The sequence below is a fragment of the Canis aureus genome, chromosome 37 (genome assembly GCF_053574225.1).
Source record: "Canis aureus isolate CA01 chromosome 37, VMU_Caureus_v.1.0, whole genome shotgun sequence".
Lineage (NCBI taxonomy): Eukaryota > Metazoa > Chordata > Mammalia > Carnivora > Canidae > Canis > Canis aureus.
In genome coordinates, this window is record NC_135647.1 from 12,730,377 (window position 1) to 12,802,465 (window position 72,089).

At 42.5% G+C, this 72,089-nt stretch overlaps 1 long non-coding RNA gene across 1 annotated transcript; it reads right to left on the bottom strand.

Moving 5' to 3' along the window:
* Positions 1 to 8,723: 8,723 nt before the first annotated feature.
* LOC144306745 (uncharacterized) lies at positions 8,724 to 20,128 on the bottom strand. The gene is made up of 3 exons (XR_013373826.1): positions 19,868 to 20,128; positions 10,387 to 10,551; positions 8,724 to 9,324 (listed from the first exon to the last, which is right to left on the bottom strand). It is a non-coding gene; the product is annotated as an uncharacterized LOC144306745 (long non-coding RNA).
* Between the last annotated feature and the right edge of the window lie 51,961 nt (positions 20,129 to 72,089).

The window sequence follows — 72,089 nt, forward strand, 5'->3', positions numbered from 1 at the left end:
TTTAAAATGTCTCAGTTTCCATGTCTAATGCAGCACATGTCAGTGGGTATAACCTACATAAATAAAAGCTCTTTAGAATCCTCAATAAAAAAAAAAAAAAAAAAGAATCCTCAATAATTTTAGGAGTGAAAAGAGGTCTGGGACTAAAAATTATGAGAACTAGTCTTCTATAAGAAAGGATTCTTATCCTGTAGGGTCAAAACACTCCACTCCTCACAAATGACAATAGACTAAGGTGTGTGTGTGTGTGTGTGTGTGTGTGTGTGTGTGTGTAATGGAGGTGAGTGACAACATAAGATCTTGCATTACAAACATTTTAAGGGAAGGGGATATAAAGACTATTGTAAAGAAACTATTTTAAGAGAGGGCAAACTGCAGCCTGTTGCAGAGGGACGATTTCTGGTTACTTGTGAAAATGTAGAAAATGGTAAAACCAATGCTTGAGACAGAAACAAAGAGAAAATACAAACATTGATTCAGAAATAAAAGATATGACGAAAAATATGGATCCTCTTCCTCTTCACCATATGTTGTGGCAGGCAGCCTGTAAGATGTCCAACCAATCCCCATTGATCTCTGCTTCCTGACATTCACATCATGCCTAACCTCCTCCTCTTGAGTGTGGGCTAAACCCAGCAACCTGCTTCTCAACTAGCAGAATACAGCAGACGGGATGGGGTGTCACTACTGAGACTGGATTACAGAAAGGCTGTGACATCTATTTTGCTCCCTCTCTCTTTGTCCCTTGTCAGTTCTGAGGAAATCTAGCTGCCATGTTGTGAGTTGCCCTGTAAAAGACTCAGGTGGCAAGAAACTGGTAGGTCCTCAGGCAATAACCCATGGGAAACTGAATCCTGCCAACTACCTTGTGAGGAAGGTTGGAAATTATTTCCCTTCACTGGGGTCTTTAAGTGTGACAAACATCCTTGAACAACAATTGATTATTGCACTTCAAAAGGTAGAAGCACCCACCTAATCTGTGTCTGGATTTCTGATCCACAGAAACTGTTAAATACTTTTTATTGTTTATAGTTGTTAATTGATGGGGTAATTTGTTACACAGCAATTGATAACTAATATGTGTATATATGTAAATTCATGTAAAAGCTTCATACAATTTCAAGACACCTTGAGAATTTTTTGAAGCCCATTAATGGATAGTCTATGAACCTTGTTAATAACCCCTGGTCTAGGAAAGCATTAACAGAAAAGGCAGCAAAGGAAGAAAGAAAACAAGACCTGCCGAGTAAGTAGTAGAAGGGAAAATCTAGGCAGTATAATTAAAGACAGTTGTATCAGGGAAGCAAAACAAGAACCTAGTGCCTTAATGAGAAGAAAGTTTCACTAGAACTTTCTAGAGGGACAGATCCCTGAGGATAGCAACTAAAATGGTAAGGCAAGCTCTTTTTATCATGAAATAAAATTGGCTGGATCTGTACCCAAGAGAAGAAAAGACCAATGTTCTGTATTTAGGTGTGTGGGAAGAAAGTTTTCAACCCAGCCTTGTGGGTAGGAGAAATGTTGAGTAATAAATTAAGGAGTCTAAAAGTGGAATCTGTGGAATAAAAAATGTGCATGTCACAGAAAAGACTCTAAGTTACAAGAAGTCTTATAATGGACCACAGAAGTTGAAAGTACAGAGGTTGAACTGGCCTCAGGTATGACAAGATGGAAGGATTTAGCTGAGGTCTTCAGGTCCCTACTTATCTTTTTGGTTGACCTTCAAATAGCCAGCGATTGGGTGTGTGTGTGGGGCGGGGGGCAAGTCTGCAGGGAGAGCTCCAGGCCTTATAAAGTCTCAGAGAGTGACACTCAAAGAAAAAGACTGTCTTATCACAGTGTCCACATATAAAATCGAGGGGAGGTGAGACAGTCCTACTTGGGCCGCCATTATCTCTCGTTACCCCACAACTATATGAACTAGCACAAAGGATAATTACCTAAAGGAAAAGGAGGTGCTTGTGTCTGAGAAGGAGAAACAAAGCAGACCAGATAATATGACATATGCCTACCGCAGTCAGTGACAATAATCAGAGGCTGGAGGGCTGCTTAGTATTTAAAGTTATGCCAATGCTATAAACTTGAGACTTGAGACTTAAGATGGATGTGTAGTGTTTGTGTCTCAACAGTCCTTCAATTACAGGAGATTTGGACTGAGTGTTTGAATTGACTTAAGATGATGGAGTCTAATGAATAGCTCTGGCTGGGGAAGTACTGGAGAAAGGGTTTGGGGATGAAACCATGAAATCAGAGGCTTGGATTTTTAAGGAAAAATTCGGCTCTTTCTCCTTCTTGTGCGTCAGCATCTGTTGTTTTTCTTCTAGAACACAAAGTGGCTCGCAGAGCACATATCCATTTGAATAAAGACTGAACAACCACTGTAGCAAAGGCTTAGTGCCAGATGCTCTATGATGTGACTCAGTTGAATTTCTACCACTCTCTGGAGTTCCTGGGAGAGCCCTGGGCTCATGTAGGGACTCCCAATATTTTTGGAACTGGGAATTTGATTCCAAATGGCAGAAATTTCATCCCTAAGCACACAGAAAGAGATGGTGCCGATTATTCAGTCTAGCTATTCTTAGGTTGTAAATAAAGATTTGTGATTTACTAAATTGAGAATCATTGTGGAAAAACCCGGCCATTCAGCTGAGACCAACAGTAACATAGAACTTGGCAGGAGAGATCTCTTTGGTGGGCCATCTTTCTCCCCAATTTGCCTGCAAAAAAAGTGCCACAGTGGAATTTGGTTGGACATGGGAAGTGCTAAAAAATATGTGAAATAATTGACATATGCCAAGGTAACACATTTCTAACTTCTGCAAAGTTTTTCAACTTTATGTTGGTCACCATGATGTCCTATGGACAAGAGAAATACTAGCAGTTGACTTTAAAACTACATAGTACTAAATTTGTTTACTTTAAGAAAAGGAAATATGATTTCTAATAGAAAGGCATGCCCTTAGTTGCATTCTTTGACCTTGTTCAAAGGTCAGCCCCTGCTGACAGTGTCTGATGGTTCACTGCTCGCCTTGCTTTTATAGGCACGCTGCCTTTTCCTCAAAGGCCAAGGCGCACTGTAAAGATACACCACTTTATCTCTCTTCTCAATTCTTGAATTAAGTGGAAGCTCGTGGTGTATCCCTGATTGAAACTCAAGATGCTTCCCACCTGATATATTTATCTTGAGAATTGCATCAGGTATTAACTATGTCCCTCTTTTAAACTTGGCCCTTTCTCTAATAACTACACATTTTACTCACATACTTTTGTGTTTTCTCCAACAGTCTATCCAGAACTAAAATAAATAATCTGAATACTCATCATATTTGCGTTCCATGCCTTGCCCCACAATTTCCATGCACACATATCCCCAAAATCACAAGAGGAAGAGGTCAGAGAAATGAAAGAGAAGATTTTTTCCCCCATAACCACACTTTTCAATGCCTGAAATTACAGGAGGGATTTGCTTTGGCTCTTCTGGAATATTTCTTCTGATTTCTGGAAATTACTACCTTAGAGATTCTGTGCAATATTGACTTTTGGGAAAGAGGGAAAAGAAACATTCACATGTCCCCTAAATGTCCTTTTGGTGGCTTTTCTGGTAGTTCATTTTGGCTCAATAATGATTTATTGAGCCAAATCTATGCACCACAGTGCCAGGCACCAAAGACACAGATGCAATTCTTGGTTTCCAAAACATTATGGTCTATAGAACCAGAATTAAGGGAAGAGGCCCAGGGAAGTAGTGCTTGGTGACATCTAACTCCAGGGATGCCTTGTGGCAAGCACTCACATGTATTCATGTTCACCTTCAAAGCCCTGTTGTGACCTTGGGCATAACTGCCCTCATCCTAGAGGTTCAGAGATATTCAACACATGTCCCAGCCACACCAGTGGTATGTTGTGAATTAGGATTCAAGCAAGATTTGATTCCGTACTGATTTTTATTATTTGGTACCACTTCCTTCTCCAGGGTTGTTCAGTTTGCCTGCAACTAGGTCCTAGGGACTCCACTTCTCCCTCCCTGCTGAAATCAAAAGCTGAGAATGTTAAGACTGGTCAGAAAAACGTGCTTTTCATGACCCCAAAAACTGATCAGTTCTTGTAGGTTGCGAATTTCAAATCTCATGTGAGCCTTTTGGGATCTGGGTTCATTCACATCTGACCTCCTGTTTCTGAAGAAAAAAATTATGATAGTATGCACACATACTCTGGCTCTCTAGCAAAGTATCGTTTTAAAAAAGATTATGAAGACATTGAAGGTGCTTGTGGGGCAATAAGCAGCTTTTTGCAAGGTAAATTCAGAAGCATTAAGGAACCAGGAATTAAGAACGTAGGTGCTAAAAATATTTGCAATATATCCCACAAATCTTAAATCACTTCTAGATTCACCCTGTTTTATCAGCAGAATCTTTATTCAAGCCTGGTTCACCCTATAGGTTTTGCTAAATTAGAGGGCTCAGTCGTATGTCTTAGAATTAGCATTATAGAAACTGTCCCCAATTTGAGGTGGGGACAAGCTGATCGAGTACAGTTTTTGAAGAGTTCATATAAGGCACTGTATGGTTTGAATATGGATTAATGAGCGATTTGTGTTAGTAAACACAAACATAACATTCATTATTTAAACACACAGGAATAATTGTATGAATACAAGTATGTGGCATGATGGGCAATTGAGCTATTTCATGAATAATATATTAGTTAGTGAGCATTTCTTTTTATTTATTGTCTAGACTGAGGAGTGTTGGTCTGACTCCCCGGGTCCAGCCTGCAGCTGGCACATGTCCACTGCTGCCACAGTGGCCGTGAGAAGTGTGTCTAGGTTGCAAGATGGAAGCTCGTGTTTGTTTAAGAAGGAGCCTGATGACATCACGTTGGCCTCATCCTTCAGAAGGCTCAGGAGCCCGTGAAAGAGCACAGCCTTCCTGCTCCATCAATGTGGGCCTAACACAAAGATTTCTGTCTTTGGGTCTGATTTCAAGGTGAACCAGGATGGAGAATTCAAGGGGAGACAATAGATTTTTTTTTTTTTTTTTTTTGCTACCCACATTGGTTGGTTAGCCCCATACATGGTATTTGATTAATGTCTGGAAGCTCTAATTAGCAATGGCTAATCAGGTCCACATGCACCAGGGTATTGATTCCTGCCTCCAGAAAACTAATCTAATTGTGCTCCTTATCATTAGCAAATGGTTGGTGTATTAAAACGATGACCCATCTGTATATTGGAAATGCTACTCCATTATGACAGCTTCAGAATGGAAGCAAGTCTAGACACGGTCCAACAGTGGCGTTAGGAAAAATATCTCTGATCCTCAAAGGAGAAGAGTCACAAATATTCAAGATTAAGTTTTCCTTTTAACTTTTCCAGCAGAGGAAACCTGGCATGAGAATCAAATGTGTCCTTTGGACCACAGAGGGGAGGAAGAAAAACAGCCTTGGCTGGCGTCTCTTGGCCTCTGAAACAGTTCTCACGGGCTCTGTGTGTGCCTTCCTGCTACCCTTAAAATGCTGGCATTTGTTCTGCGGTAATTAAAGCACCTTCACTACTCCCCTCGGTGGCATCCTGTCAGGGACTGTAATAAAAAAACGGACCCCTAAAGAGTTAATAATACTAGTAATATTGGCATGTCACTAGAAAATGTATACAAAGAAAACCTGATGCAACTTATGTTTTTTTCCCCCTTCGGTTAAAAATTGCAAATTCATGTGATCAGTGGCACTTTTAAATCAAGAGCACCATCTAGTAAAGATGGCCTTCTTTGTCTCTCTACACAGCACTAGTCTTTTTTTTTTTTTTTTTTAATATTGAAATCTAAAATGTGATCATTTGGAAATTTTCTCTAGAAAAGCCCATAGGTGCCATCATTCCAGCCACAGTGGAATAATCCTGATAGCCATGTCTGTTTAGTGCCCCCCTGGAGCAAGTATTACCCGCTGCTGCCTTTGTGCTATCGCTCTTATTAGCTATTCCTGAGAGAGCACTTATCACACTGTATTGCCATTATTTGTTTATCTGTCTGTCTCTCCAACGAGGCTGGAAAGTCCTACAGGGCAGCGGCTCTATCAGATTCATTGGTGCAAAAACTGAATGTCTTAGGTGCTTGTCACATAGTGGTGAAGTCACTTTTCTATTAATATTGTAGATTACAGTGTGGCAGGAGCCACAACCTCCCTTCTGATGTTCCCTAGCCTCTCTGGTACCCTTGAAGTTTCTCACGGTGTCCCACATCCAAGGTGCCCAGTTGAGATGAGTCTATGATGTGGCCTCTGTCTCCCCTTCATGAGGGTCTGCACTGGGATCCCACTGTTGTCAGGCCCAGGACCACCCATTCCCCTTGGGACAGTGATGTTACTGTTAGTCTAGCATGTAGAGTATGGTGGTGAGGTTTTCCTTCCCCTAAATAGAGGTCATTATGGCCTAAGTAAGGGAGAGAGTGACATAAAGTCGAAATCAATTTGGAGAGTCGGGTGGCTTATAGACACAATAAGGAGTTTGACTTTGATTCCAAATGTAGCAGGAGGTAGCTCAAAGAGGGTCATGGCTGTTGAAAAACTAGCAGATTGGTTAAGCAGAGACACCAGTAGGAGGCTATTGGAATGGTCTTGTGTGATGGCAGTGGACATGGATATGGGAAAGAGTTGGTGTGCATGGGACACGAATGAAAGCAACTTTCTGATCAGTTATGAGTAAGGAAGAAAGGGAAGAATTCAATGCCACTCCCAGTTTTCATTGAGCAAACGAGTGGGCATTGTTTCATTAGAAAGGGAATATTTGTGGAAGAAAGGTTGGAGGCCCAAATCAAGGGACTTTTTTTAAAGTTCCAATGGAGATGCCTATTGGGTAGCCAAGTGGCCAGGCTAAGAAAGCAGTTAGATATGCAAATTTCAAGTTAAAGGAAAAGATAAGGGCTAGAGATATAAATTTAAGAGTCATCAAAATAGAGATGGTAGTTAAAGCCTCAGTACTGGATGAAGTTGTAGAGGGTCAGAGTGTAGCTATAAGAAGGGAAAGAGATCTGCAACCAGGTCCTGAGGTCATTGAACTTGGGTCGCAGAAGAGGGCCAAAAATGATGTTTGAACAAGAGCATCCAGTGATGTAGGGGGAGAACCGAAAAAGTGTGCAATTTTAGAACCAAAGGAGGAGAAAATGTCAAGATAGAGGAAGTAGTCAGGTGGAATGTGGGACACTTGCACAAGAAGACAGAGAAATAGTTATTGTTCTCCTCTTTATCCAGGCCTGGGGCTACTTCCCAGGCTCTCATTTTGTGTTCTAAGGCAGTGGGAATAGCCCCAACAGGGCTAGCCCAATGGAACACTGTATTCTAACACTGATGAATTTCCCAAGGTGTGTGTGTGTGTGTGTGTGTGTGTTTTCCTGGTTTGAAATAACACAATGTGTAGGAGGACACTCACATCCTAGTACAGCCTGAACTGCAAAGAGCTTTTTTCATTTGGGCACCTTCTTTTATCCCAACGTGAGGATCATGCCTGACTGTCCTCCTCTCCTCAAGAGAAACAAAGGTTTCCTGGCACAGGGTACAGCAGGTCCATGTAGAGAAAAGGCATATTCCTGCCACTCAGTCTCTTAAAAAATAAAAAGAATGACAACAAAAGACACCAATCAACAAAAGCTTTGGCTCTACCATAGAGAAAAATTTACAATTAGACAAGGCTTTTGTTCTCATTCTACAACATGGTATTACTGTCATTTCCCAGCTTTAGCTCTGAGTAACAGGTGGGTGTTTGCTTTGCATTTGGGTAATTAAAGGTCAACCCAGGTGGTTTATGCCAAACACGGGAAAAATCAGACCAAAGGTGACTGGATTTAGGTCTTCTGCAGAGTTTCAAAATGACAGATTCTGCAGCTTCCAGCTAAGTTATTTCTTCAAGGCCTAAGATAGTACCTGGTCTATTTTGTGATCAGCTACTATTTGTTGCATGAGTGAATGAACAAGAAGGCCAAATGACAAAGTGGAAAAAACACTTGATTTAAGTAGAAGATCCGGAATCTCGGGAAGATCATTTATACTCTCTGCACCTGAACATTCTTAAATATGTCATCTTATAACCCAGGAGTTTTATTTTTTATTTTATTTTTTTAAGATTTCATTTATTTATTCATGATAGTCACACAGAGAGAGACAGAGAGGCAGAGACATAGGCAGAGGGAGAAGCAGGCTCCATGCAGGGAGCCCGACGTGGAATTCGATCCTGGGTCTCCAGGATCGCGCCCTGGGCCAAAGGCAGGCGCCAAACCGCTGCGCCACCCAGGGATCCCAACCCAGGAGTTTTAAAGTGATGTGTTGAAGAAGGAGTTCAACCGGCAAAAACAATGAAAACAAATTCTATGAATTTCTCACATACCTCAACTGAAGTTAAAGGAGATGCAAATACATTCTCCATAAAATCATTAAAATCTCTTTTCCTTTTGGAAGGAAAAACAAAATAAGATTAAATCAGAGAGGGCGATAAACCACAAGAAACTCTTAACTCTAGGAAACGAACTGGGGGTTACTGGAAGGGAGGAGAGAGGGGGGACAGGGTAACTGGGTGATGGACATTAAGGAGGCACATGCTGTAAAGAGCACTGGGTGTTATATGCAACTGATGAATCACTAAATTCTACTCTTGAAAATAATAATATGCTAAATTTTAATTAAATTGATTTAAATTAAAAACAAAATCTCTCTTCCCTCCCACCCCACAGTTGCCCCAATGTCGCTCTGTCCTCAACATCCTGACTCCCGAGGACTTGTCTTACACTCTCTTAATTGTTGCTGGTGAAACTTTCATTCATCCCAGCTTGTCTATCCTCAGCACTTCTGTTTGTGCCTCCTTTCAGAAAGGATTCTACATCTTTAGGAGGGGGAAACAAGGGAGAAACTGAGCTCACACATAGAGGGTTTTCTTTGGAGGTCTGGAGAGGAGGTAAGTCATAGACGATTTTCACATGAGTAGGTTTTGCCCCATCACATATGCAAAATGAGAAAAATAGTTCCTGCTCCTCAGGATTGTTGGCATGATTAAATGCGATACGACTAAGTAATCCTAAACTCCTCACAGATATATGGTGACACTGTTCTGTGTGCTGTGTAAACATTTAGTGCTTTAAGTGCAATTTTGATCTCATCCTCACAAAAAGTTAATTTTATCTTCATAATAAGCCTGTATCTGCTTTCCTTCTTAAAAAACAAGTTACAGGGACACTAGGGTGGCTCAGTTGGTTAAGCATCTGACTCTTGATCTCCACTCAGGTCTTGATCTCAGGGTTGTGAATTCAAGCTCTGTCTTGGGCTCCAAGCTGGGAGTGGAGCCTACTAAAAAAAAAAAAAAGAAAGAAAGAAAGAAAGAAAGTAAATTGACAGCCTTATAAAAAGAAGCCAACACAAAACATGTCTAGAAGTAGCTTCAGATGCATTGGTAAGGTTTCATTGTCAGTCCTGTACATAGCACAGTTTAGAGTAGTGAATATCTATACTTTTACCACTCATTTAAAATAATTTTAACTTCCATGTAAATTTGTGGAGTATACCTAGCACCTTCTATGAGCTCTTAATTTAAAGGGGCCAGATTTGAGAATTGTGTCTTAATTATACTAATGATACAAATACTTTATCTCAATGAAAAAAACCTGGAAATGCTATTCTTTCAATTCAAAAAGTGAGATTTGTGAGTTTTCTGTTTTCCATTTTTGTTTTTTTGAGATCTGATCTCATGAATATTGGTGATTCTTAGAACAGACAAAATAGAAAATCTAGTCAATTCTGTTGGTTCCCTATTGTTGTGCAACAAATTACTCTAAAACCTACTGGGTTAAAACAATGGACATTTATTAACTCACAGTCCTTGTGGGTCAGAAATATGGGGTTGGCTGAGCTGAGTGGTTCTGGCTTGGAGTCTCTGATGAGATTGTAGTCCTGCAGTCTACTGAAGTGTCTACATGTGAAGGCTTAACTGGGGATGGAGGGTCTGTTTCCAAGATGGCATCCTCACGTACTATTAAGAGGAAGCCTGAGGTTCCCACCATGTGAACTTTTCCATAAGACTGCCTGAGTGTCCTCCTGACATGACGGCTGGCTTCTCCCAGAAAGAATTATTTAAGAGAGAGTAAGGAAGAAGCCACAGTGCCATTTATGTCTTAATTTTGGAGGTCATACAATGTCACTGTGTCCACATTCTATTTGTTAGAAGTAAGTCACTAATTACAGCTTACACTTAAGGGAAATAAAATTAGAATCTACTTTTCAAAGGAAGGAGTATCAAAGAATTTTGTGGACATATTGTAAAACCAATACAAGTTCTTTGGCATAAATTGCATTTTAAAATTGCTTATATTCCAAATAAAATATGAGTTTTTCACAAGAGGGAAAAATACTTACATTATTAGATTCTCAGGATGTAGTATATAAATTTCCTTATTGGTTATGGAGAAATTGAGTTCAGAGGCATAAGTAGCTTCTTCCAGGCATAGAAAAATTCAGCATCCAAATCTGGACTTGGATCCGATTTTCTGATGTACAGTTCCATGTGTGGTCACATTGCATCTAAATAATGATAGCAAAAACAGGGCTCTTTTGCTATTCTGAATTTTACTTTTCCATCTTTTGGCTACTTACATGATCTCACACAGCTGGATTTAAATTGGAAACGTTTCATGAAAAATTCGGATGTTTCCAAATATAGGAAAAATAAAAGAGCTATCCAAACCCTTCAGTACATGAGTAGTTCTGCATGCTGAATGACTATCCTGGTCAAGACTTCATTCTCCTCCCCAGTGTATATTATTCTATATGGAAGGTTTCCAATGTAATCAAAAGTTAAATTGGAAATTTGGACCAAGGCAACAAGATATCACAGATATCAGATAGCAAAGTGAGATGTGAGACAGGGCCGCGATCCAAGTGTTGAGAGAAAGTATCTACAGAATTATTGCACAAGTTCTGTGCACTTCATCTTGGGTCCTTCACCCAGGCTGTGGCTAAGTCAAAGGGGATCTTATAAGAAGGATTTTAAAGTAAGGCAACCAATGCTCCCAAAGCAAGGAAGAACTTCAGTGAGACCACTCAAGGTTGATAAGTGTCATCTTCAGGTAGAAGGCACAAGGAACTGGTCCCTGGCCCAGGACTGTAAGATACTACCTATGAGAACCACAAAAGCTATGGAGATTCCTGAAGTTTCATCCAGGAACAGTGAAACCATTATCCCACAGCACAGATTTGAAGGGGTAGTGGAAAACAAAAAGAAACTTTTATGATGAACTACCCTTCATGCATGCTCTAATATAAAGCTTCACTGAAATTTATCACAGGCATTTCCTGCCTTTTAAATAATGCAAGGTGAGTTAAGAAAGGGTTAAGTTAGTTTCAATGTTATCATTAATTAATGCAATAATTGAATTAATTATCAATGCAATCATGTAAGAAACTTGGACTTGTATATTACAGTGTTTTCAAAAAACCCAAAATATATCAATATATCAATTTTCCAAGGTTTGTGGAAATGTGTGGGCATCTTTACCTCAAGTTCATGATTTTTATAAAGTTGCTTCTAATTTTCCTGTCCCTCCTTTCGCTGCTCTACTGTCAATAGTCACTGCTGCTCACTGTTTTCTGTATGCTTCTGTATTTTATCCTCTCTCTTCTTTAATTGATGGTTGGTGGGAGACACACTTGTTGGGATTGTGAATTAAAGGAGATTAAATAGGACTATGATGTTTCTTGTTTTTTTTCCCCTTTGGTTGCTCACCAAAGTTCTCCAGGGAAAGTTGTTGGAGAACTGATTTAGGACAGAGGAGTTCTGATTAATCTTGTGTGTTAGGTAAGCAGCAGAGGTATGTACACATGAGATAGTCACTGAGTGTTTGTTCAGTAAATTTGTTTATATATATATATATACTTAAAGGTTTTTTTTTATTTATTCATGAGAGACACAAAGAGAAAGAGAGGCAGAGACATAGGCAGAGGGATAAGCAGGCTCCATGCAAGAAGCCCAATGTAGGACTCGATCCCAGGACTCCGGGATCACGCCCTGAGTCAAAGGCAGATGCTCAACCACTGAGCCACCCAGGCGTCCCTGTTTATATTTTTCATGACACTTTACATGCAGATTTTTCATTCATAAGTTGATTCACAGGTGTATGTTGAATGCCCACTATGTGCCAGGTGCTGAGCTTAGATCAGTTAATGCTGGCACGGATTGAATCAACTGCTCCTATTCAAGTTCCTGCGCTTGATCCTAAATGCTGTGCTCTGTAACTTAGACCAAGAAATGAATTTTCCATGCCTTTTGAGATGGCAAATCTTGTATGCCACTTAAACAGATGAAGAAGCAATGGATTTAGCACCAGATGAGGAATGAATTCTAATATCACAAATGGCAGAAAATTTGCTGTGTGGCTGGTTGGTAATAAAACTAAACACTTCACTTTGATACGATGTTTTAGTTTTCCTGATTGCTTCAGTAACTACCTTCATGTTGTACTTTCACAGTGACCTTCAGAGAGGTAAGACAACCTCTCCCAACTCTGTTACAGGTGAGGTTAAGGGTTCTTAAAGCCTAAAGGTAGTGACCAAATCAATGCGAGAGCCCATCTTTATTCTATGAAATTCAGTCTTTTTCTCTTTTAAATCAGACATCACCTCTTTGTGCTTTCATTTCCGCTTACGTGTAGTATTAGATTGATTCTGATGCAATGTGGATTAAGTATTTGGAGATGTGACTGGACATTCGGATAGCCAAATAGTTTCCCCAGAGCCTGAATATACCGTTAGTGTCTCTGTTTTGGAGTGTGTATATACTTGACCTTCTGTTCTGCTTAGTAAGAGTTGAGACACCAGAAATGGAACTGAGATGTAAGAATGGCTTTCATGCATCAAGTCCTTGGCATAGGTCCCTGGCAGCAAACCTCTGCCCTTCATATGCTAGGAAGCTAAAGTAAAAGCCTGCTACCAAGCCAGATGCTTTGAGAGGAATTGTTCATCCCCACCACTGGCTCCTAGACTGGATTGAAGCTTGTGAAGGCCTAAGGTGTCCTAACTCCCAGAGACTTCAGATGCCCCAGTGGCTGTGACAGGGTGAGGCCACAAGGGAAAAGAACATTTTGCCAAATAAACTGTGGTCCATCCAGACAATGGAACATTATTCAGCACTAAAAAGAAATGGGCTCTCAAGCCATGAAAAGACATGGAGGAAACTTAAATTGCATATTACCAAGTGCAAGAAGCCAGTCTGAAAAGGCCACATACTGTACAATTCCAAGTCTATGACATTATGAGAAAAGTAACATATAAAGTAAAAACATCAGTGGTTGCCAGGGGGTTGGGGAGGAAGGGATGAATAGGTGGGGCACAGAGGATGCTTAGGGCAGTGACTATACTCTGTATGATACTATAATGGTGGGTAGGTATCATTACATTTTGTCTAAACCACTAAGAGTGAACTGTAATGTAAGTGATAGATATCTGGACTATGGCCATGATGACATGCCAGTGTAGGTTCATCAGTGGTAATAAATCCACCATTCTGGGGAGTGGGGGGAGTTTGGTAACTGGGGAGGCTGTGCATGTGTAGGGGCAAAGGGTAGATGGGAAACATCCATACCTCCTTCTCAATTTTTCTGTAAACCTAAAATTGCTCTAAAAATAGAAAGTCTTCAAAAAAGAAAGAGGGAGAATTTGCCTGCCCTAATGACAGCCCTACTTTTACAAGCTGGGATCCTACCTAGAGAGCTGTTGGGCTCCCTTTTGTGGTCAGCACAGGGAAATGAGTGATAAGCAAGCCATGGAGGCTGTAACACATTTGGGGTTTGCAGCCAACTCCAGCATTTCCCTCATTGCCCGTATTGTGTTGGGACAATGGTCTGATCAAATGTTTCCTAATTTCATTGTGGACTTCCTGTCTAATGAGTCCCTTTCTCCCCTGCTCTAAATAAAGAAGATGCTAAAAACGTGACACACACTACAGATGGGTCACCCACATCTGGGCTTTTCATTTTAGAAGACAGTGTGGGGGTGGGGAGGACAGTTAAGCAAGATGTGTCTGGTTTTCTTATCAGAGGGGTGAGTGGGGGGAGGGGGTAAAGAGATGAGGGAGTGAAACAGAATCATCCACCATTGTTATGAGTGACAGACGTAACCATTGGGACTAATTATAATAATGATCCTAGTCCATAACTGACACAGAGCTTGAGTACACCTCTCTATGCCAAGTTCTCAAATTTGGGCACCTGGATTGCACCTATGAAATTGGCATTGACCAAAGAAACCATGTGCAGATGGATATTTGCATGTGAAAACTGGGTAATTGTGTGTGTGAGAGCAGGAGCTTCTGTGCACAATTATCAGCTTCTCCTCAAGATGTTGGGAGCAGTTTCTGGTCCTTTGGAAAACTGGCCTGCAATTTGCTGTTGCAGATTTGAGTTCTGTGTATGTAGGAGACGTGTGTCCAGGTTTCAGAGAAGGAGCCCATATGAGTTGTTCTATGTGTGTTGGCGGTCACTGATGAGCCTGGCACTGTAACAGAGTGATTAAGGGCTCAGGCTGTGCCATCAACCGGACCTGGATTCTGGCTCCACTATAGCATTCACCAGGGCAAGGTGGTGGGAGAGAGGAATTTCTCTGAGGAGCTGCAAATAACTGGATGTGCTTGGGCACTCGGGATGCATGGTATTGTTGGAGAACCAGGTGGGTCTCTAGGGAAACTGAGACTTGGAGGAGTAAAGCTAGACCCATGACAGAGCAGGATTCGAAGCTCTAAGGGCCCTTTGCAGTCTTAGAGCCTATTGTGAAGACATGTGGCACCACGTGTTTGGTGGCCAGCGCTGGTGGAACTTCATGATGTATTTTCTGTGGCAGCTCCGGGGTTTCTCCTGAAAGCCTATTTCAGTCTCTCCTCCTTCTGCAGCAGCCTCTGGGAAATCAATCCGCTTTCCTTCCCTTCAGAAGCTGCCACCGTCCTTCAGAGTTTGTCCCCTTAATACTCTCTGAAGACAAACACCAAAGACCTTTCTGTATTAAGGCTTTTAGTGCGGATCACAAAGGGAAAACAGAACAGGAGAAAAATAGCAAAGATGAAGAAGCCATAAATGGCTCTGCATTGCAAAGTCCTTATTGTCTAGATCCCTTGTATACAGTTTGCAGGGATCCTGAAAGGGGGAGCCTCAAAGGTATTTTGTCCTCAGAAGCTGGAGCTCACTGAATCTTCCCACGTCTTCCGATTCTTCCTTAGCCATGTGATAAGGATCATTTCTTTCATGTGATGCATCATCAGCCTAAGCGTGTGGTCTGTGCTTGGTTACTGGTAGATGTTCAATTTTTCTTAAGTCCTTTAGAGCGAGTTGTGATGACTGATTTAATTGACTGTTGCCTCTCTGGGTCTCTTCTTGCATTCACGTAGTGCCCCATGGGCAGGAACCACCAAGCTCTGTCCCTGCGCTTGTTGATGGGTTATTGCCCAGAGCCTGGCTCTTTGTCTACACTAGCGATAAAGAAATATTTTATAGCTTGAGTTGGGGCTTTACTATTGAAAGACACTTAATTCTCCAGTGATAAATTTACACTTTTATCCTTATTATGAACCCAGGACCTTTAGGGAGAATTTTTTTATTTTTATTTTTTTATTTTTACTTTTGTATTTTTGTGTTTAAAAACCACCTAGTGGATCCTTGCAAATACAGGAAGAGGGGAGTGGGTTGAGTCAGCCTCACAGGGGCAAGTAACTGCTTGGAAGTGGCTTACTATGCTGTCTTGAGTAATGAAATTAAGGAATTCTTGGATTCTGTGGAGACCTGCATATGGGTGTGGCAGTACGGGAAGAAGGCATCCAAATGTTCTTATCATATTTATATAGTTCGATGCACTTTGATGATTTAGTGACAGAAAAGCACAAAGATAGCTGGAAAGAGGCAAAAAAGAAGAAAGTAAGGCCAGAGGATCAGGAGAAGGGGCAGCCAGATCTGAGAGGCAAGGTTAGGGACTAAGCATCATATACGGGTTGGGAAAGATAGGATTTAAATGAGGCAAGAGAGAGGGAAAAATGATTCAAGTATGATCAGAGTCTGAAAACATGTCAAGTGAAAGCCAAGAGCTTTGTGAGGCTAACAAGGAATATCAACCCTAAGATTTGCTCTCCCTTCAATATGGGTGGCCTTTTCCTGTTCTCCTGTCTGCACTTCCTTGGGCAGTTGTAAATGATGAGGCCACCCGACTGAAACCATAAGTCTCCAAAGCCTCAGTAGTGTTATACTCTTTTTCCAGCTAAGGAATCCCTTCATGATATGGGGCGGAGGGTTGTAGGAGCTGCTGCCAGCCGACCAACATGAGCTTCTCATGGGAGAAGCTGCTCTGAAAAGACACACGATTTAGAGCAGATTATGATAATAATCATCATCATTTTGGCAATCGTGGAGGATTACACATGTAAGACACTAAAAATCTTATGGCGCTGGTGATTCATTTAATGGGAATTTGGCATTGATTCAGAAGACAATGCTTCTAGACATTTAGCAGTCAATCCCAACAATGCAATTTCAACAATTTAAAATACATGCCCACTTAAAAAAATACATGCCCACTATAAAATGACATGTCAAGACTATAGTAAATGGAACAATAAAAATTATCAGAATCATGATGATGTTGATGATTTTCATTTGAATGTGAATTTCTGAGAGTAATGTGTTCAGCACAGGGACTTTAGCCAGGGAAGTGCATTTACACCATCTATTGTACAGCTGGTAATGCAGTGATGCAGAAGTACAAGAGCCACTTTGTAGGCTTGTCATTAGTCATGTTAGATGTCCAATAAGTGTATGGGAAGCCATTAAGTATTTCTCCAGTGTCCTTCTCCTTAAATAGCCCATAGTTGAGGTTGTTCAATTCTGCCTCATTGGGATTAACATCTTCTCCAGGGTCCCAGAGGGATTTTGATCCTTAGTCTAACATCTCCTGGTCCTCTTCATGACCAGTGTCCTTCATGTCGACCTGGAGGCCTTATTACCTTCTTTTTCTTAATTTTCATTTTAAAGATTTGTTTATTTCTTGGAGAGAGAGAGAGAGAGAGAGAGAATATGAGTGCATGAGCGAGGAGAGGGCAGGGGAGAGGAGGAAGCAGACTCTTTACTGAGCACAGAACATGATGGAGGGCTCAATGTGGGGCTTGATCTCACGACCCTGAGTTTATGACCTGAACAGAGTTTATGCTCACCCAGGTGTCTCTGGAGGCCTCTTCTCTTATTTCAAGCTCCATATTATTCTCCATGTTGCTATGGGTCTCTTGGGTCTCATTACTTGATTTGGATGTGTTATCCAGCTATGACTGGCTGTCGTACTCCCTGAGTATTTCCACCTCAGATCTCTGGATCTTCATCTCGAATATTCTCTCTTGCTACTCTTCTTGCTGAGTCAGAGAGCTAGGAGCTTACTCTTGTAAGCTCCTCTCAACAAGATGGTCTCTCATTGGATCTAATGGGGAGGTCTATGGAAGTTGCTTTTTAAAAACAATCTATTTTATAAAACACTGGTATGTATATAGTTTAAAATTTAAATATGACTCTTACCCCTGTAGATAAGACTCAACCACTGCCCAGTCTCAATTCTTGATACCCCAAGGCAAACACTTTCCACTTTTTCAGATGTTTCTTCTCTAGTTCAAGTAATATGTTTATGTCTCTGTTTCATTATTTTCAATTTTCTATACTCTATGGACTCTCTTCTATGAAAACTAATTATTTAGCTTCTTACCTTCCACTCACTACACACACACACACACTCTCTCTCTGTCTCTCTCTCTCTCTCTCTCTCTCCCTCTTCTCATCCTCTTAATTATGTACCTGGTATCTATTATTGCATAACAAATTACTGTAGAAGTTAGTGCCACAATGTAATAAATATTCATTATCTTACAGTTTTTGTGAGTCAGGCATTTGGGGGTTCTGGAGCTGAACGATCTGATTTCAAGGTCGTTCACATGGATGGCCAGTTGGTGTTGGTTGTTGGCCAGAGGCCTCGGTTCTTCTCTGTTGGGGCCTTTCTACAGGTTGCGTAGGTGTCTTCATGACACAACTGGGGGTGTTTGTTGCCTAGCTCATTCCTCATGGAGCTGTGAGTGGGTGATGGCCCCAGCTTCAGTGAGATGGCTATCTTCTAGCGCTGCAGCTCTACCTCTAGGTTCAGGAACCACACCCTCCCTATATGCCTTTTGCACTTAGCAATGTAAAGGCTCCCTGTTCCTGCCAATGTCAGGGTACCTCATCCTTTCTGGTTGCATTCTCTTCACCCTGGCCATACTTTTATAAATACTTAAAACTCTCCTTAATTTCAGCGAGCCCTGTTTCCTGCCCATGCTGACTAATGGCAGAAGTAACTTTTTGATGCACCATGTGGTTGAAAATGTCTCTATTCTACCCTGATCCTTGGGTATAGGATTTTAGGTGGAAAATCATTTTTCCTTAGTACTTTCAGAGATGTTCTGCCTTTTAGCTTTCAGGATCTCTGTTGATGACACCAGCGTGATCCTGATACCCGATCCTTTGTATGTGACTTGTGTTTGCTCTCAGGAATACTTGGAAGTCTCCTCTTTATCTCCGTTCAAAAATTTCATGATGAGGTGCCTGGATATATGTTTTATTTCATTCACAGTGCTCTACACTCAGCGGCTCTTTTCAATCTGGAAAGTTCAGGGAAATCTCATTTTATGACTTTGATAACTTTATCCCTCCTCCTTTATTCAAGTCTCTTTCTCTCTCTCTCTCTTTTTTGGAACTCCTTTGAGTTGAAAGATGAATCTCATGGACAAATATAATATCTTAGGTTTTCCCTTCTGTTTTCAACTTTTTTTTTTGGTGGGGGGTACTTTCCAAGCGACTTTACCACCTAATCCATTTAGGTTTTTGTCTATTATATTTTTATACTTTCCTATCTTTCTTTCATGATGCAACATACTTATTATGCATGAAATCTCCTTTTATCTCTCACAATTGAAACTTTCCTCAGATACATGGTCATGCAGAGTTGCCATCTTATGTTTAAGAGTGGGATGCTACATTTCTGATAGAAGCTCTGTGTGCATGAGTAGAGCTTGTTAGCTGTTGGGTTTCACTCTGGGTGATCAATGAATGTCAGCCTCTGTAGGTTTTTCTCTCAATCTGCTTTGTTTTCTCAAAAGACAGGCTGTCGGGTATTGTTCCATAGAACCTTGTGTGGTGATGAAAACATTCAGTATCAGTGCTGTCCAATATGGTAGCTACCTATCAGATATGGTTATTTGATACTAGCAATGTGGCTGGTACAATTGAAAAAGTTATTATTTTTTAAGGACTTCTTTGTTTTCAAGAGAGATAAAGAGTGCAAGTAGGGGAAGGGGCAGAGGGAGAGGGAGAGAGAATCTCAAGAAGACTCCATGCTGAGTGTGGAGCCTGATGTGGATTTGATGTCACAATCCTGAGATTACCACTTGAGCCAAAACCAAGAGTCGGATGTTCAACTGACTGAGCCATCCAGGCACCTGAAAAAGCTGATTTTTAACTTTATTTAATTTTACTTAATTTAAACTCATTCACTTATGACTAGTTGCCACCATATTGGACAGCTCAACTCTGCTCTGCTACATTGACTGTCAACCCTCTACCAGCTAAAGTGGAGAAAAAGTTGGGGATCCCATTGTTCAGGGTGCAGACTTCACCTAAATTTTTCTCTTTGCACTAAGGCTCTCACTCTGCACTCAGCTGTTTGGAATCCAAAGTCTATCGTGTTGAACCTCTCTAAAGGTCAGGTCTTCAGAGGCAATGGGGGCGGTAGGGGAGGGGGTCAATCATCTGACTGCATGAAGTAGAAGACAGACTTTGGAGATCCAGATGCTACTTACAGGTCTTCCAACTAGTCCGCCTGTTTTCCTTGCCTTCTGGGGGTCCTGTAACTTGAATAGCTCAGCTGGGTTTCCAGGGTTCCTTAGGGAAAACAGCTAGTGTCTGTGGCTCTCTCTGCTGCAGGTCTGTTTCAGCTCTCTGGTCTGCTAAGTCAGCTGTAGTTCACCTTCCAGGTCTTGGTTTTTGCTGTCATCTCCTCTCCAGGTGTCCTTGGCCATGTGGATTTGAGCCACTTCTTTTTTCTCGCTTGTATTTTACTGAGGTTTCTGTAGAAAGAGAAGAATGGGTGTGTCAGCGCCTCCGTACCGGCAGCTGATTACTTGGTTTCCACACTTACTTGGTCTAGCTCTTTTGCCAAAGGCATGGGATTGTTTATTTTCCCTACAGATGTTTTTGTGATGTCTAAAATGGAAGCTATTGTACTAGTTGCCATTACATTATTTATTTTAGCAAGTAGAGGGATATCTTGCTGAAAGAGGTGGCCAGAATTTGTTGTTCTATTTTTATGGCACTCTCCTCAGACTTTGTCTAGTGGTACTAGTGGGATAGTCTCCGGCATTTAACAGGAACATCTTAGTCTCTCTTGCCTGCTCACATAAGTGAGACCAGGGTTGTAAAAATACCCTTCCTGGCTGCAGAAAACTGAATTGCTTCCAGAATTATTCTCTCAATTTTTTTTCTTAGAATCCCTAAGGGTATTCACAAATGTGTCCAGATATCAGCTCTGGTCATTTATGAATCCATTGTTGGCCAAACCAGGACCACACAATAGCCCCAAGCTGGAAATTTCCACTAGACTGTCACTCCTCACTTAGAAACTTTCTCCCACTGCTGGTGCAGCTGGAGGTAGCATTGTTGGTGAAAATAGGCTCTGCCTCTCTGAAAGGCAGAGGAACAGGGGAAGCTCCTCTAGTCCCAGTGTCAGTCACCTTGGAAGGTGAGAGACAAGGTCCAATGCTGGAGTAGTTGGGGCCAGATGTTCTCAGACCTTTCTGTGTTGTAACCTACCTCTTATTTTGATGTGGTTGAGCACTGACTTCTAGCTCAAGCCGTAATAGACCTGCAGGGACTCCCATCATGCAGTGACCCCCAGCAACAATCAGTAGATAGATCTCTGATAATCCATCTAGAAGTCTCTCTACAGTGAGAGAGGGAATATTCCCTCTGCCAGCTATACTTTATATCAGTGGGAGTTTCATGGTAAAACTGCCCGGACCCAAGGTAGTCTGGCTTTATCAGCTCACACTTCTGCCTCCACCCCAGCATCCACCCTATTCTCTGACACTCTGACTCTCTATTGCGAGTTTCCTCTCAGGGACCCACTGCTCTCTCTTTCTACCCAGCCACCATCTGGGACTACTACTGTTCATTACACATACGTCTATATTCCAGAAACCCCAGGGATCGTATAATTCAATTCATTTTTTTCTTCCGTGAATCTCCTTAGTAGTTTCTGTGTGGATGTCTAAGTGTGAATAGATACAGGGGAGAATAGGTGAATAAATACAGTGCTCCCCCACTCACTCTGTCCTAACTCTACTAGCTGCCCATGTCTGTCCCATGGGCAAGTCCAATGGAATGAGTAATGGATAATTTATTCTAAAGTTGTAATCTCCAAAATGAGGTTCACAAGATGATATGGGAGTAAAAAAAGAATTTCTATTTGATTTTAGTCTATTGTATTGAGGTGTAATTGACATATAACATTATATTAGTTTCTGATGTACAACATAACGGTTTGATATTAGTATATAATGTAAATTGACCACTACAATAAGTCTAGTTAACATCCGGCACCATATATAGTTACATACATAGTTTTTTTTTTCTTATGATGAGAGCTTTTAAGATTTATTCTCTTAGCAACTTTCAAATATGCAATACAGTGTTACAATTAACTGTAGTCACTTTTGCTGTACATTTCTATTTTTTAATCTCATACTTTAAAATTTTTTTGCATGCGTGTTTTTTATATATATAAATATTATTACAGTCCATAGTCAAACATTTTTTCCCAGCGCAGTGCAGTTTTATTAAACGAAGCAAACTAGTCGTGTCCACGATAGGGACCCGTGGGAGCCAGATATCCTCTGTGGATATTATGCCTATTTATACCTTTTAATTTATCAATAGGGTGGCCAAACTCTTTCAACTTTCAGAAAATCCACACAATATTGGCCTATCAAGACTTTTAACTCCATGCAACAACATTGAGTTTTAATCACATTTGAACTCATGTTATTGGTATTGCTATTACCTAACCTTGTTGCCCACATCCAGATCAATTTTTGGTATTTTTCTTCAACTTATGAAACAACTGTCTCCTTTCCATTTCTTTACAATTGCTGTGTGGTTAATTGCTTTCAGCTGCAAAAAGCCTAGACGTTTATAGGTTCCTCTTTGAAGTAGAGCTTGAAAAATTTGAGAAAGCCTGACAAACGAATCCATTCATCACAGTAAACTGAACTGTATTTATCCATATCAGGGCCCATTTATGCTGGTGGAGGTTGCCGACTTACCAGACTTGGGGCCTGGCTTACCAAGATGGACTCACGTGGGGGCCTACTGATGTGCACAAGAAATAATTCAAGAGCACAAACACTGAGCTTCAGTATCGGCAGCAGGAAAATGTGTGTGCAGAGAAAGGGAAGGACCTGACTTTGCTAGCTGCACAGTATCTTCAGGTCAATGACTTATATGCCATCGCAGACTAGGTTCACAGTTTCCGAGGTCTAGAAGTGGGTGTCTCATTTCTTGACAGCCTCCATGATGACCCAAGGATTCCCACCTTCCAGTACTTAAACCCAGTTAGTCTCCTCCCATACTGGACAGGGGTGATCTGTGTAACCAGAAGAACATAGCAAAAGTGATGACGTGTTACTTCCAAGATCAAGTTCTAAAAGACACAGTGGCTTTTGTCTTGTTCACTTTCCTCATTCTTTCTTAGACCATCCGCTTTAAGCAAGTCAGGCTGCCATGTCATAGTAGCCTTATACCAGGCCCTGTGCTTGCTAAGTATGGGATATACAGATGTAAAACATATTTCCTCTTTTTAAAGTAAGTTAGTCTTGTAAAGGAGGTGAGATGATCTTAAGCAAGTTCAGGGCACTGTACTAGGTTCAATTGCAGTAGAATGGACAAACCTTCCATAGAGTTTCAAAGAGGCCATTTTTATTTCAGTTTGGTTAACTAAAGAATTGCCTTTGGAACTGGAGAAGAACAACTAGAAAAAAATAGGTTACCTTGAGGCAAACAGGGAATGAAAGGAGAGAGGTCCTTTCAGACAGACAACTGGGTATATAAAGGCAGGGAATTGGGTTCAATTAGCATTTATTGGAACAAAAGAATTTATTGGAAACTTCTCTCATAGTTTCCACAGAAAAGATAAAAGATGAGCAAGAGAAAACGTCTGTCTTCTAAAATCGTACACTTTCCCAAGACTGGAAGCCATGACATCACTGGAAGCTCTTAGACTGATGTTATTCAATATGGCAGCCATTCTTAGAAAGCAGCTAGTCCAAATAAAAAGGGTTGTAAGTGTAAAGTACACACCCAAATGTGAAGACCCAAGTCCATTAATAACTTTGTACCTTGATTACCTATTGAAATGATATTTTTGATATATTGGGTTAAATGAGACACATTATTAAAATTGATTTCATGTGTTTCTTTTCATTTTCTTAAAAGCAGTTGCTAAGTTTAAAATTTTATCTTTGTGGCTTGCATTGTCTCTCTCTCAGATGGGGCTGGATTGGAGGCTGCTTCTGCCATAGCCCAAGAGAGCCTCTGCCACCAGCACTGTGGGTAATGAGAAAGGGATGGGGTCAAGAGATGGTGAGGTAACCATAGACATGTGCTTTGTGCTACACTCTCTGTTGAGAATGTCTAGTCTGAGACTCGGGGAAGTTTAGCTGGAAAAAGAGGTGGTGTCTGGGTTTGGAACCAAGGGTTATGTGTGTGCTGAGCAGCTTGTGGTGCTGACAAGCATTCTTGGGGAATAGTGTGCAACAATGCTTTAATTACACTCCCCTCCCATCTGAACCCCTTTAGTTCAGAATTCTCTGGATGATCTGCTTCACTTTTGCTTCTAATATTATAGCATGAATGGAGTGGGCGGGACTGTACTAAGAGAAAGATGAGAGGTATACATACCCAACAATAGAGAAAAGTTTTACCTTACTTCTTTGGAGGAGTTAAGTCTGGTTCTGGATGTATTCCATTTGCTCTGCTGGAAGGTCTGAGATTCTAGTGAGTTTCTATCACTTTGCATGATTTTGGGTCTTTGGTAGGTAATTTTGGGGTAACCCACAAGGATATGCATACCTTTTTGAGTTGTGAGAGACTGGAACTTAGCTTTATTGGGCTAAGAAAGATAGTAGCAATCTCCTAGGCATAGAGATTCTACTCATTGGCCCATAGCCTCAAGGAACTGACTAGGTCAACTGTTAGAGGTCATTTGGATCTTTGACCATGCATTGCAGTGGGGCATTGATTCTATTCCAATCTCGGGCAGATTGCTGTATGATCTTGCCAAAACATCTCTCTGCATCTTTATATCCTTATTGGTTTATCCATTTCCGTATCTGAATAGCCAGAATGATCTATAGATTTACTTCAGAACATTCTTTAAACTGCAGTGTCAATAAAAATATTGTGCTTTTTCAGGTAGAGAGCACTCTGAAAGAGAATAATTGATTATATTCCAGGACCTCTCTGTGAAACTGAAATATTAATAGAAAACGATGCTGCCCAATGATTAGAATGTTGCAGAGGGTGACAATGTACCCCAGATAACAGGGTATCTCCTGCCCCTCCAGATTACTCTAGGCAGTTGAAGAATATGCAGGTCTGAATCAGCTCCACACTGCAGACCCAGGTGGGCCATCTCTCCTAATGTGAAGACATTATGCCAAGTTTTAGGGAATAGGTGTTATAGTCTATTAGGGCTGCCCTAACAAAAGTACCACAAATTGGGTGGCCTAAAGAACAGAGATTTGTGGTCTTACAGTTCAGGAGAGGGGCTGACTCCTTCTGAGGGCTGTAGGGGGGCTGTTCCATGCCTTTCCCCAGCTTCTGGTCTGGTGGTGTTTCTTGTCTTGTAGATGCACCACCCTAATCTCTGTCTTCATCTTCATATGATGTTCTCCCTGTGTGTATGTGTCCATGTCCAAATTTGCCTTCAGTTATTTTTATGTACGTGTAGCAGGTTTGATTAACTTACCTCCGCAGAGGGATACATGTGAACTCATCTTCCTTTTCTATAAGGAACATTTGTGTTCTTTCAAATGTCCCTTCTACTCTGGGGCCTGATTTCTTAAGCACATTCTGCTCTGATTCCATCACATTTCATGCATCATAATGACCACATTAGATTATTGAGATTCTGATCTATTCTTCCCTGGATAAGGGGATTTGCTTTCGGAGTATGGTGGATACTCTACAGGATCCTCCCAAATGTACAACTAGAATAGTGATTACAGAAGGAAACATCTTTTCAAATACATCACCCAGCTGGAATAAAAATAAGAAATGATTAATGTCTTCTTTTTATTTATTTTTATTTATTTTTTAGATTTTATTTATTTATTCATGAGACACACACACACACACAGAGGCAGAGACACAGGCAGAGGGAGAAGCAGGCTCCATGCAGGGAGCCTGATGTGGGACTCAATCCCGGGTCTCCAGGTTCACGCCCCGGGCCGAAGGCGGTGCTAAACTGCTGAGCCACCCAGGCTGCCCCTGTCTTCTTTTTAAATAAACTTTCTATCTTGGGATAATTTTAGATTTACAGAAAAGTTACAAAGATAGTACAGAGATCCATTCTCAGTTTCTCCTAAGGTTATCATCTTACATCATGGTAGTATGTTTGCCAAAACTAAGATAATAATGCTGAACTCCAGATTTCATACAGAGTTCACAAGTTTCTCTGAATCCAGGCCAGGGAACCACAGTGCATTTATTTAGCTGTCATGTCACTGAGTGTTCTTCTATATGTCATGACCTTGACAGTTTTGAAAAGTACAGGTCAGGTATCTTGTAGAATGTCCTTCAATTTGGGTTTGTCTGATGGTGTTCCTAAGATTACAGAGTTTAATTTTTATTTCATTTTCCTTTTTTTTTTAAAATTTATTTGTTCATGAGAGACACAGAGAGGCAGAGACACAGAAGGAGGGAGAAGCAGGCTTCCTGTGGGGAGCCTGATGTGGGACTCGATCCCAGGACTCCGGGATCATGACCTGAGCCAAAAATAGATGCTCAACCGCTGAGCCACACAGGTACCCAGGTTACAAAGTTTTAAACAAAGAGAAGTGATGCCATAAAATAAGTGAGTACCAAGTATCTCCAAGACTTACTGTCAAACCTTGATAACTTGAGATCCTAAGCATGCATTTTGCTGGCCTCATAGGGTGTGTATGACAAGATATAAAATCTAGGGCTTTCTCAAGGTAAGGAATAGAATAGAAAAACACTGTCTACCCCTCAATCCTCCCATCCCCAAATGAAATTGGGAGCCCAAGGAACTATAATCTCTGCTATAGTAAAGACAGTAAAGAGAAATAAGCTCCACCACACAGAAAGGGACCTTGAGAAAACTTGTTCATCATAACCCTAGGTGCTGGGTGGAGGAAAGTGCTCCCCATGAGAACCTATAACCCTAACCCCACTCTCATATGTGCTTTCAGTCTGAATTCACCCTGCATTGGTGGGCTGAAAGAGTGTTGCACATGTTAAAATGTAGTATAAAAAGATCTTGGGCTAGAATCACCACTGGGTATATTTAGCATTATTTTAATATATTTTAATATATTAGTATGTAGATAGATAATTTAGAAACAAAACATATATAATAGTGGTGATCTTAAAATCAATGATAAGGCAGGCTAAAGAAATCGAAAAATTACGAGCCAGAAGATTGATCTAAGAAAATCTTCATGAAATGAAGATTTAAAAAATGTTCAAGAAAGATTAAGAGAAAATATGAATGGAATGAAAAATTTTGTCAGTGCTATCCACAGAATCTTCTCCAGTGATGAAAATGTCCTAACTAATCACATGTGGCCAGTGGCTATTACCTACTATGTTGAACATTACAGGGTTAACCTCTGTCGAATCAATGTTCTAGAAGGAGATGGTTAGGATGGGAAAAAACAATATCCAGAGAAATCATGGCTGAGAACTTTCCAGAACTGTTGAAAGACACTGATATTTATTCTAGGAAACCCCCAAATCTAAGCGAGATAAAACAAAATACACGCCATCAACCACTACAGGCAAAGTGTGGAATACCAAAGAGAAAAAATGAGATTTATCCAAAGTAGCCAGTGAGAAAAGCCAGATCATTTACAAGGGGTTGGCCATGAGACCCATGATGGCTTTTGATCAGCACTGGTGGAAACTGCCAGACAAAGGAACAATATTTTCAGTGTTCTCAGAGAAAACTTGTCAGTTCACAATACTTCATCCTGCAAAACTAGCTTTTATGAATGAGGATCCAACAAAGACGTTTACAGATAAACCACAGCTAACAGAGTTTACCATAGAGACTGCCACTGAAGCAAATTCTGGAAAATTATTTTGGACAGGAGGAAAATGGTTCCAGGTGAGAGGGCTGAGATAGAAGCAGGAATGACAAGCAAAGATGCAAATAAACCTAAATAAAAGACTTTTATTAATAATAATATTAATAATAATATTAATAATAATTAATAATAATAATAAACAAATAATATAATGCCTACTTTGTGTGGACGGTAAAACCCAAGAAATGAAAATATTAGCCACAAATGTAAGATGTGAAAAAATGTAAGATGGGTGAATCTTGATCGCAGTTTAAGAGGTATAATGGTCTTTGTCTTATTTAAAAGGAAGAGCAAAAAAAAAAAAAAAAAAAAAAGGAAGAGCAAACACTAGGGGATATAGACCAAAATCTTTAACTTTCAATCAACCTGAGGCTAACCATGGAACAGAAAAATAAAAATAAAATAAAATATCTCATCCAGAAGGAGCGATATGGAAGGGTTGAAAAGCACAGTTAGTGACCTTGATCGAATGGACCTGGATAAAGCCCGGTGCCCTGCTTTAGGAGAAAATACCTTATTTTCAAAACACATGAAATATTCATGAAACTGGATTTCGAAAGACTGTGCTCACCCATACCGTGGTCTCCCACCACAAATAAATTAAGTTAGAAATAATATATTAATGTGTAGAGAAACCACATTCATTTGGAGATTAAACGTATATACGTGACATGCACACAGGCATCCAAATAACTTATGGTTCAAAAAATGAATCCTCCTTAGAATTTAAAAATACTTGAGACTGAATAATTAATATCTTGGAAATCAAAACTTGGGACTTTCCAGGACTTAGAAAGTTAATGCTTACATCAGAAAATCAGGACGGGTCAAAATTACTGAGAGAAACATTAAATTTGAGAAGAAAAAGAATAGCAGAGTGGACCCCCCAAAAGAGTGGAAAGGAAAGAACAGATGATTATCAGTATCACACGGTCTGGTTAGGACTCTTATTCATTCAATCATTCAGCCAACATTTATTGAGCACCTGATGTATACTAAGAAGACAGAGTTCGTAACCCTCCAGCTTCTTTTCTAATGGGGTAGCAGGGGGTGCGTAAGAAAATGAATGAATGAGTGAATGAACGATAACAATTTCAAGTAGTGAGAAACACACCTGAAGCTGAAGAACGTACAGCGGAGTACAGGAGTGGAGGCTGAGGAGAGGTGGTGTGTTGATGGTGGCTGTTTTAGGAGTCAGCATTTCTTCCAAGGACAGGAACCCACGTAGCCATTAGGAAATGGAAAAAGCCCACATCCTAAATAATAGAGTGATGATGGGCTCCCAGCCGGATGCCCTCTGCACATGGCCATGTGCGGCTGGGCCAGGGTGGTGGGTAGGGAAGCGGCCAATATGGACACCACGTGAGGCAGGTGGATAATTGCTCCCCAGGTCTCAGGCTCCAGAAATTCTTTGCTGAGCCCTTTGCCCAGTGAGTCTCCTGGCTCTTAGGCCCACATCCTCGTTACTCCTGGTGGTCCTGCCAGGTTGTAGCCCCTCCAGCGTTCTTTGGAAGCCCCCCATGCTCAGACCCTTGTGCTCATCTGCGAGATGTGAGGGTCAGTACATGCCCCCTGGGCGTCCTTTCCGGGCTCTGATCCCACGATACCAGGAAATTAATCTGTGCTAAGAAATCCCTAGGAATGCAGTGAAAAGGGGAAAATGTGTGTCCCTCCCAGTGCACACTTAGACGTTAACAATGCTTTTCTACACCTTAGCCCACCCCCCGTAGAGTTCCATCAGCTTTCCAGGCAAGGTGAGGAACGTGGACGGGGGAAAGGCGATGCTAGCATTTGAGAACCCAGTGGCCTCCCAGAGAGCAAAGAAGCCAAAGCTTCATTGGATCAAGGATCAGCCAACATTTCATAGAGAAGGCAGTATTTGAGAAGGAGTTTGAAGGACACGTAGGAGTTCGGTAGGTAGGGAAAGGCCTTCCAGAATAAGGGAGCGCTGTGAGCAATAGCAAGAGGGTAGAGAAGCGGGTGGCATATATGCCCTGTTTCGGGTCCCCCTGGGCAGGGGCAGGCAGCAGGCAGCAGGCAGGTGTCAAGAGAGTGGCTTGCAGAGGGAGTGTGGAGTAACAGCAACTGTCACTTTGATGCCAGGGGCTGTTCTGCGCCTTCCATACCTTTAACCCTTTACTCCTCAGACCACTCCTATGAGACTGGGTGCTACCGGAACCCCATTTCACAGATGCTGAAACCGAGGCCTAAGGGGGACTGCCCAGTGGTAAAGCTGGGGCTGGGAGGCGGGCCTGGCGTAGAGAAGCCCAGGGAGGTGAAACAGGAGAGGGTGCGAGCTGGGGATGCCCGAAGGTGGGAGTCAGCAGGTGCACCCCGGGTCTTGAGTCGGCCGACGGTGGTGGTTTAGTGCCTCTTCGCAGTGAAAATGCTCATAATGAAAGTTCTGCTTGACAGATGATAACGGCTCTGGAGGGAATCATGAGGGGAGATGAGTGTGTACTCGGCATCCTCCCAAATGCGGTCACTGCGGGGAGCTGGAGGGCTCGAGGCTTGTCGCCTTGTGTCTCTGGGGTGGGGTGCGGGCGTGCGAAGCCCACTGGCCGGGCAGCTGCTCTCGGACGACTTTAATTCCCAGCTTCTGCCCGCTGGGTGATGCAACCAGTCGTCCCCCCCCCGACATGGCTGATTTCGGGGTGCTGTGATGTCACCGCACATGGGGCTGGGAGGAGAGGTGTGCAGCCACACAAGAGCATCTGCACCTTGGTCTGGGATATGTCAGATGGTGGGGTTTGGGCCCAGGCCGAGATGCCACAAGGTGGGGTATCCGATGCATTGCCCTTTGCTCCTACATCTTTGTCTCTGACAGGTTTGGGCCTCTTTCCTTTCATGGGAGCATTTGCCCCGGGGGGGCTGAAGGGAGAAAAGACAGAAGGAGGTGAAGACAACCAGGCTGCAAGAAAGAGTAAAGGTGTAAGAGACCTGCCCGCACCCCCCAACCATGGTGAGCCCTCCTCCTCGGCTGCACAGCTTGCTCAAGACACGGCCCTGAAATGAAAGCCAGAATGCATGAATGAACCCGCCCCTGAGAGGCTCGACTTGCCCTTCCACGCCGGCTTGTGCCAAACCGGTGTTTCCATCCAGAGGTTATGGGTGTGCCTCCAGGAACTGGGTGGTGATCAAGAGCACGGTCCTGGATGGGGACGCCCTGGGTGTAAGCACCAGCTCTACCACTTATTAGCTGTGTGGCCTCCGACAGTGATCTGACCACTCTCTGCCTCAGTTTCCTCGTTTGTAAATGGGAGTGGAGGTCTTGCTTCTCAGGGCTGTCGCGAGGGTTCAGCTGTGCTGTGTAGAGGCCTCAGAACAACGCCAGGCACAGAGTGTTAAATGCGTGCTTGTCACTGTCATCATCATCATCTGTATTTATTACGCTCATTTGCTGCTTCTTTCTCTTCCATGTAAATGGAAGCTATAATTAGCATGCACAAGTTACAATTTATTTTCTTGTTGGTACGCCTTAAAAAAGTCTCCCAGGTTTAAAGTAACTTCTCAAGTTGAACATTCCTTTAAAAAAAAAAAGATTTATTGACTTATTTGAGACAGAGAGAAAGAGAGAGGAGCAGACTCCCCACTGAGCAGGGAGCCCGATGTGGGGCTCGATCCCAGGACCCTGAGATCATGATCTAAGCTGAAGGCAGACGCTTCACTGACCGAGCCACCGAAGTGCCCTTCATGTTGAATATTCCTTAAATATAACTTCTCCTTCCTGGGGCTCAGAGCTGACCATCATAGCCTGGATGCCCTAACCATCTGATATGAACATTTGGGTGGTGAATGAGTGATTAAAGTTTTAACACAGAACGTTAAGTTCAGCATCATTTAATAAATGTGCAGCCATGGCCATTTCTTGTGGTAGTGGGGGTCTAGAGGATAATCTGGATAGATGGAAGACACCAATAATTCCCAGGCCTCATTTGGCCAGGACTTTATTATCCTTCTCTTGTTAGGCTTTATGATTTTTTTCCTCACCTAGAACTCCAGACAGATGTTTTAATGACTGGCTTTGGACGGTCCTCCTTGTCCATCCCTGCTGTGTGTTCTGGGGCTGCCCTGAGAAGCAGCAGGCAGCCTGGAATATCTCCCCTTTGGACAAAGAGCTGGTGGGCAATTGAAGGTTAACTTACCTCTGAAGGAAACCCAGTTTCACTACCAAGATACCAGGAGAACACTCTCATTTAAATAAAACATGTAGCCGAATCCCGTTCAAATTAGCCAAGGGATTTGGTCCATGACACCAGGGCCTGGGGATATCAGAGAAAGCAAGTGTCATTTTCCTGGATTAGATGGAGCCAGCCACAGTTAATTAATTGCTTACATTTCCACAAGCTGGCTGGGATAGGATAGCATGGGGTGGAGTAGGTGGGTAGACTAACCTCCATGCCCTGCCTCCAAAGCCCTGCAATCAGGTTCAAACTTGGGCTCATCTGTTCAACAAAATAATTGAGCCATTCACAGTTTCAGGCACTGAAGATACAGCAATGAACAAAATAGATAAGATGCCCGCCCTCATAGAGGTTAATCTAGAGAGAGAGGCCACAAACAAGTGACATTTATATACATATAATATGATTTCACACGGTGGATCAATGAAGAAAAAAGAAGCAGAACAAAGGGTAGAGAAGGAAGGAAATGCATAACTACGTAGATGAGGTGGTAGTAGGGAGCTCTGAAAACTGTTGTCAGTTTAGAAGCAAGTCATGGGATGATCTGGGTAAGAGGGAATAGCAGGTGCAAAGGCCCGGAGGGGCAACAGAGCCTGGCACACTGAAGGAATGATTAGAAGGTTAACATAAGTCGTGACATTTTAGTCATAGCATGATAGTTTCTGTCCTCCCACTTCATCCAGTTTTATTTGATGCCTGATTTTCCTACACAGCATCCCTTGTAGTGAGCACCCAGCTTCTGCCCTAGAGTCAGTGACGGACTCACCTTCCTGACGAAGCTATTTTCAGACAGCTTATTGCTAATACTTGGTTCTACAAACGGAAAGTCCTTCAGCCCTCCCAAAGCTTCCAGGCACTTGTTCTTGTTTAATCACATTGAAATACACAATATAAGTCTGATTCCTTTTCCATAAGGCAGGCTTTCAATTATTTGAAGACGGGCATCTTATCCCTCCATGTCGTTTCTTAATAAGCAAGACGGTTCCTTCAACTGTTCTTTGTATAGTTTGGTTTTAAGTTCCTTTACTTTGCTGGTGGATCTCCCTGAAATATATTCCAGATTGCATGCCTCTCTCCTACAGTGTGGAACCCAGAAACAAATGCAAAGATCCGGGCATGACCTGGGCAGCAGAGTACAGGGTGACCAGGCCCTGCTTCATGATAGATTCCTGACTTTCATGGTGCTTTGTCATTTTCAGGTAGTTTTGTGGTTTGTTTGTTTTTTGCAACCACATTGCTTTTAATTGAGATTGAATTAATTGTTGACAAAAACTCTCAAAGCTCTTAAGAAACATCAGCTGCCTTTATTTTTTTTAAATTTTTTTAAAGATTCTATTTATCCACTCATGAGACACACACACACACACACACACACACACACACACGGGGCGGGTGCAGAGATACAGGCAGAGAGAGAAGCAGGCTCCACGCAGGGAGCCTGACGTGGGACTCGATCCCAGGACTCCAGGATCACGCCCTGGGCTGAAGGCAGGCGCTAAACTGCTGAACCACCCAGGGATCCCCTGCCTTTATATTGAGTTTCTCCCTCTACACATACTGTAAGAATTTAGGACTCAGTACTAGACTCTTAACATTATCAAATCCAATTATTTTCAGATTTTGCCCCTCATTCCAGCCCCTCCCAAATCTTCTTAGACTCTGATTCTGCTATAAAATAACTACATCGTCATACCAATCTATGTCTCCTGTAGAAGTGGTGAGCAGGCCCCTAGAATGTTCGTCTAGCTCACTGATAAAGATATTGAGGCATGCACAAGGCTGTGAACTATTTCTCTGGCAAATCACCAGGACGCTAGGAAGCCCTCACCGGTTTTGACATCAATCCATTAATGAGTATTCTTTAAATATGACTCCTGAACAGTTAATAACCCACTAAAATGTTCTAGCATCCAACCCTTTCTTCTCTATCTTAACCAGAAGTATATCATTAGAGACATCGCCAATTGTTTTGCTGAAGTCCAGATGCCTGAATGGAAATGTGTGTACATTGTCTTTATCTGCCAACCCCCCACTGAGGAATGGAAATGGGCCGGACTAACAGGACTTGTTCTTGTGAGCTCATGCTGGGTCCTATAATCACTTCTTTGTCATTTGGGTGCCTATTATAACATCGCTTTAGTAACACATTCTGGAATCTCGTCTGAGATCCATATCAAGCGCAATCATCCGTAGTTTACAGAATCCATTTTCTACCCGTTTTAGAAAATTGGAAGGATATTTACTCATTTCCAGCCTTCAAAGTTCTCTCAACTTCTTTCCCAAGCAGCATGCCTATCCTGTGTCTGATCTCCAACTGGTCCCAAATACAGCTGAAAGGTATTTTGCTTTTTTTTTTTTTTTTTTTGGCTTTTTCATTTGTTTGCCAGCCTTAGGTCATTTTGATAAAATTCCATCACTTTTTTACACACTCCTTTGGTTTGCGTGCTGCTCCACATCCTGTCCTTTAAAATTAGAACATCCAGAGCACTGCTTTGCAACCATAATTAAATATTGGGATCACATGGGAAGAGTAAAAAAAAAAAAAAAAAAATGACTTAATGCTGATTTTTTGCCCTGGACAAATTGAGTCAAAATTTCAGGGAGTGATGGAAGTATTTGTTTTGTTTTGAAGTCTCCGCAATGGACAGCCAAAGTTTGGAACTGTAATGCAGTGACACATTAGTTTTGTTTCTGTTTTTGTTTGCTGGGTTTTATTATTTATTTTAGATTGTCTGTCTCTTTATCATTGACATCACCTGTGTCTGCATTGTGAGACTTGAATGTTTGAGAAATTCGTGAAGCATTTTGAGTACAATGGAACTTCCTTCCTCATGCCTTGGAATTATGCTTTTCTTTACCTCTGAATTTTATCTCTGGATCATTCTATCTTTGTCTGCTGGCTCACACTGTGTGAACTCAGTGACCTTTTCCCTAAGACTCCTTTCTCATCGTCTTTGATAAACATTACTTTATCCTGGTAGGTCAGAATTCAGTCTAGGACAGTTCTCCATTTGCATGCTTGGTCTTTTTTTTTTTTTTTTTTTTTTTTTTTAATTTAGCATGTTTTACACTGTTCTGCTTTTGGCCAAATGAGGCTTCTAGTAGTTGCATATGAAGTTGAAATCCCCCATGGTTATTAAATCATGCCTATCTGGCTCCTAAAAATAATGTGTTAGGAACCTACTTCTCTTTATATTCATCTGGCCCAATGACCCAATATGTGTACTAGGGAACAAACTGAACTGATCCTCAGGACTACTTACAGTGTGGTAAGAATACAAATTTTAGGATCCTACCTCAGAATTTATGATTTATGAAGGGCTCAAGAAATTGCATTTTATTTATTTATTTATTTATTTATTTGAAGATTTTATTTATTTATTCATGAGAGACACAGAGAGAGGCAGAGGCAGAGGGAGAAGCAGGCTCCTTGAGGGAACCCCCAGATCAAGCCCTGGGCCAAAGGCAGAGGCTCAACCACTGAGCCACCTAGGACACCCAAGAAATTGCATTTTAAAGGTCCCCTAAACAATTTTGATGATTGGCGAAGCTTAAGAAACCCTGACCTGTACCATAGCAATATCCCTTCTGTTTCTGTTTCCTTATCTCTTTGCTTTTTAGTATGTATCCATCCATAGGACTATGGATTCCCACAAAGATGTCTGTCTTCCTGACAGAGCATTCTAGCCAATCTCTTCCTCCAGCAGGCCTATTTATCTTGAGTAGAGCATATGCTTCCATGAACATATTTCAATTCTGTGTCTCCTCTTTTCCAAGCTTGGTGAAACAAGGTCAGATTTATTGCCCTATCTTGTAAGAATTTCTTTCAAATTATCTCCAATTCATTTTGTTACTCACGCACTGCTGACTGGCATAAAATAAGACTTCCAAGATTATAATAATTTTTTTCTGTCTTCCCTTCTCAATTGCTTTCTGGTAAAAAAATTAATAAATAAATAACTGGACACTACTCATTCTTCTTTGCTATAGCTATGTTATATCTGCTGATTTTCACAACAGTTAGTTTAATGAATTTATCTGGGCATTTTAATTTCTCCTCATCTATCCTTAAAGTTTTAGATGTTCTTTTCTCCTATTTCAATTCTCTTTCCTTAAAAAAAAAAAAAAAGCCTTTTTTATTATGAAAATGCTCAAAAATACCCCAAAGTAGAGAGACTGATAAATGAAACATTATGGACATCATGTGGCTTCAACAATGTGTCATTTGGCTCCTCTGGGAAGCAGATGGCATTAGGAGAGCCAAAGCCTTACTGGGGAGTGACATCCATGGAAGGACGTGAGAGGAGGCAGAAATGTCAGATGGTGATGGAGATCCAACAAAGTTTTTCATAATCTAACAAGGAGGACCAGGACTAAGATTGTCTTGAGAGAAGTCTCAGGTTGACAGAAATGGTTGGACCCTTAGACTTTGTCAGTGGCTGGGACCTCCCTGAGAACACTATGACTTCTGGTATACCTGAAGGAATTAACAGCTAGATGTCAGCTGACCACATTCCTCCAAGCTGGGCAAATACACCTTTGTCAAGCCACAGTTGCTACTCTTCCATTTACAATCACAGTTGAGCAAGGCTGGACCAAGAGGCGTCTGGGTGGATCGCTGAGTCTGCTATTCCCTTCTGTCTCAACTGTTAGTATGGCAGCTCTATTTCCTCCTGCTGGCCAAGATCAACTACTGTTGCCAAGGTGTAACTGTTTTGCTTGCCTGCTGGTCCCTGGGAAGTTCAAAGTGCCCAAGCAGTAGTCCTAACTGGTGGTTTAATGGGACCTTTGGAGATCATACCTTTTAACACCGAAAAGCCCAGAATTCCAAGAACAGGGGGCACAAAGATTCCCAGTGGGTCACTGGGAATGATGACGAGGAGTAGCCTACTTGCCAAGAACCAAGAGTTTCATCTCTTGGTTCACAAATTTTTCCTATTCGGGATGCGGCATCGTATACAGTCATATGATTCACTATGTATACCACATCCTAGAGAGTTTTTGCAGATGGCACTCCAGCTGCTTCTTCAGCAAGCCATTCCAAACACTTTCTGCAGGGGTCAAACTGGTGAATGAAGTAGAGCTATGGTAGGGACCATCACCCTGCATATCTAGATTTTTAAGAGAGACACTAATCTGTCACTCCCACACAGTGATGATGATGATTACTTTTGATCTCACTGTCTTGGCTGAAGGAGGAAGGGAAGGCAGTTACAGAGCCTTCCACATTTTTAATATTATGCTAGATCTTACTCCAGACCAAAGTTTTAAAGTGAGGATGATCCCAACTTCTGAATATGTCAATTCCAACTACACCTTTGGGGATTGGAGAAATGGCTACAAGGGTGTCCTTGGGCTCAGGAGACTTACTGTCACCTGGACTTTGGCAAGGAGGTTCATTACTTCTCTATGTCAAAGAGTATCTATAACACACAAACTGGATGGGGTAGGCCATCCTGCCAATCAGTTGTGATTGATCCAATACCTAATTCCAATCTCCAAAAAAAAAAAGCATTTAACTGCAGCAAAATAGGCATAACACAAAATTCGCCATTTTAATTTTTTTTTTTGGTATTTTAATTATTTTTAAGTAAATTATTCAGTGGCATTAAGTACACTCACATTATTGTGCAACCATCACCACCTTCCATCTCCAAAACTCTTTTTACCTTGTAAAACTGAAAGCCTGTCCCCATTAAATAACTCCACATTCCTCTTAGTTCCTGAAAACTACTATTTTACTTTTGTCTTTGTGAATTTGACTACTCTAGGGACCTCATATAAGGAATCATATAGTATTTTTCTTATTGTGACTGGCTTAGTTGACTTAGTATGATATTCTCAAAGTTCATCCATGTTGTAACATGTATCAGAATTTCCTTCATTTTTATGGCTGAATAATATTCCAGTGTATGGATATACCACATGTTATTTATCCATTGATCTGTTGATGGGCATGTGGTCAAACCCCATCTTACCATCTGCCTGCTTGGATTGCTCCTGGAACCACTTCTGGGATGAGGATGCTAAGGTGGAGTTAGAAATGCAACACACCTCTGAAAGGCAAAGAGAAGAAACAGAATTGGGTAGAGGAGCTCTCAGACTTCCATGCACATCTGATAGAGTCTCTACCAGCCCCATGGAGAGGCCTGGGGTAAAGACTACCCATTCAGGAGTCCTGTGTTGGGTTTAAATGGCTGAGCCCTTGGACCACAGTCTTATTTAATCATTGGCATGGCCTTGGCTCAAAAACCGAGGTGAACCTGAAAGAGTTAACATTTGGGGGCTGTTTCCGAGTACCCTTTTGTAATTGAGTCAGGTGTCTTAGAAGTAATCAGCATATTTCTGTGTCTGCCCTAGGAAGATTATCAATGTTTTGCCAGTCTTGAGTTATTAAAATACTCTTGATTGGGATAGTGAGTCTCTGGGCAAATTCTTTCTGTCCTGTTCTCATGAAATGTATTCTATCCTCAGCCAAGAGTTCATCATTTTTCCTTAAACCATGGTCCAGCAGTCTAGATCCCACCCACGATACTATCTGCAGAGCCAGCTGCTCACCTCTCCAGCTTCCCTCTCTCCTCTTAAATTCCAGCTAGTAACATGAAGGAACAATGAAAACACCACCTAGGCTTCCAAGTCCTTCGCTTTCTTGTTTCAGATTTTATAACCCTTAAAAATATATTCCTTGTTATTTCAAACGACATTATTAGTACCCTGAAGAACAGTATAGATGGATTTGGTTTGTAAATTTAATAGACCTTCGAGAGATTTCTGTCACATCTCACCTTCTTAATCCAAGAAATTCCATCATGGCCATTTTCCGAGGACTTCCCTCCACTTCTCCACATCGAGTCTTAGCTCCAAAGCTTGCCTCTTTTGTGTTACACAATTAGGGAATTCCCTTGCATTCATCAAGCATGAATTCCCTTGCATTCATCAATTCCTTTGCATTTATCATTGATGCCCTACTGGCCAGACTCCTCATCATTCCAACTTTTCTCCAGAAGTTTGAGCTTCATCTTCACAAGACCAGAGCCTGCAAAGCTCTAATGATGGAGGATTTCTTTCCTCGGCTTTACCTCTCTCTGCCACTTGTCCCTAATCCTTGTCTCTTGACTCCAGTTTTAATTACTCCTCCTACATTTTGAATTTACTACTTTGCTTTTTGTGTTATCCCTTGCATTTTCTCCAAGATTATCCCCAATATGTAGTGTATGAAGAGATGGTTTTGTGCCCTCCACCTGGTTCTGTTTTGAACACTGGTTTGCATTTGCAGTGAATGCTTCCATTTGTAAATATCCCATGCAGTGGTGACAGGGATAATTTCTGCTAGCTTCCACTTTTTCTGGTTCGGGTTGAGAGTCCAAAGACAAGTTTACCCATCCCAGACTTGCTATCAGAGCTGCTTTTTACAGCCACCCCATCATTCTATATCTCTCATGGGTTCCCTAGTCAGAGGGAATCACTTGGCCACTTCACATCATCAAATTACCAACAATGACAAATGTTTGTTTAACGTTTATTGAATTGTCAATAATTAACACCCCTCTGCCAGAGCCACCAGATTATAAAATGCTGAGGAATCAGAGAGAAAAACTCTAAGGATTTTAGTGATTCATTCACCTTCTCCCACATGCCAGCCTCTGCTGCAGTGTCAGATTTAATTTTTGTCTCCTTGGGCCTACGCCGGCAAGAACAATTCTTCTACATTGACTATCTCCACATGCAAAATGGGATCAACATTTTCGTCCAAGTTGAATAATCAATTCTTACAAAAAAGTAAAACAATCAGTTTGACTCTTTTTCTTTCCACTTAGTTGCTGAGCTGGATTGACTGATCCATTAGTGACAGATTCTAAGGTCATGGGAAACACTGTTGGCTCCAGTCACGTCATGTGGTGAGCTCTTCTGCAGGAATCCTGCCAAATTCCGTATTGTCCTGCCTAGTGCAGGATGTTTGAATACTTCCAGTGATGGGGAGAACTCCACTTCACTGACACCCTACTGAATCCATTTATTAATAATTCATCCAGGTCAAGTTGTCCTGGAGTTGGTATGGAGACATTTAATGGACACACATCTTAGTTTCACCAAAAAGTACTCCCTTCCACATAGTGCCCTAGAAAAGAGCCCAGAAATGATCGTTTTGTGCCAATCTGGGACACTTCATTCAGTGTCCACAGTTTTGCTCTGGAGTATGCCTCCTAAGGCCCCACGACCAACCTTACCCCCATCTCAACAATCCCTAGGAGCTTTTCATTGTTTCTTCCAGAACCGTCTGGACTCTATAACTAGTTATAATTCTATAAACTCTTCCTTGTGGGCTAAATATCTGGATAAGAACCTGTTGAATACCCACTAAACCCTCTTATATTCATGATCTTCCTGTGAAAAAGGGGTTCGGGGGGGCACTACCTCTATATTATAAAAGGGAGTGATGAGTCTCCCTGGCATGATTGCATCATTGGGCCACTGTCGCCAACAACCACTGACAGGCATATCTTATTGATTTATTCATCTACCCATTCATTCTCTCTTAGAATTTTAAGGCAATGTATATAATGTATATAGTAAGAAAAAAATTAAAAGTGGTTGTCAACCCCTTGGCTCTTCTCCCCCTGAACTCACATACCACCACCACCACCAAACAACATCAAGAGCAGATGCTAAGGGTGAAAAAAAGATGAGACTAAAACCCAAACAGGGAGATGGCTAAGAAAAAAATACATAGAATAATATCCTATACTTTTGTTTATAATTATACCACAAGTTTTCCTCTGAGCTTTCCAGTAGATGCTCAGTTGGTAATTAACAGGGCCCGTTGATGAGTTCTTACTGCATACTAACTGTTTACTTGGCATAATGTTGGACAACGAATGACATTTTGAGTTATAAGAGTCAGTTATAAAAACAAGGGTTTCTATTTTTCAACCATTTGATTGGAAAAGATAAGGAAGAGTGGTAACGTCTGGAATGAAGTGTGGGACATAAGCACACACAGGCTCAGCTGTGGGGACAGGAAGTACTGCAGCTTTGCTGGAGGGATGTATGTCATCTTGCATCAAAAATGTACATATCTTGGGGCTCTTGGGTGACTCAGTTCTTTGAGCACTTGACTCGATCTCAGCTCAAGTCTTGATCTCAGGGTCATGAGTTCAAGCCTTGTGTTGGCCTGCATATAGTGTTTGGCCAAGAAATTCCATTTCTAAAAACAAATCCTAAAGAAAGAAGTGGACAGATGTACAAATATACATATCAAATGATATTATCAATGTCTTTTATCTTTTTTTAAGATTGTATTTATTCATTTGAGAGAGAGAGAGGGAGAGCAAGTGAGTGAGTGCGGCGGGAGAGCACAAATCAGAGGAAGGGCAGAGTGAGAGGGAGAAACAGGCTCCCTGCTGAACAGTGATTCCCCACACAGGGCTCCATCCCAGGACTGAGTTAAAGGCAGACGCTTAACCAACTGAGCCACTCAAGCGTCCCTTGATGTCTTATTTTTTCTAGTGAAAATTAAAAAGAAGCTAAATGGATGTGCTGAATAGAAAACTGTGCAATGATTTAAAAAAAATGTAGCAATATCAACACTGACCTGGACAGACATCCATGATATAGATATAATTTGAAAGGCTAACAGATTATGTATAGTGCAATCACAGTTTTGTAAAAAATGAAAGCAACTATTGGCAAAAGTATTTCAAAGAATACACATCTAAAAGTTAAGAGTGGTTACTTCCAGATGGTGAGAACTTGGAAGAATTTTGCTCTTTACTTCATACTTTCCTGTATTGTTGTAATTATTTCACAGTGAGAATCCACATTACTTTTATTATCAGAAACAAAAAGATCCCTTGTTTGTGGCTCTGAGAAATGATAGAGTCTATCTAGTTCAGCTTCTTTAGTTTATAGATGAAGAAAATGTGGAATAGAGAGGTAGTCACAGGTTTTTATAAGATTTCTGTCCGTTGTTATAATTAGTATTCTAACTTCTGTGTAGTACTGTCAAGGTATATATTAAAGGGGTACTTTGGCTTATGCTCATCAGCATTCACATGACCACAGATTACACTTTGGGTTTTGTGCTGGATGAGGGAAGGGGCTCTGGAGATTTGATGGAGTATCATGTTTGTATTTGCACCTTGGTTGACATCCAGTAGCTAATGATCATAGGAATGAAGAGTCCCCAGTGGAGACTTGGCCGCTATCCCTAAGGTGCTATGCATTTCTGGGTTGATGCCGTACCCCCCTCAAACAATAATATATGCTTAAGGTAACCAGACTCTGTTTTGTATCTCTATGTCCTCATTCATATATCAATGCAGGGCAATAGTAAGAGCACAGTGGCCTGAAAATAGATAAACTGAAACAAAAATCCTGTCTCCAGTCATGAATATAAAATAAAAGTTAGCCTAGTGTCCCTGCATAATGTGGTCCGTTGGGAAGGTGGCTTCTAGGAATTGATGTGACCAAGACTTAAGAAACTGTCCTGATTCTCATTCTATAAAAATGTGTTGGGTTGGGGTTAGATGGGGTGGGGGGGGGGGTGCGTGGGTAGGGGCAGTCTTTAGGTTTCATAAAGACTTTTTTTACTTTTATAACACTGGTGAATCATTTATTGGGGCAACCTTTTCATTCTTCCCTTTTAAAAAAACGTATCTCCATAAAGCATTTAGGAGTAAATAAGCTGTTCTAGATGGGCTGGTACAGGCACCGAACTCTACTGATAGGACACTTCATTCTGCCTGGGTTTGGCCTTGGGAATCCTAAAGTTATAGAGAGTTCAAGAAGGTAATTGGCAAAGATGTCTGCTCATGTTAATTTCCTAAGAAGATGACTGGTTATGTCAGAGCTTATGGGTGGGGCCAGGGGCATGGGCTTCTTGGGCTTAGTCAAGTTAAGACCTGAATATCAGGTCTAGTCCCCAGAGAAATGAGAGAAACCCAGACAGAATGTTGCTTATCTGTGCTCTGAAGGATCCCTGCAAGCTGGACCTATCGATGTGCAATTTCCAGAGTTTGAAAAAAATCTAGAAAAGTCCTTTGAGTTTGTCCTGAGCCTTGTAGACCAAGGCCTTGTAGAACTGACCTTGGAGACCTACTCTTCCCACTTCCAAGAACAGCTGAAGCATGGGGAAGATCCCAGCCAGTTTTGTATCTTCTTTGCCCCCACTGCTCCCATGCCTGAGCTCTGGAGAAGCATGCCATTGCTTTCGCAAATATCCTCATGGATCAACCAGCAGAGATGGAGGTGTAATGAAGCTGCGAGCTGAATGGGTTGGAGGAAGTGGAAGAAAGGACGAAAAGATACCTTCCCCCTTTTCTCTCCAAGTTCCACATAAGAACCAGGATCCTGAGAAAGATCATATTCAAAAATATTTCCTGCCCATACTGGGTGCTAGCACTTGGCATTTCCTTAGTCATGCACTCATTCATCCATTCACCCATTCATTCATTCATGCATGCATGCATCCACTCATTCATTCATTTATTCATCCATTCATTCATTCACTCATTCATGTATGCATTTGTTCATTTTATTCACTCACTCATTCATTCATTCACCCTTTTGTGTGTCAGGCATTACATGGCTGGGGACGTGATAGAAACAAACCTGATCCTAACCCTCATAGAATTTTTACAGGCTAGGGAAGAAGGTAGATAGTAACCAAAGAATTGCAGGATAAGTACATAGTTTTAAAATGCTGTGAGTGTACAGTGGAGAGGTACTTGATGCCATGGTTATAAAATAAGTATATTGACCCTCCCAAGCAGGTCCAGGGAAGGAGTGACCATTAGCATTTGCTCCCTTTAGTTCAAGGAACTTATTCCAGTTGAGATTGACAAGGCCTGGCTCAGGTGACACTCAGAAATGAGGGAGAGACAGGTGTCTGATTTGTTGGGTGCTGTATTTAAAAAGCATAGTTTCTTCCTCCTATGGGTCTTTCTCCTGTATGTTGTCTTTACTACTCCCACAAAACACTCACATTTCTGACACTTCTGGTCACCAAATATGTGGGGTTTTCCCCCACACACCAAGCAATTCTCTGTGACACCAGCTGCATCTGCCACAATTTAAGGCAATTCTTTCACCATCTTCCTGGAGTTAGGGTCAGATTCTGCAGGTTAAGGGCTCAGTCCCCAAGACTGCCCTCCCCCCACTTCTAATACCATTCTCCAGCCAATCAGCTACTAGGGTGAGGTTCCCACGAACCCCTCCTTAGGTTCAATTAATTTGCTAGAGTAGCCCACAGAACTTGGGGAAACATTTACTTATATTATCAGTTTCTTAAAGGATATGATATTGGATACAGATGAATAGCTGGATGAAGATATACAAAGTGGGGCAGCCTGGGTGGCTCAGCAGTTTGGCACCTGCCTTCAGCCCAGGGTGTGATCCTGGAGACCCAGGATCGAGTCCCACATCAGGCTCCCTGCGTGGAGCCTGCTTCTCCCTCTGCCTGTGTCTCTGCCTCTCTCTCTCTGTGTCTCTCTCTCATGAATAAATAAAGAAAATCTTAAAAAAAAAAAAAAAGATACACAAAGTGATTGGCGAGTGCAGGAGCTTCTGTCCCCATGAACTGGGATCTGTCACCTTCCTGTTCGCCCCCTTGGAAGCTCTTTTAAGTTATATATTATTAGGATTTTTTTGGAGGCTCCCTCAAGAACACACTCACTCACTCATTCATTGCCCTCTTTGGAGGGGAGGTGGGCTGAAAACTCTAAGCTTCTTATTGTGGCTTGGTCTTTCTGGTGACCAGCCCCAGCCAGGAGCCATCTAGGAGCCCACCCAGAGTTACCTAGGTGGAACAGAAGAAGCTTCTAGTGCTCTTATCACTTAGGACACTATAAGAGTTTTAGGATGTCTGCGCCAGGAAACAGGGGGGTGCTCAATTTGAATTTTCTATGATTTCACAGGTGTGTCCTATGTGCCAGGCATTTGTACCCTTGTCCACTTGAGTCCCAGAAGGCCTGTGGGGTTAGGCCCATTATTCCTTTTTTGTTTTTAAGATTTTATTTATTTATTCATGAGAGACACACACACACATAGAGAGGCAGAGACACAGGCAGAGGGAGAAGCAGGCTCACAAGGAGCCTGAAATCGGGACTCAATCCCAGGACCCAAGGATTCCTGGACCACAACCTGAGCCAAAGGCAGATGCCCAACCACTGAGCCACCCAGGTGTCCTGGGTCCATTACTTCTAACTGAAAAATGAAAACTTGAATTAGAACGAAGGGACTTGGCCACGGCTGTGTGCCTTGTGAGTAACAGAGTTAAGGGTTAAGCCCAACACATTCTGTAGCCAGTGGGATTGATTTCTTCCCTAGCGAATAGGAGGCATCTGGGGAATCATTTTTCTTTTGGAGCATTAGGGAGGACGTGGGCACCCGAGGGTGGGAGGAGAGAACAGGATCCCTGAAGAAGGGAGAGGAAGAGGGAGGGTGCAGAATCGGGACTCCTGATGGGTTTAAAGAAAGCATGGACTGCACAGTATGGCCAGCCCTGGCCCGTCCAACTGTCTGAGGGCTGAATGCAACAGCTGAGAGCTCTTGCCACAGGTGGAGCACAGCTGCGACCAACAGAGGGGAGAGTAAACATATTTACCCACCAACAGGGCACCGGCACCAACTCATCAGAAGGGATGGCAGCTCAGAGCCAGAGGGCATTTGGTTCAGAGAACTGAGGAGGTTGTCTGGTCCTGGGGAAGGGGGCAGGCACCAGGATTGGGGACGGGGGTGAGGGCCTGTGTCCCTTGGCCAGATACTTCAACGTTTCCACCACTGTGCTGGGTCACCTGTTGAATAACAACAGCCCTGGCTATTACTGCCTTCATGGCAGCGTAGCCAGAGGTAAAATAAATTAAATCAATCAATCAATCAATCAATCAATCAAAACCATCCAAACAAAAGCCAATATATCAGTGTTTCTTTGATGGAGTCTGGCCTGACATCTTGTTTAATCCATAGAGTAATAAGAAGAAACGTGGGCCAACCTTCAAAGTGGGGAGATTCAAAAGTCTTTTAAAAACAGAAACAGATGCCGAGGGCTGGTGTCCAGGGTCCCTGGGGCCCAGGGTGTCCACCCCTCGCGTTCCAGGCAGGCTCCCAGGTCATCCCTCCGTTTGCCCAGCCCCGAGGCCGAGCATGGGCGGCTGTTCAGCCTGCACGCTTGTCTCATAGAGAGTGATTTCCCCGTGTCTCCATCCAAGTAGAAAGCAAGAAAGCAGGTTATTTCAGGAAATAGAGGTGAGAACGTCTTTCTGGACGAAAAGAAAGCTCTTCCTACACATCGTGGATATTACAAAATTGTGTCTGTGCCAGAACAGCAGGCTCGTTGTACCTCTGCACCTCGTTCCTCGCCTGGCTTCTCCGGGTGCTGAGCTCATGACCCATCCTGGTCTATGTTTCTGAAGCTTCTTTTGATGCCTCCTCTGTGGCCTAACTCGGACAAAGCTGGAGATGTGGATCTGCATTTCTTTTTTAATTTTTAAATTTTATTTATTTTTTTTAATTTTTATTTTTAAACGTATTTTATTTTTTAAAATTTTATTTATTTATTAATGAGAAACAGAGAGGCAGAAAGAAAGAGAGAAAGAGGCAGAGGGAGAAGCAGGCTCCATGCAGGGAACCCTACGTGGGACTTGATCCCGGGTGTCCAGGATCACACCCTGGGCCAAAGGTGGCGCTAAACCGCTGAGCCACCGGGGCTGCCCAAGATCTGCATTTTATTTATTTTATTTTATTTTATTTTATTTTATTTTATTTTATTATTTATTTAAAGATTTTATTTATTTATTCATGAGAGACACAGAGAGAGAGAGGGAGAGAGAGAGGCAGAGACACAGGCAGAGGGAGAAGCAGGCTTCCTGTAGGGAGCCCAACGTGGGACTCGATCCCAGGACTCCAGGATGAGGCCCTGGGCCAAAGGCGGCGCTAAACCACTGAGCCACCCGGGCTGCCCTGCATCTGCATTTTAACTCAGTGATTCTCATGCAGGCTGCCCACGTGTCATCCTTTGAGCAGGGGCTGGCCAAGTCTTTCTGTAAAGGGCCAGATAGCAAATATTTGAGGCCGTGTGGCCCATACTCTCTGCCACAATGACTCAGCCCTGCCAGGGTATTTCGGGAGCCTCTAATACAGAACATAAACGAATGAGGCTGATCGTGTGCCAATAACACTTTATTTACACAACAGAAGGTTTGGGGGGCAGGATTTGGCTCCCGGGTTGCAGTTTGCTGACCTCTCTAGGGGATAAAAATGAGATAGTTTATGACAGTGCTGAGATGTCTTAGCTTCAGCTCCCCCAAAAGCAGAGCCTGAAGCAAAGTCCACCATGCCAAGTGAGTGGCTTAATCAGCAAAAAAATCCCAGGAAACAGGGCTGGGACAGGGTCACCACATAGGGAGGGAGGGATTTGAGGCAAAGATGGCACGAGGACGTGATCTGGGGGCTTACTTCCCAGAGCTGGTGAGAAGCCTGATGGAACCGTCTCAGAACGGCTGGCACAAGAGTCCATGTAACAGATGACTCCCATCCACTGTCCACTGAGGTTTGCCTCATGAGTTCCTGACTCTCCTGCCCTTGCAGGTTGTATGTGTGGGCGCAGAGTGGACTCGGCAGACAGCCTCAAGTCAAGGAAGCCCGTGGAGGGACGTAAGAGGCATGAGATACGTGGCTAGAGTGAGGCATGATGAGGTGGTGCCGGCAGGAGACCTACACAGGTGGGTCATCTGGAGGACGAGGTGAGGCCAGAAGGACTTGAAGCAGTGGTCAAGCAGGGCCTGCTTCAGTGACCAGTCAGTCCTGAAGTCAATCAGCATTTCAGTTCATTGTTCTCAGCAGGAATCTAAGAGGACAGCGATGGCCTCCAGATTGTCATGTTTGAAATGATGCCACACTGGGAGGCCTTCTGGAAACGGCAGCTGCAGAGTTGTCCACTTCGTTAAGGTCACAGCATTAGCTGATTAAAATACAGACATTTTGGGACACCTGAATGGTGCAGTCGGTTAAGCATTGGACTCTTGGTTTCGGCTCAGGTCATGATCTCAGGGTCAGGAGATGGAGCCCCAAGTTGGACTTCGGGCTCAGGGAAGGAGTCTGCTTAAGACACTCTTTTCCTCTCCCTCTACCCCTCCCCCTCCCTTAAATAAATAAAAATTTTAAAAATTGTAGACATTTTTTTACTTTTTCAACTCTATTTAATAATTCACTCACAAATATTTATTAAACATGAATCACCACACAGCAATCCTGTAAAACACTTATTGCCGTCCCCATTCTACAGATAAAACTGGAGCACAGAGAAGTTCCAGAGCTTGTACAATTCTGCAACTATTTCTTGACCTGGTCTGAGCTGAGGTCCCTCAGTGACTGGCAGAGGGAGATCTTAAATCCAGGCCTTCTGACACTGTGGTCCTTGTTCTCTCTCCTGCCGGTTTGAAAGGCATTGGAGAGACCATTTGCTTTGGCTTTTCACTCAGTAAAATAGTGTTGAGGGGAATGATGACTTGCCTGCCAGCTTATTTTTCTTTTAAAACGTTCTTAGTGGGTGCCTGGGTGGCTCAGTTGGTTGAGCGTCTGCCTTTGGCTCAGGTCATGATCCCAGGGTCCTGGGATCGAGTTCCGCATCAGGCTTCCTGCTCCACGGGGAGCTCTGCTTCTCCCTCTGCCTCTGCCTGCCACTCCCCCTGCTTGTGCTCTCTCTCACTCTCTAATAAATAAATAAAATCTTAAAAAAAGAAAATGTTTTTGGTATTCATTTATAGCTTTCATTGACTGCGGATTAGAACCCATCTGGATATAGAAGAGGATATTGAGGTAATTGTCACCTGGCCAAAGGGTGCGCCAGCCAGCCACGTACAGGGCATGCATGCACAGGGTTCTTAGAGACAGGCCAGGGCGTGAAGGAGCCCGGGAAGCTGCAAGAAAGTAGGAGGGTGAGCCCATAGTGAGCAGAGCTGTGCAGGGGCCTCAGAAGATCTGGAGCCCTAGGATAACCATTGTCCCCTTCCAAAGTCACCTCTGTCGGGCTGGGGAAAGTCCCTGAGAAGAGAATTCTGCTGGAGTCACTCCTGCAGAGTCCTCGGAGCCACACTTAAAATTAGATGGGGCGGCAAAAGGGCAGCTCAAGGGGAACAGTATCTGTGCGTAAATTAATGCCGACCTTGTTGGAATAACGTGCAGTCTTCAGCGTTCGCAGCTGTGGAGTCCCTCGGGAGTTGTCTGGCTACATGTGATTTTACATATCTGACAGCTAAATCAGAGATCCAAATGCCAAATCCGGCACTCAGGAACATTATGTGGATTTGTGACACTCCCAAGGGGACTTTGGATCCATAAAGCAATGAATGGATTACAATGAGGCATAAATATAGCATTTTCATCTGTGACATACAATCCCGCTCTATTATTTCTCACATTGTTATGTGAAGGAAATCTATACCCACTCTCTCAAGTCTCTTCTCACAGAAATTAAAAATTTTTTGCAAAGAGAAAAGAAAAGAAAGCTCTTGATGCATCTGGAATAGACTACGAACACAGCGGGGTGAATGTGAGAATCACTGAAGTTATTTACGACATAGGATGGACTCCAGGATCACACACGTCATCAGGGAGCAGAGATCCCGGGCTGGTGTGTCAGCTCTGTCACCAACTAGCTGTGTGGCTTTGAGCAAATCGCTTTGCCTCTCTGGGCCTCAGTTTACCTCATTTGTCCAGGGGATTCTGAAGTTCTGTGTGTGCACTCTTATGGTGTGGTCAGAAGCAGCCACCGTGGGGTACAGGAGGAAAATGTTAGAACTTTCTTTGTATATTTAAAGTGTCTAATTATGAATGTATTTTCATAGTGCATGTTATATATCAGCATAATAGAATACATGGATTGCTTATAAATGAATAAATATGCACCTACAGGGAGGATGCACTGAATAATGCTTTACTGCTAGAAGTATGTGAACAAACTCTTTGGAGGCCACCGATTTAATGGCCATCATCCATGGTCATTCCATAGATTGATGGGAAGGCTGCTTTGGATCTAACAGTCCACGATTCTATGTACTTGAAGAGCACTCTGTTTTTCTAGATTCCTCCCATTAGGGTTGAGTACATCAGCTGTCCAAGGAAAAGAGTTTGTGCCCATTTGGTTTGGGTCTGTAGATATGTGGGTTCAGAAACTACACAATGCAATTAATGGACCCCTGAGAGTGGTGCCTTCCATAGTCAGGCTCAGTGGTGTTCTATCTTTGCAAAGAATTTTATTTCCTCACATTTGTTTCTTACTATAGAGTTCACGGATCGACTTCAAAAGTAATCTTATTTGTACAAACCAAAACAGGGCAGGCATTGTTTTTCTGTTTTACATGTGAGGAAAGATTTCCAGAAAGGCTCAATGACTTCCCCACAGCCACCCAGCCGGTATGTGACGGAGCGGCCACTGAAATTCCCATTCTGATAAGGACTCCAGGGCTCTTTGCACTTATAACCAAGTACAAATGTGCTCCCTGGATCCCAGGGAGAATTAGGTGACAGTGTAGGAGTGAGCCAGTGTAAATGCAACCCCCAGCTACTTAAAAAACACGCAGAGCTTGGGGCCCACTGTTGGCAGATCAATAGCATCATTCTTGTGTACACAAGACCTCACATTATTCAGGGAGGCCTGGCAGAGAGAGAAAAGCAGATGCATGGGCTCCTCATGCCACCAGCTGTCATGGCTTGCTCTGCTGCAGTTCCTGACAAGTGCTGTTGTGACAGTCTTTCTACACAGTTGCAGGGAGCAGCTTGATAGGAACAGGAGCAAAAAGCCTTGTTTACAGAGGTGTGAGGGAACAAAGAACACACATGTACTTAAGAGAGTGTCATTTTAAGAAGGTCTTTGGTCCTGCCAGGTGTGCTGGCCCTGGAGGATGCCAGGTATGGCCACACCCTTGAACCGACCACCCTGTGCTCCACCACCTGCCACTCAGGAGAGGCGCTTTCCCCATGGCGCTTCTTCACACAATCATGTGATACTGACCCACAGAGACATTTTACCCGTTTCTCCCTGAAATGACACCACTGTTGGTAAGATCCATAATGCTGTTTTGCTAATCATGATGGTGCTGGTGGGGTTGTTATAGAATCTAAATCTTTACTTGTCTGTTTGCCCCTCAAAATTGCAGGTCCCTTGAAGGCTGAGATCTGTCTTGTTCATTTCCCTCTCCTCAGACCTTCCCTCTGCCCCCAGGTCCCATCCACAGAAGACTGGTGATATTTGTCTGTTGAATGATTGAATTGTAATTCACAGGTTGGCCATCCCTCTGGGAAATCTCTCTTTTTGGCCTCCATTAGCCTTAAAACAGGACTCAGAACCTCTTAAATTCACCCTAAAGGATTACTTTAATTAATATTTGCCACAATGCCTATCACCAGCAAAGGATTACTATCAGAATATGTAAATAGTGCCTATAAATTGACAGGAAAAAAAGACAATCTCTTTGAGAGATGGATAGACCTAGGATTGTGACAGGAAATCCACAAGGGGGAAAACCCAAATAGTCCATGAAAATATGAAAAAAGGAAAGCTTTTCCTTACAAATACTCATGGAAATGCAAGTCTGAAACACTGAGATACTCTTGTGTTCCCTTCAGTGTAAAAGCATAAAAAAAACCCAACTGTACGATTTGTTGGCGGTGGCAGGGAGCAGCGGATCCCTCACATTGTTGGTGTGAGTATAAATTGGTACAACCACTTTGAAGAGCAATTTGGCACCATCAAGCAAAATTGAAATTGTACGAACCCAGCAGCAATTCCACTCCTAAGATAGATCCCAGCAGTCTTCAACCATTTATGCAGAGAATTAAGCCCTAATGTCCTGAGGCATCATCGTGTGAAATGAATTAACTTCTCATTTAATGCATCTAGAATGGCGCTAGTTACATACCATCCGTGGGAACTCAAGAAAATAGTCATTGCAATTACCTTCTGTATTCTGTGGTTCAGAGGAGGAACCCTGATTGAGAAAGGCCTCCCACTTGGCAAGGCACGCGAGAAGGCATGAAGAATGTCAGGACTGTGTGGTTTGAAAAAAAAAATCAGAAAAATCTAAATGTCTGTCAAGAAGGGAAAAAAATGAATCGGGGTATATTCCTGCAATGTAATGCTCTGCAACAGTAGCAAGAGTAGATGACCTAGAACCACTTGTATTGATAAGGATGAATAATAATAATAATAATAATAATAATAATAATAATAAAAACTCACAATGAATGAAGAATCAAATTACAGTAAAATACATGCAGTACGATTCCATTTATATGAAATTTTAAAATACAATTTGCAAAAAATAAAATAAAATGGGCAATTCTCTATCTATTGCTCATATAACTTACATGCATAGTAAATAGTATTAAAAAATGTGTTCGGATGACAAACTCCAGAGTCAGATGAATGGTTATCCTTTATATTATTTTTTATGTTATGATATAATATTAACATATCATAATATTTAGCTATGCATTAACACATTCTATTTTATATAATATATAACATTACATTATATAAATATATCTTATAATTATATTGCATTATATAAATATATAATATAAAACATAATATTGTATATCATTAATATTGTATATCACTAATATATTACTCCCTTTCTCAGGATGTTAAAGTAGATGATTTCAAGAATGCACCATGTTAAAAAAAATAAATGGAGTATACACCGCCCCCCACCTCCACCCCAACCCCTGCCCCAATCCATCTGCACTAAAGCAATTGCGTTGAATTGCTTCTCTTTTGGGAGACAGAGGAAATTTTTCTTGGGATGATTTTAGACAGAATCTGATCATTTCACTCTCCAGTTCAAAAACGTATGCTGGTTTCTGAGTGCTGCTGACAAAATCCAAATTCTGCAGTGTGGCGTTCAAAGCTCTCCACAAGCTGGCTCCAGACCACTTTAGAGGCAGTTCTTCAATTTCTCATCTTTAGGCACTTTACATTCCATTCAGATTGGAGTGCTTGCTATTTTCCAGATATACCCCCATGCTTTTCCATTTCATGTTTTTGCTTATCACATTTTCACTTCCTGAGAACCCCTTCCCTTCTTGTGATTTGATTTTATGTACCAAAGTCTTAATAACGTGCCTACTCTTGGACAGAATGAGTCTCCGACAAAGAAATAGTTCAAGATGTGCCTAAAGATTTAACTTATGAATGCTTATTGTAGCATTGTCTCTAATGCTAAAATATTAAAAATAACCTTAACGTCCAAGGGATCCATTGCACGTGGGACACACCACATAAAAGCAGAGATTCTGGAGCCAAAGGGCAGACTAGCCAGGTCAACTCCCAGTTCTGGAATATTCTGGCACATTCCACCTCTATAATTTTAGCCTTTCTGTTCCTATGTACTCCAGTCTGTAAAATGGGAATAAACCAGTACCTCCTTCACAGAGTCATTAGGGGGAATCACATACCTTAATATTTGTTAAATTACATAGAACAGTGTCTAGCACATTGTAAATTTGCTTATAAATGGCAAATTCTGGAGATATATCATTTGAAAACTCTTGAGGAGTTTGGAGCATCGGTGTCACAATGTAGTGTCCTAATCTGACCATGATACTTGGTCTTTAAACCTAGCATCATACTTAGCACAGTTAAAGGCTTAACACCTCTGTGTTGAATCCAAGAATCGCTATTATACTAGCTGAGTGTTTTTTAATTTTTGGTTCTCAAGTAGTGAATAGGCTTTGAGGGGTCAAGTAGGAAAACCCCAAGGGTTAAAGAATGAGTCTTATAAGGAAAGAGAAAAGGAGCTAGACTCGGATGGAAAACTAAACAGAGGACTAAAGGAAGAAATCCATTCTGGATTCTGGAGTCACTCACTCTGACTCGGTCACTAACCTGAAGCTGTGGCCTGAGGCCTATATATTCCCCTAACCTCCAATTCAGATTTCCTCTCCCATCAAAGAAGGACAGTAATATCCACCATCATAAGTTCATAGTAAAGTTTAGAAATGATATAATTAGTAGTTGGCATTACTCCGTGCCAGGTACTGGTCGAAGCTCTTCTCACATGTTCCCATTTAATCCCCTCCAACAGACTCATGGGGGTACTGTTGTAGGTTGAATTTTGTCTCTCAAAGAGATACGTTGGCTTCTTAATCCCAAGTATCTGTGAATGTGACTTCATTTAAACAGGGTCTTTGCAGAGGTGATTCGTTAAGATGAGATCATACTGGATTAGGGTGAACCCTAAATCCAATGGCTGGTGTCCTTGTAAAAAGAGGACATGAGGACACAGACACAGAGAGGATGCCACATGGGGACAGGGGTGGAAGCTAGGGTAATGCATCTATGAGCATTAGGAGCCGAGGAACACCAAGGATTGCTGGCAAACACCAGAAGCTGGAAGACAAGGCAGGATCTTGCCCTAGCGCTCAGAGAGAGCATGGCCCTGCTGACGCCTTGGTCTTAGACTCCTAGCTTCCAGAACTTTGAGAGAATACATTTCTGTGGTTCTGAGCCACCAAGCTGGTGGTAGCCTGATGCAGCAGCCCAAGGAAACTAATCCAGATGCCATTTTGACAGATGCAGAGATGGGGGACCAGGGGTAGCCTGATAGAGCACGCGCACAGCTGGTAAGCTAGCTAGGATTCCAAACCAGGGCTGATTCTGGGGTCTGTGCTCTTCATAATGAGATGATATTCAGCTGAGTTCTGGGTTTACTTGGGGAGCACCAAAGTTTTTATTTTCAACTCTTGCATTTTAATATACTTCACCATCCACTGTCCCGGGAGGCGTGATTCTGTGGTAGTAGTTTTGTCACTTGGTTGTTTGAAGTTTGACCTCATTATCCCAGCTGAGTTTATGTTAAAATTATGCAATTTTCACAAGCTTCACAGAGCAAGGTCCCCAAGCCCAGCTGGGTACCACAGGCTGGTACCGAGATGCTGGCTCCGTGGCTCCTGGGGAGAATGCTTCAACAGCTATGCCCTCCCCACCCCCACAACCGGAACCACAGCAGAAGCAAGCTTCTACATGCAGAGCACTTCATAGCCACTTCCGGGGGGCTTCACTGATGTGAAGAGAGAACAAGGAAGTGGATAAGTGAAATCTGAGTTGCCCCGCAAATTCCCTCTTGCCCAGAAAATGTACCTTCTTTTTCCATCAAAGTGATTCCTTGACTTGCAAATATTAGAAGGATTTTTAGGTTTGTGCATCATCTTCATTTATTTCATTCCTTCCCTCTCTCTCCCCTTCTTTCTGTCTCTGAAGATATCAAATGCATGCATGACCAGAGGAGCAGAGGCAGTCCAAGACTGGATTTCCAGCGCTGGTGTGAGCTAGGCTTCGTTTAACTGGTCATACCTTTGAAGACATGAAAGCCTGCCGGGGAGCCACTGGCGACCTCCCTGGTTCTTTTCACTCTATGACCTGTAGATTTACTGAGAGCTTCCCCGACCGGAGTCTGCAGCAAATACAGCAACACGATCTATTTGGAAGCACCGGCTCCTCGTTTTCAGATGCAGGGCCCAGAGAAACCCATTCATCCACCTCTATGGGCTCTGGGCCACCACAGGTTGTTATTCAGGTTGATAAAAGCTTCCATCCCTGGGGGAAACTCCTCCATCCTGGCAACCGTGACCTTGACTCAAGAGTGTAAGCTGAGCCCAGGCACACCTGTACATCTGACAGATGAGCCAGGCACAGAAAAGCCTCTGCTGACAAGCTTATCGGAGAGCAGACACCTGCAAGGGGCGCCCACACCTTTTTTCGTGAAGGCTCCGATGGCAGTTTTGATCCAACAGGTCTGTGCACACGGTCAAAGAGAGATTACTTGGAGATTCACAAAGGAGTTGGATTATGCCAAGCCTGAACGTCACGCTTGGAAGGAAATACAACCACCCATTCATAACACAGGCTCTCTTTGATGGAATCCGTTGTACACTCCTCACTGGTTTTATTCCACGTAAAATACTATCGTTGTCTTGTGAGATGAAAGTGAGGACAAAGGCAATTTAGACATAGTAAGATTACTATGGGCCTACACGGGAGTGCGAGCTGCATATTTAGCATTCTCTTGAATAGGCCTAAAGACCCATCCTGACTTTATAGACAAAAAGACCTAACTTAGAGATGTTGAGTCACTTTGCAACACAGCATATCTCATTAGTGGCCAGGCAGCATTTGAAAAAGAGTTCTTCGAGGGTTTTATGTCTACCAGCAGCTGTTTCCAAGCAAATCAACCCAGAGAATCTGAGGCCCAAGGGTTTGGGAGCAATTAATTCTGTTTTGGGGTCCTTCATTAGTGGGGCTCGTATTGTTACACATTGGCTCTATGGAAAGTCACTGGGCAGGCGTGACCCTGTCATCCAGGACTCTAGGCAGATGTGCAGAACAGCTTGGGATGACCTGAGTCAAAGCCAACGGGTTGTGCCTCCGACTCTGAGCTAGTCTGAACTAGAGGCAAATGGTCCCATGCTATCAATTTCTTTTTTCCCCCAATTCTATCAATTTAGAGGCACATCAGTTCACACTTTGAAACAATGCTCCTCAGCTGGGGGCAATTTTGTCACCCAGAGCACATTGGGTAATGTCTGGAGACATTTTTGGTTGTCATAAATGTGAGTGTGCGCTACCGGCATTTAGTGGGTAGAGGCCAGGGGTGCTGCTGAGCATCTTACTATGAGCAGGACAGCCCCACAAGAAAGAATGATCTGGCACAAAATGGCAGTAGTGCCAAGGTTGAGAAACTGCTTTGAAATCTTATCCACTCCATACATGTGAAGTTCTTGGCACAGGGGCTGGCAACAAATGGTAGCTTATTTATCATCATTCCTCTATTTCCAAGCATTGCTACGTGATGGCTGACTGTGATCCTGAGTAGGTGGTCCCTGGGGCTTAAGGAGGAACTGGATCCTGCCTCTTCTGGGTAGCTGCGCCGGGCACTGGGAGTCAGCACACACCAGAATCTGGCCAACGGGCTGCTTCTCTAATGCCGGTGCTCCTGTTAGCACGTATACTCTTCGTGAATCCTTGCCTTCACTGAAGATTTTTTGTTCTGGTTTTTTCTTTTCTTTCTTTCTTTCTTTCTTTCTTTCTTTCTTTCTTTCTTTCTTTCTTTCTAAATTTTTTAAAAGAATTTATTTATTTATCCATGAAAGACACATAGAGAGAAGGAGAGACATAGGCAGAGGGAGAAGCAGGTTCCCTGCGGGGAGCCCGATGCAGGACTCAATCCCAGGATCCCAGGATCATGACCCGAGCCATTGGCAGATGCTCAATCACTGAGCCACCCAGGTCTCCCTGTTCTGGTTTGTATGTATGTATATATGTATGTATGTATGTACGTATTTATTTATTTTTGTTCTTTTTTTTTTTTTTTTTTAAATAGAGGAGGCAAGGTACGTGACTAGCTATGGAGGCGTGGGCTGATCTCTAAAAAGACATTTACCAACTTCTGAACTCTAAGAGTCTGGGGGCCACAGCGTCTGTAAAGAGCATCATCCTTGGAATCCAAGCTGACTTTTGAATCGTAGCTCAACCCCTTCTCAGAGCTGCCGTTTCCTCATGTGCAAAACAAGAGTGATAATTCTTACCCTCAAGGGTTGGTGTGAGAAGTAATTGAGGTAAAGAGTGTAAAGTGCCTAACCCAGCAGGTGGCATGATAGACACTTACATGTACCCATCTTCCGAAAAGATTAGGACAGGCTGGCCTTCCAGGTTTGCTTGAGCTGAGTGAGGCTTGTCGGTTAAAACAGTGACCCAAAGTCTTTCGGGAGGGCTTGCCCACCTTCCTGCTGGTCCCCATATACCCAGGCACTTGCCTGACATGGTTTGATTGGTACCATGGGTTGGGATGGCCTCTCTAGGGCCCCCCAGGGAGTTCTCAGCAGGAAACTTGAGCCACCCTTTGCTGAGACAGATCTAGATTGAAAACAGATTCCTGGATCACTTGGGGGAGTGTTCCAGAGGATGTGGGCCATGACCCCGTTCTCCCGCTACTTGTCCTAGGGGGTGGCTGTGCTGTAGGAGATGGTATGTGACTCTCAGCTCCACCCACACACTGTGCCACCCTAGGCACATACTGTTGGAACCTCCATTTTTTTCCTTGCTACAATGGAGAATATTGACTACTTTGTGATAGTTATGTAAGGTCCATGATGACTGTGAAGACAATGTTGATAAAGATAAATGATCAAAACAAAAGTATCTGGCAATTGTGGGAACCTGATAAAAGTTAATGTATTTGCTTTTGTTCTATTTGTTTATTTTTCTTTCTTAAGGAGTAGCTACATTCCTCATGCAGGTGAGGATCTGCCTCCCTGGTTCTACTTCACCTGCCTAAACATTCCCTCATTACGACCCTTTTGCCCTTCTAGGCAACCTACTCTCTCCACATCCATTCTCACTGCCCACCTCTATGTCTATGCCAGTAGTGGGCTTCCCACACCAGCCTCTCTCTTTCCATCAAACCTCCCCCTCTTGAAACACAGCACAGTCTCTTCTCTCCTGGTCACCCCATCTTCCCCAACAGCTTCTCTCACCAGCCCCTGAGCACCAGAGAGTGACCACCGTGCCAAGGAGGACCACCTCACCTCCTGTGGCTGTCGTGGAGGGCCAAGAAGAAGAATTTATAGCCTTCCCCTTTGTTTCAAATGTTTGCATCCAGGGATTTCTACTACAGAGACAGTTGATGCTCGCTCCTCTCCTACTGTATCCTATAATTCCTTTCTTTCCCGACAAGAAACACTTCTTGCTACAAAATACTACTTAGCAGAATTCAGCATGCCTACGTAGCTCTTTTCCCCTCTAAGCCTCGGGGGCCATGTGATATTTGAGTTTGTATCTCTGGGCTTTAACAAACAGTCAGAAATAGGGTCAGCCGACTTAGCAAACACTGAGCAATGACGGAACCAATGCAAGATTTTTGTGATAACAAACTTCCTTCTTGGCCACCAAATTGCCCACTTCAGAAAGGTCTATACAGAGGACCAAAGCTGTGGATGGGCAGACAGCCCCACCTCCTCACAGCGTTCCTGAGAATCACACTCGAACCTCTGACATCTGAGGCCCACCCAGCAGAATCCTGATCACAGACACATCTCCCTGTTTTCACAAGGGCCAGAGAACTGGGGGTTCTTTTTCTTCTCTTCTCCGGAGGGTTCCCTGGGTAGAGAGGTACTCTGCCTTCTAGCCATGCATTTTTTTTTCCACCAGCCAATCTACAGGCTATTGTCCAAATTAAATGTCGCACAATACCTCTGACCTCTAGGAACTCCCTCCAGTCGTCTGGCTCTTACAGTTCAGTCTCTCACCTATTCATTGAGAACTTCATGCCGGCTCTCATTATTCGTCAAGTGGCTTTGTTTATCTAGTCTCTGTTTTGTTTTACTTTTTTGCTCCTATTTTAAATGCATTCTCCCAGACTGAGGCTTCGCTCTCAGAAGGCACGGATGGAACTTGTCACGGTGTCTTTCCGGGCAAAGCACAGGCCAAGGCAAATAGCAGTTGTCAAGTGTTGTGCAATCTGGAGGAATCAAACAAACCCCTCTGTTTCTAACTCATCTTCTTCCAAGGTTACCCTGGTGGCAAAGGCTAGAAGGTAGCAAGGTAACCCTGAGTGGGGTTTTTTAAAAGGAAAAAAAAAATCAGGTGCATCGAAGAGTAGAGGATGGTCGATAGAGGACAGAAGCCCTGCAACCACCCCACCTGCCCCTTCAGCTCCTGATAAAAAGAAACTGATGCCATTCGATTCACTTCAATTGCTCTCCGGGCCTGAAATGGCTCCCTCCCCCAGGCCCGTAGGAAAATTCAATTAAAAGGTCCATCTGCGAGGCAGCAGCTAAAGAGGAATGACTATAGGGAGGCCTACGTTTTCATCAAAAAGAGCCAGTGTCCTTCTAGAAGGCCCCTCCCCTCTGTGCTCGGCTCCCCCTCTTACTTATTAGGCCCACCCCTTACCTCGCCACTGCAATTCTGTCCAATTAGGCCAGCTCAGAGAAGAGGCTTTCATCTGCTCCTTTCAAATGCATGCATGTTAAAGACGTGGTACATCCCACAGACACGGGACTTGCTGGGAGAGAGCAAGAAAACCCACAAAAAAAGCCCGCAGAGGTTGGGGATCGAAAGCCTCCTGGCCCAATTAATCCCATTGCAAAGGCTTGGCTTCATGGCCGGCACAGCGCAGTGCCTGGGTTCTGCAGGCGCCTCCGAACCAAAGGCAGGATGCATTTGAGAAAAGAATCACCATTAGGCAAAGTTTCTGGGCTTCAGTGAGAAGCAAAGAGAAAAGCAGAAAAGGAAGGGTTAAATGGAGTGACCCCTCTCCCCCCAGAACAAGCCTTGGCCTTCCAGAGCCTTCTAACACACAGGGCTTCTTCCTTGCTTTAGTGTTTGGTTTGGATGGAGGGGAGTGGGCCACGCTGCATGCTGCAGGTACGGTGGAGTTTGGTGGCCAATGGGTGGGTAAGAAACCCCCCATCCCCTGGCTGAGTGCTGTTCTGTCAGGGTTTGCTGAGGCTTCCTGGACAGGAAGGATGGTCCTTCAGAGACCCAGTGTCTCCTCCTTCCCACATTGCCTTCAAAAAGAACGACGCTCACATCAGGGTCTGTGGGGCAAGACTAGCATAGACCCCACGAAGGCCTCTCAGCCCCACATCCAGCAGTGTTCCATTGTCCTCCAAAGGACTCCTTGTTCGCCATGGGGTCTTCTTGGGCCTCTGTCCCACCTCCTTCTGCAGCCTCATGATTATTTCTGATTACAGAACACAGGGACAAGGGCAGCTGGCCACCTTTCTCTATCAACTTCAGTGAGAAGATGTGGAGTCGTTCTGGTGAGAGAGAGAGTTGGCTTACTAATGCAGGCCATTATTAGCAAGGTGGGGCTGGTCTCCCTCAAGGCCTCTCTCCTTGGCTTGCAGATGGCCACCTTCTCCCTGTGGTCTTTCCTCTGTGTGTGTCTCTGTCCCAATCTCCTCCTTGTGTAGGGACACCAGTCATATGGGAGTGGGGCCCACCCTACTGACTTTTTTTTAACTTAATTACCTCTTTAAAGAACCCGTCTCTTAATACAGTCACATTCTGAGGTGCTGGAGGGTTAGGACTCCAACATAAGAACCTTGGGGTGGTGATGATGGGACATGGTCCATAATATATGCTTTTGTTCTGCCTAAAAATTATTTGTTATTAGCCAGTTTAATCTTTTTTTTTTTTTTTAGCCAGTTTAATCTTTGTTTCATTTCAGGACTTTTAGGACTTTGAGGAGGCATCAATGTTTCAAAGGACCAGAACTTTGTCAGGAAAGGCCCTCAATAGTGGGTATAAGCACACTCCTACTTTGTTAAGTGTAACATAGAGTTAGGGGCACAATTTATGACTATTATGTAAAATTGGATTGGAGAGATTCCATTAATGAACAGCATTAATTGGGTCAGGAAGGGTCTGGAAGATCCGTTTCCCACTCTGAAGTGGTTAAGAAACCTCACAGGCATATATAAGTCGAGCGAGAGCCACCCTGCCTCCAGTTCCGTGTTCATACCCGTCAGGCCCTGTCAATCTCACCAAGACCCCATCTATTCTTCCAATGTGGCCTCACCCAGCGTTCCTGAATCCAGGCCTCTGCAAGGGTCGTTCTCTCTTCCTGAAATGCCCTTTGCCTTCTTGCACTGTAGAGTATGGCGGAAGGAAAAGAGAGAACAAATTAGTTTTATAAACATTCGTTGATTTCCCTACTGGGAGAAACAGTGTTTGTACAAATAGAGCCAGTGGCTCATGTTCCTTCCCCCGTTGGCTGTTCCCTCCTCCCCACTCCCAGTCACGAATGACTCACTCTTGAGTGGAAAGACGTAATGATGCATCACCATGCTGTAGAAACGTGTGCTGCCTTGTGCATCTTCTTAGTCACTGTCCCCTGAGCATAGCTCTTCCCAGGGGTCTGAGTGAAGCTCTTCTGCTTCCAACTTCTTTTAAGAGCCAAAACCACACATACCTTAAATCAAATTAAGTACACTTCTCCAATTGTCGGCTAGATTTTCAGTTAGATGTTGGGCTGGACAGATTTGAACTCTTTTATTCTTCTGGGAGGGTCAGTGTCCTAAGGTTCCAGGGAATGCCTGGCCCATACTTCATGTGTGATCTTCTCAGTTCTGGGTGAGGGGGTGTACGTAGGCAGGCCTCGGATGACTGTGGGCTTCAGCGTCTTGCTCATCCTGCTCCTCCTACACTCTGGGCCTCAGGCTCCCTGGAGCTTGGCTCCTTCTGTGAGACGGGCCAGTAAAATAGCTAAAAATTTAGGCTCTCTTTCAGATTGTCTGGGTTCAAACCTGATTCTACGCTTTTTAATTGTATGCTCTGATTCACTCACTTAACCTCCCTGGACCTCACTTACTTGTCTAGAAAATGGAGGAGAATGGGAATCTGCTTCATGGAAGAGCAGAGCATGTGCTCTATGCATTCTCGTCGTTGTTGTTAATGTATAGTAGCACTGGAAACTCCTAGGTCTCAAATGACCTCAAGATCTTTTGAATTTCAACAAATCATAATTTGGAATGTTTGGAGATGGCATCCGGAAAGAAGCGGCATTCAAAACTCTCTGATGTCATGTTCTATTCATTTACCTTCGAGCAAAGCAAGTCAGGAAACCCTTATCTCTCATGAAAGCAGATAACTACCATCTGCTCTGCTTTTAGAAAATAGCCAGGGCCCCAGGTATAGCAAGGGTCCTCACAGTGCTTGCCTGAGACTTAGTCAGGTTATTTGCTGAATCCTTTGGGAATTTGCATGACTGTCATACCAAGTGGCTTTTGGTGGGAGCAAGAGAGACACAGAGAGGACAGTGGGGCTGTATGGTTATATGATTTGTATGAGACCAGGATGCCTGGGGGAGAAGCATGGCATCTGTTCCTTACCATGGCACCTGGCCTGGATTGGGAACTTGATGAGGAGAGGGCCCAGACGCTAAAGGAACCTTATTTATTTATTTATTTATTTATTTATTTATTTATTTATTTATTTTTATTTATTCATGAGAGACACAGAGAGAGAGAGGCAGAGACATAGGCAGAGGGAGAAGCAGGCTCCATGCAGGGAGCCTGATGTGGGACTCGATCCCAGGACCATGGGATCATGCCCTGAGCCGAAGGCAGATGCTCAACCGCTGAGCCACCCAGGCGTCCCTGAAGGAACCATTTTCATACAAGACTGTATGCTTTGGAACAGCTAGAAGTTGGCAGGGAAACCCTTCTTGCCACTTTTGCACATACTCCAGTACTGCTCTGGCTGCTCAAAGGTGATCAGCTATGAGGACAGGAGGATGCCGAAGACTTGACAGGGACATCAGTCATCTGATGACTGCCATGGTGTGGTGGGTGGGGATGACTCTGAAGACACAAGCCTGGGGGCCAGACAGAGCCTACAGGCTGGCTCATAAGGGACTCCCAGGGGTCTGTGGTGAGCAAGAGGGAGTATCAGATAAAACCCTGTTGGGCTGGACATTCCTGCTTAAGCAGGTCACAGTTTTCAGGGAGTGAAACTTAACATAATTTGAATCCAGGAGCTCTGGCACCCTAGGGACATTTGAGTGACGTGTGTTTCCCGCGACACCATCTTTTTCCTCCAACTTCCCTCTCCCCCCATTAGAGAGGCATGTCCAGGAGGGAACGCCTGTTATGACAGAGTCTAGAATAAGGAGAAAGGAGGAAGGCTGTGCTGGTTGCTGACTTCATTACCCCAAGAATGTGTTCACAAGCACCTCTTTGTGTATCTGTGAGCCTGACCTTCAGTGTCCATCGTCCTGCTCTTCGTTGATCTTCCCTCCTCCCCTCTGGATAATTAGAACAAAAGATGCAGCAGAGATAAGGAGGAGGGGCTCTCACTGCCATGCAGGGCCAACATTTTCCCTGATTGAAAATGAGACACAGATCTCCTATTCCTTTCCCTCTGCCATTTTGGGTTATCTACAAAATGGCTTTACGATGCAGTAGCTGATGATAATATACTTGTAAAGCCCAAACATGCTTGACCTATGGTTCCATAATCTTGTGTTCAACCTCCACCCACTGATTCTAAAGTTTCAAGTTATTCACTTCAGGAAACACAGTGTGTGCGCGCTGGATGCCAGGAACTACGCTAAATGGGGTTTTTAAAGAAGCAACTCATTTAACTAAGTTACTTAACTAAGTTTGTCCATCTGTAGCTGCCTTTGTGTTCTACCCAGCAGAGGCATTAATACATGCAACGTGATGGAGTAGGTACTGAGTTTATAGAATGTATAGAATGTAGAGGAAAAACATAGGCACATGAAACAAGAGATCTGGATTGCCCATGGTAAGTTCATGGGCCCCTGCGTACGTGAGAGTTGATGGCATTTTCTTAATTGAGGTGTAATTTACATAGAGTGAAAGGTAGGGATCTTAAGGGTAGAATGACGTGAGTTTTGACCAATGACACACCTGTGCAGCTCACACCCCTATCAAACTGTAGAACACTACTGTCATCCTAGAAAGTTTCCCTGTGCCCCTTCTCAATCAATACCCAACCCATGTTCATCTTTAAGATTTCTAAGATATCTCTTTACTTAGGTGTACCTCAGAGATATTGTGGGTTTGGTTCTAGGTCATGGCAATAAGGTGAATATTGCAATAAAGTGAATCAAATTTTTTTAAGGTTTTATTTATTTATTCATGAGAGATACACAGAGAGAGGCAGAGACATAGGCAGAGGGAGAAGCAGGCTCTCCATGGGGAGCCTGATGCAGGACTTGATCCCAGGCCTCTGGGATCAAGACCTGAGGCAAAGGCAGATGCGTAACCACTGAGCCACCCGGATGCCCCTCAAACGAATTTTTTGGTTCCCAGTGCATAGAAAAGTTATGTTCACACTCTAGTATAATCTAGCAAATGTGCAATAGCATTAAGTCTAAAAAACTTTGTACACATCTTAATTAAAAAATACTTTGTTGCTAAAAAGTGCTAAACATCATCTGAGATTTCAGTGGGTTATAATCACTAATCGCACATCACCATGACAAGTGTAATAATAATGGAAAAGCTTGAAATATTGCAAGAATTACCAAACTGTGACAGAGAGACATAGTAAGCAAATGTTTTTGGAAAAATGGAGCCCATAGGTAGACTTGCTCAACACAGAGTTGCTATAAACCTTCAATTTGTGGGAGAAAAAAAATGCAGTTTCTGCAAAGCACAATAAAGCAAAGTGCAATAAAATGAGGTGTGTCTGTATTTTGGTCAATAAATATCCTGGACACTCATGACACTTTCTAAGTGACCCCAAGATTGTATGTTTGTTTGGTAGTGTTTAGATAGCTGTATAGTACTTGCTTTGGGTATTCTGAATGAGAGCTTCACTGAGTGCTGCTAGCCATTTCTTCTTGGAGAGGGGATTCATAAAATTGAACTATTCAATTAGGAGGAAACCATCTTTCTCCTTTTGGGTTCATCCAGCAATAATCCCGCAGCAGACTTTGATAACTGTATCAACTCGAAGAAATGAATACACTTGGTCACTGCTGAATTCTGACCCTTGGATTTGCTCCTCTTTTATTCATGAAAAAGGTAAAATGTTAACAGGTTGCTCTTGGAAGACAGTTCTCCATAGGTTGCTCATATTTCTGCATGTTTTGCAAACGGAGGCAGGCACAGATTTTGTTCTGAAATTATTTCAAAGATACTTGTAGAGCGGATAGCCAGAGAAGATAGAGATAGTGTCTCATTCCCAAGCAGAAGGAAGATTTGCCCAGTAAAATAAAGATAATGTCTCTGTTCAGGGCAGAGAACAGGATGCTGACAGCCTATTATAAAAGATTCAGACTCCAGAAAGCAGTATCACGCTATATGTTAACTAACTAAACAAGAATTTAAATAAAAACTTGAAACAAAATACAAACCAAAAAGACAGTAAAAGATTCAGATTTTCACAAGTTGAAATCCTCTCCTGCAATGCCAGAGTGTAGGTGTCACCTGGCCTTCTGCAGATTTTCCTATGGAAATTGGGGCTCAGGGACCCTGCACAAGAAAATGATGATCCCCTGGATATCAGCTGTGCTAGGAGAAAAACCTGCTCTTTACCTGACTCTGAGGTCTCCTGTCTTCTTGCCAGCATCTAGGATTTTGTTGCAGGCTACCTGATTCATTTGCAGGTAGAGTGAAATCTCAGACTCCTTGCAGTTCCTGACAGCTACGAGTCAAAACTGTGTCTCCAGGATGTTCTGTTGTAGTTAAATCATAACTCAATTTTAACAGTTGGCCAGAGGGGATGCTCATGGGCTAAGAACATTCACTTTGAGTTCAAATCTCAGCACAGGTGTATGAATGTTCTTCTTTCTAAAGCAGAAAGAAGCTGAGCACTTGGCTGTAGAGACAAGGCGTAAATGGCCTGGGTGGGGTTAGCTCCAGCTAACTCCAGCTCTGTCTCCCCCTGTCTGATTCGTCTTCTGCAATCTTGCTTTGCTTCTTCTTCTTCTTCTTTTTTTTTTTTTCTTGTTTTTTCTTGTCTTCTTGCTTTACTTCTGATCAAAACTGACACCACTCTCACTTGGGTTCTCCACCGTTCTTGTTCACTAGGTCTTCTGGGAAAGCAGATCACAGAAGGAGTACTGCACTGAGACCGTGAGTAGAATTTTTAATTTGCACCACAACTTTTGTAGCTTTATTGTTTTGTATACTTGTAAACATAAGACATGGTGATTATAAGAAAGTGAGATTGGGAAAAATCACAGAAAAGTAATATAGAATGCTTGTAATCACGTTCTATAGGAAGCACTGTGAACATTTTGGTTATATCTTTCCAGACATTTTTCTATACATATACATATTACATTTTTCTTTTAGATTTCTTTTCTTCACTTTTCTTGATCTTTTTTTTTGACATAGAACACCTTTTTCCCTTTTAAGAGCACAGTGTGGATGTCTTTTAATAGTTTTTAACTGTTTTTAAAATTTTTAGTATTATATGATATAGATGTATCCTTACTCATTTAATCAGTGTCTTTTCTGTGGATGTGTAGCTTGTTTGTCATTTTTTTTTTGTTTGTCATTTTTCAATATCATACACAATGCTTTTATGACCTTCTTTCTGTGTGTGTGTGTCTCTCTGTATTTCTCTGTCTGTCTACCTATCTTTGTACACTAGTTAGAATATTTCCTTAGAATTTATTTTCAGGAATGGAACTACTCAGTCAACTGCATCCAAATTTTTCCTTGACCCAAGCTTGTTTTCCTTCTATTCCAATAATCCTTTTTTCAGATTTTAAGATTGGGATGATTTGTCTAGAGAAAACAAATAGGTATATTTCCTCGTTATTGGGTAGGTTTTGTTCAGTTAAAAGAGTAGAAACAAGCTCATACTAACTTAGGAAATGAAGAAAGCATTAGCAAGATCCCAGTTTATTCTTTTGACCTGACAAAGGGACATGTCTGGGCTTTAGAAACAACCAGGAGGGAGAAGTTCAACGCCATGAGACTCTTGTAACCTCACATCTCTGTTCATCTTGATTCTGATGAATTGGCTCCTCTGTTTCTACAAGTGGTAAGCAGGGGAACACATGGTATCCAAGTTTTATATCATACAGCCCCAATTTTGAAAATCCTGGCAAAGGAAATCATTGACCTTGCTTGGTTCTACCATCTGTCATTGGTCTGATCAACCTCGGCCATGCGTCAGTCACATTGCTCTAACACAGCAGATCCCATGGCAACTATAAGGATGGGGGAGGGAGACATTCTTAGAAAAATCATGCTGGGCAGACAGCTCCTTAGGTATCCACTTAATCTTCTATGAACATGTGCAAATCCAAAACGTAGTTGAAGATCTATTTAGATTTCTTTCCCCAACCACCTTTCTCAAATTGGAGGTGGCTTTTCAAGTGAAAAATTTCAAATGAGAAAATTTTTAAAGTCACACTTGAGATTATACCAGAATGTGAGATAAGACAAGGAGAAAGTGTATGGAAGAACATTGTAGTCACACATATGAAATAATATGTGTAGTTACATGTATGAAATACCTCCTTTCTTCCTTTTTTCCAATATGTCACCTGTGAGTCTTCATAAATATCTCATTCCCAGGAAGCACCCTAGTCTGTGAACAAACCTCGTTCATCCTGCCTCTATATCCTTATTTTAGGAAGTAATCCATCCCCTCTCTTCTGGAGACTTCATGAGTTTGGGGATTATAAAGACCTAAACTCTACTCCCAGTTCTATCATTAAACTGGGCACCCTTGGCTGGTGCTTATACTCCCTAATTCGGTTTCATGAACTGAACACATCAAGAGTCTTGCCCCTTCCCTCATTATTCATTCCAGATTGCTCAAAATTTACCTCCCCTCTCCCACCCCGCTGTAATGGTGCTCCTGCCTCCACTGTTTGAGTGTATTCAACACCTGGCATCCCTGTTACTCATTTAGAAGCTAAAGTTTATTGCTTTGCCTCCAGGGTGATGGTAAAAATATTTAACAACCTTCATGGTCACTGACCAATTACAATGGACAGGGTGGTGATGGACAGGGTTCTGGGGGAACCTGCAGTGCAAAGCATTCCTGCTTCCATTGCTGATCCCAGAGTGAGGGAGAGGTCTGGAGCCCAGGGGGAGGAGCCAGGAACACAGTAAGGGAGGAAGACTCTCAGGAGACGGGAGGAAGACTCTCAGGAGACTGGAGGCAGTTCAGAGGGAAGTATTTCGATAATTGGACAACTAGTATGACAATAACTATTTAAACAAACATAAGTTCTATCAATTTTATTATGATATATGCAATATTTCTTTCCATTTAGGTTAGAAATCCCTTGAGGTCTAAAATTATGTCTCAAACTTCTTGGTGGTCTGTGGGATCCAGCCCACAGTCATCCTGAGAGTATGAATGGTATTTCCATGTCACAGCGTTCAGGAGATGTCAGTTTGGGGAAAATCCTTGGTGCTCAGAGATGGGCAGTACTTGACCTTGAAAGTCAGAACTTAAGACTGACCCTTCCCATATGCAACACTTACAAGGATTAAATTTTCTATTTCCTTTGATATCTGGGCCTTTGTGGGACCAACTACCTGAGCAGAACATTGAGAACATCTAAAATATGAAAACCCTGGAAGGATTGCTTCTTTAATGAAGAAGAGGATTGTGAAGAGTTTTTATTTATTACTATTCAGGAAGAAAGTTGAATTGCTAGTGCCCAGAAGCAACTATCACACATTCTACAGCCTACTTTTTCCCACTTGGGGTGGTGGTAATGGTGTCAGAGAGGAAGGGAGAAAGATGCATTTAGAATATAAACCTGTCAGGCAATACTGAGACCCAGAATGCATCCTTTATATAGGGGATGTGTTTTGGGGAAATAGGTAAAAGAATATCCATACCACTTCAGGTATATTATGGATATTATATTATACTTTTATGGAGTTGGCCTGGCAATTTTGCCACTACATAGAACATGACTTTCTCACTTGCCACATCTCTAAAAGTAAGACATTGGACTCTGTTTCAGTTATCTGTTGCTGTGTTGCCAAAACCCCTCAAAAGTCAGTGACTTGCACCAACAACAATTTATTTATTCATAATCCCACAGTTGAGCTGGGATTAGCTGAGTGGTTCTTCTGCTGGTCTCTCTGGTGTTCCCTCATGTAGATGCAATCATCCCAGACAGCCCAAGATGACCTTATTCACATGTCAGCCAGGATGCCTTGGTCTATGCCAGCAGGATATTCTGAGTTTTTAACTATAGTGTAGCACTGTTCCAAAAGGAGCGTGCCCCAATGCATAAGCACTTGTGGGCCTTTTCCTGCTGTGTTTGCTGATGTCCCATTGGCCAAAGAAAGATCTGTGGCTGAGCCCAGTGTCTACATGGGAGGTAACTACACAGGGTATAAGTCATGGAGGCCATTAATGTCACCATCCATCACAGGCTACATCATCTCTAAGGTTCTTTCAGCTCCAACAACCTATGTTTTCCCGGGGATGTGAGCTCTCATTTTTGAATATTCAATTTAGAAACATGCTACCAGAGCACAAGAAGCCTGGAAATTCTCTACTATCACCAAGATGACAAAATGGGGGTTATTTTCCCCCTTTGAAACACATCACTTTCATTCGTATAACCACTTTTAAAAATTTTTAATTTTTGTCTCCTTCAGATTGCACTATGCATTCATTTTAGTTCAATGTCACTTGTGCAAAATGGTAGCAGGAAGGGAAGAGTTAAAGAATGAAACTGGAATTTGTGTGTTTAGGAAATGTTTGCACATCATTCTGTACCCAAAGTGTATTAACAAAATCATAGAATCTATTTTCTCATTCATGATAGCAAATTGAACTCATGCATATGCTTGTCCTCTCTCACTAAATCTCCCTGAAATTTAAAAAAATATATGTTTTAAAAGAATAAAGCCCTAAGTGCATTGGGAAACAAGAAAGGGCACACTCCAATAAAAAGTAGATGGGATTAGATCAGGGTTTTTCTAACTCGGCACTATTGACACTTTGGGCTAGATAATTGTTGTGGGGACTGTCCTGTGCATTTCAGGATGTTTCTCAGCCCTTCTGGCCTCTCCCTACTAGATATTAGTGACAACTAAATGTCTCAACTTGCTAATGCTCTTGGAGGGGTACAAAATTGCCCCAAGTTACAAATCACTTCATTAGGTGGATTGGGAGAATTGGAGCCCGGGACACATGCAAGAGGAGGCTGCTTCAGAGGTAAGAGATTTCCAGAAACATCAGCCAACTACTGCTAGCACAATTTAAGTGAAGTAACGAAAGGAGGCTTGTCTGCGGAACAGCCAGGACAATCACAGCCTTCTCCCTCCCAGCCCACAGCCACTGGCTAGCTTCCAGGGAATGGCTCCCAAACCAAGGCACCTAGAGATACTATTAAAACAAATTGAAGGATCTGGAAGGGAGAATCTCTAGTTTAGATGTTGAAGCTGGAGAGAGAAGCTGAGACCCAGATGTTTACCACAGCATGGAAGGAAAGAAATGGAAAGGCAGCTCTGTTCAGAAATAAAATAAAGATCTCAGCACAAAGGCTCATTTCCTTGAAAATGGTGGAGCCACTAGTCTTTGTACCAGCTCCCCACCAGGTATTACTCATTTCCACCAAAGCCCCTCCAGTTCAGGGGAAAGACAGAGAAAAGGAAGATGAAATGATGCAGAAGAAATGCAATCCAGCCACTGAATCTGCTGCATTTATTAATTCATTCATAAGTAGGAATGATCAGTATGATTATGAGACATTTGATGACATCAATACATACAAAAGAGAAAAAGATGAGCAAAAATGAATACTAATAGAAAGGTGTTTTTTTTTTTTTTTAAGGGAGTGCCTGGGCTTCTGAGTTGGTTGAACGTCTGACTCTTGATTTCAGCTCAGGTCATGATCACAGGGTTCTGGGGACTAGCCCTCCATCGGGCTCCACACTCAGCAAGAAGTCTGCTTGAGATTCTCTCTCTCTCCTTCTGCCCCTTCCCCAACTTGCACTAAATAAATAAATAGCCTTTTTAAAACGTTTTTTTAAACCTTATTAATAATTATTGCAAATTAAAACAGGGAAATGCAAATGAAAACATCTTTTTTGATCTATCAGAGAGGTAAAAAATAAAAACAGTGATAACATCCAGTGTTGGTAAAGCTATGAAGAAATAGACACTCAGATACTGCCAGTGAGATGACAAAGCCTTTTGAGAAGTTGCTTTGAAAGTACCCATCAAAATTGAAAGTACCCAAACTCTTTGCCCCAGAAATGCTTCATCCAAAGCATTGTTTTTCATACAAAAGTATGCACATACATGCTCCAAGGTGCATGCTCATGGTAGCATTGCACGTATTATAAAAAAATACACAACCTGGGTGGCTTTCAATAGAGGAATAACTATGATACAATGATTATGTAGGATATTATGCAGTCCATTAATAGGATGACACAGATCTGAATGCACTGATAAGGAAAGATGCCAGTTACTAAGTGAAAAGTGTAAAGCTTGAACGGTATATATTATAATGCCATTTATGTATCAAAAAGATTTCTGTGTGTTCACATGTGCACTCGTGTGCACTTACATGGTATATAGAAATACATGAGGGTCTAGCAGGGAGAGGTAATAGAGAGAAGGCCTTTTTTTAATGGGCATATGATACATCTGTAAGCTTAGAAACAACTTTTGCAAAGAAAAGTGAACAGGCAGGTTAAATCTTACAGATTTCATAAAGATCCTATCTGCTCCCTTTCATTTGAGACAAGGAAACTCGAGTCCCAATCTGAATCAGGAACACCAATGTTCTTACACTCTTTGAATTGTTCACCTTCCTTTTAAGCTACAAAGTGTTTTATGGTTTATTTTAAGCTATTTCTCACAGCTGTTATCTTAATCGTAGAGTTGCTTATTTAACAACCAGTGCTGCTTATAATGTATTTATTTAATACAGTTTATAGAATCACCGTGCCCTTTACAGAGATTCCAGTATAAT